General features: G+C 39.1%; 5 protein-coding genes across 11 annotated transcripts in view; 4 read left to right on the top strand and 1 right to left on the bottom strand.

Annotated features, from left to right (window-relative positions):
* Positions 1–5,369: 5,369 nt before the first annotated feature.
* Positions 5,370–10,233, top strand: LOC134322950 (E3 ubiquitin-protein ligase TRIM35-like). Its single transcript, XM_063004356.1, has 6 exons — positions 5,370–5,777; positions 7,769–7,864; positions 7,953–8,183; positions 8,275–8,297; positions 8,390–8,508; positions 9,686–10,233. Exons 1-6 carry the CDS (start codon positions 5,370–5,372, stop codon positions 10,231–10,233), a joined length of 1,425 nt encoding a protein of 474 aa, XP_062860426.1.
* Positions 10,234–21,969: 11,736 nt separating this feature from the next.
* Positions 21,970–34,406, top strand: impdh1a (IMP (inosine 5'-monophosphate) dehydrogenase 1a). Of its 5 annotated transcripts, none has more exons than XM_063004843.1 (14): positions 21,970–22,068; positions 23,087–23,135; positions 25,445–25,546; positions 25,631–25,705; positions 26,020–26,226; positions 26,651–26,738; positions 26,988–27,187; positions 27,464–27,554; positions 28,261–28,356; positions 29,433–29,576; positions 29,671–29,815; positions 30,143–30,286; positions 30,807–30,890; positions 34,324–34,406. In XM_063004843.1, exons 1-14 carry the CDS (start codon positions 21,971–21,973, stop codon positions 34,343–34,345), a joined length of 1,545 nt encoding a protein of 514 aa, XP_062860913.1. In that variant the 5' UTR covers position 21,970; the 3' UTR covers positions 34,346–34,406. The 5 variants fall into 5 exon arrangements, with proteins under 5 accessions (XP_062860913.1, XP_062860910.1, XP_062860908.1 ...); XM_063004840.1 differs by having other exon boundaries at positions 21,971–22,068; positions 25,631–25,690; XM_063004838.1 differs by having other exon boundaries at positions 21,971–22,068; positions 28,261–28,398; positions 29,382–29,576.
* Positions 34,407–40,156: 5,750 nt separating this feature from the next.
* Positions 40,157–46,013, bottom strand: prrt4a (proline rich transmembrane protein 4a). The gene is made up of 2 exons (XM_063004355.1): positions 45,320–46,013; positions 40,157–42,060 (listed from the first exon to the last, which is right to left on the bottom strand). Exons 1-2 carry the CDS (start codon positions 46,011–46,013, stop codon positions 40,157–40,159), a joined length of 2,598 nt encoding a protein of 865 aa, XP_062860425.1.
* An 8,826-nt stretch (positions 46,014–54,839) lies between these two features.
* Positions 54,840–59,916, top strand: si:dkey-5i3.5 (uncharacterized protein LOC565091 homolog). 2 transcript variants are annotated; one of them, XM_063004836.1, is made up of 3 exons: positions 54,840–54,979; positions 57,500–57,981; positions 58,361–59,916. In XM_063004836.1, the coding sequence occupies exons 1-3, from the start codon at positions 54,855–54,857 to the stop codon at positions 58,720–58,722; spliced, it is 969 nt and encodes a 322-aa protein (XP_062860906.1). In that variant the 5' UTR covers positions 54,840–54,854; the 3' UTR covers positions 58,723–59,916. The 2 variants fall into 2 exon arrangements, with proteins under 2 accessions (XP_062860906.1, XP_062860907.1); XM_063004837.1 differs by having other exon boundaries at positions 54,887–55,157.
* Positions 59,917–60,650: 734 nt separating this feature from the next.
* rbm28 (RNA binding motif protein 28) overlaps positions 60,651–62,986 on the top strand; it is a 12,660-nt gene continuing 10,324 nt past the window's right edge. For both annotated transcript variants that reach the window (XM_063004284.1, XM_063004283.1), the window contains exons 1-2: positions 60,651–60,971; positions 62,916–62,986. The exon at positions 62,916–62,986 is cut by the window's right edge and continues 88 nt beyond it. In XM_063004284.1, the coding sequence (XP_062860354.1) occupies positions 60,854–60,971; positions 62,916–62,986 (189 nt within the window). In that variant the 5' untranslated portion in view covers positions 60,651–60,853. The remainder of the gene's footprint in view (positions 60,972–62,915) is intronic.

The following is a 62,986-nucleotide window of genomic DNA, read 5'->3' as shown; positions in this document are numbered from 1 at the left end:
CTCGCTCCAGCTGACATTCTAAACCGCATGAATGGAACTAAATTGTGTGTGAAATGGGTAACATGACCAGCTGTTTGAAAGCAAAGCAAGGGGCGGCATGGTGGCTCGGTGGGTAGCACTGTCGCCTTACAGCAAGAAGGTTCTGGGTAAAATTCCCAGGTGGAGCGGTCCAGGTCCTGTCTGTATGGAGTTTGAATGTTCTCCCAGAGTTTGCGTGGGCTTCCTCCGGGAGCTCCGGTTTCCTCACACAGTTTAAAGATGTGCAGTCAGGTTAATTGGAGACACAAAACTGTCCATCACTGTGTTTGACATTAAAAACTTGAACTGATGGATCTTGTGTAACCAGTAACTACCTGTACCTGTCATGAATATAACCTGTCAAAGTGTGTAAAACATGACGTTTAGATCCTAATAATATTTAAATGAGTATTTACACAGCAGATTGGACTCATCAGAAGCTATTAACTAAGCCATTAAAGCATTATTTGAATTGCTAGGTCATTAAATAGAGAACTCCAGGCTAGATGCTGCTACACACTTGAACTAAAAACAATAAAACGTGTCTCTAATTTATTTCATCAACGTATGATGAACATACAGCAGTTCACCTGCACACTGTACAGTGTGTCTTACATCGTGTGTATAAAGTGTCTCCTGTCTTCTTCAAAAAGAGGTCAGGAGGCAACCGCACCTCCAGGGACGTAACACACTTTCTGCAAACATATCATTACAGGCCTGCAGACCTCGTTCCTACATACATGTACTGTACAGGTATATCACATCCATACACCAGTCCTTTTAGATTCTGTCAGCTGATAATTATAAATCACACAAATGCTACACAGAAAAAAAACTCAAGTATATTTTATTATATTAATTAATTTAGTTGATATTTTTGTGTTAGTTTAATTAATTTATTAAAAACAATAACACTTTACTGTATTTATTGCTTACACATACACCAATCAGCCCTAACATTAAAACCACCTCCCTGTCCATTTTATCAGCTCCACTTACCATATAGAAGCACTTTGTAGTTCTACAATTACTGACTATAGTCCATCTGTTTCTCTGCATGCTCTGTGAGCTCCTTTCTCCCTGTTCTTCAATAGTCAGGACCACCACAGAGCAGGTATTATTTGGGTGGTGGATGATTCTCAGCACTGCAGTGACACTGACATGGTGGTGGTGTGTTAGTGTGTGTTGTGCTGGTATGAGTGGATCAGACAGACAAATACCATGTTCACTCACTGTCCACTCATTTAGACACTTCTACCAGGTCCACCTTGTAGATGTAAAGTCAGAGACGATCGCTCATCTATTGCTGCTGTTTGAGTTGATCATCTTCTAGACCTTCATCAGTGGTCACAGGACGCTGCCCACGGGGCGCTGTTGGTTGGATATTTTTGGTTGGTGGACTATTCTCAGACCAGCAGTGACAGTGAGGTGTTTAAAAACTCCAGCAGCGCTGCTGTGTCTGATCCACTCATACCAGCACAACACACACTAACACACCACCACCATGTCAGTGTCACTGCAGTGCTGAGAATGATCCACCACCTAAATAATACCTGCTCTGTGGTGGTCCTGTGGTGGTCCTGACCATTGAAGAACAGGGTGAAAGGAGCTCACAAAGCATGCAGAGAAACAGATGGACTACAGTCAGTAATTGTAGAACTACAAAGTGCTTCTATATGGTAAGTGGAGCTGATAAAATGAACAGTGAGTAGAAACAAGGTGATTTAATGTTATGGCTGATCGGTGCTGCACTTGATTTTATTTTTTGTCCTGTATTCTTTCCCACTTTGCATTTCTGTTTGTGTATTATTGTCTTTAACTAGTCTTAAAAGGAGATATGATGTAAACCCATCAATTTCTGAGCAAAATTGCTTCTCTGTTATATTACGGCTTAATACATGCAGTTATTCACACCTGAGCCACATAACTGCAGACACAGACAGGAGATTTTTCCTGGGATTGGTGCTTATATTCCCCTTCGGATTAATTAGTCCACAATAAATGCAGAGCGCCAACAAATACAAATCATGCATTCATTTTCCCTGTCTAGTGTGAAGGACTGCAATAAAGAGAGAGTGGTGTGAAAAAGAGAGATGGTGTTTGGATGCACTGATTAGTCTCTTTGTTGCCAGTCTTTTTCTTCTCTGAATACATTAATGTTTTGTTTGCTAGAGGCGTTAGGGCCACCCCTCCTGATGTAGCATCCAAAAAAAGGGGGATGCATGAATAGACCCTGACCAGAATAAAGCAGGTGATGAAAATGAACCTAAATACTGCATTGACGTTTAGAACTGCTTCTGGAAATTTCCCTTCATACACTGAAACTAATTTTTGGACATACATTGGCCTGTTATTTATGTTAAGTTCCAAATTTAGAAATTCTCAAACCTTTTGTACCCCATAGGGGGCTTGTTAACACCTGGTGTTGTTCTTTATTTCACCAACCAATAATTATTCTACATAAGCTGCTGATTAAGAATAAAAAAATAATGCATAATAAGGCATTTATGAAGCATGAAAATATTAATAAGCAGCATTTGTCCCTTGCTGATTGAACCCAGATAAACATCTAAGGAACTGCACATCCTCCTGTTTCATTGGTCATCTGTCATAATTCCAATATAAGAAAGACATTAGAGAAGAAAAGTATTTTTGGAAGAGTTGCAAGGCAAAAACCACTAACCCAAAGTAAGGTAAGAATGTGTTTGATATTTGTCACCCTTACAGAGTGTTAAGAATTAGGAAGAAGAACTAAATCTATCAGCCAGAGACAACAGAAGCCTTGTGTGGAAGGAAAGTGGTTTTGTGCGATCCCACAATAGCAGATTTTATAACAAAAATCAATTAAGTTCGTTCCAGATTTTAAGTCCGAAAAAAAAAAAAAAAAAAAGGTTGTGATTTCACAATCCACCACTAGATGGTGCCAGATCTTCAAAGTAATTTGGTCACAGCACGAGCAGAAAAGCAATATTTTTTAATTGTTACTCATGCTGCATAATAATAAAAAAAACATATATATATGGCAAGCCAAATATATATAAATATATATATATATATATATATATATATATAATGAAAACAGATATATTTATGGAATGAAAACAGATATATATATATATGATGAAACTCGATATATATGGAATTAATAGTGATATATATATATATATATGTATATATATATATATATATATATATCAGTTTTCATTTTATATATATCAGTTTTCATTTTATTTATATTAAGTTTTATTTTATATATATCAAGTTTCATTTTATATATATCGAGTTTCATTATATAAATATCAGTTTTCATTTTATATATATCAGTTTTCATTTTATATATATTAAGTTTTATTTTATATATATCAAGTTTCATTATATATATATATCAGTTTTCATTCCATATATATTGAGTTTCATTCCATATATATCAGTGTTTGCTATATATTTCCTGTTTGGCTTGCCATATATAGTAGTAGTTTGTATCCTGGTCAGGTTAGCAGCAGGTCTGGTTCCACCAGTAACACTGGGCACAAGGCAGGTATACCATCCATCACAGGACTTCGGCCAAATTACAATAGACGAATATGGGGTCCTGGATTGTTGAACAGCTGAAGTCAAAGAACCCTCTGCTTCACAACTGTAACAAATGGTATCCTTAGTTTTAACATCATTATATTACTACACAGGTAATTATGTCCATGTCCCAACTGCTGTTGCATCCATCAAATTTAAAATCAGGGTGTAAATATATGCTTATACTAAAATGGAGATTTTGTATTTGTTCTGTACTGTTCTGTACTACTTTTGGAACTGGGTTCGTGATTTTGATCACTATTTCCTTCTACACACTTTTGCACGTTTCCATGTTAGTGTCACTGCAGTGCTGAGAATGTTCCACCACCTAAATAACCTCAGGTTAGGGAGGATTTGTAGAGCTCCCTCTTTTTAAATGAATGGGATTACAGAGCTGTATGTTTTAATTACTTTTTTTTTTACCTTTTTTTAAAAGTTTTTTTTAAAAATTTACCTTTTTTTTTCTTGGATTAAATATTTTGATCATGTAGATAATTATTATTTCACTTTTGTTATGAAAGAAAATACTCTCAAGGTAACAATGTCTCTATGTGTATGTTTCCTTTAGTAATACACACACTTATTTCCTGTAAATAGAACTGGTAGGTCAAACTGGATCAGTAAGAAGATAACAAAGCCTCACAGGATCATTGTGCACAGAGTATGTCAGAAATGCTTTTCTCATTTTCCAGAGAATGTAAATAAAACAATTATTTTTAATTACTGGTGAAATTTGTAAATTCATGCTGTTCAACAGAATAGTTTAATATAATTTAGGTTCCTACTTAGGCATAAATGGTATTTCTTTCTATTAACTAAAAAAACCTTTACAATTAAGATCAATAAAATGTATTTTAGAACCAGGTATGTGGAAAGATGTTGAGACATCTTAAGTAGTTATGAGGTATCTGGTACCAGGAAAAAAATCAGCAAGTTCTTTATGTTTAACTTCTGTATGTTGCGATGTGGATCGTCCTACTGTGCGTCCTGAAGCCATCAGTTCTCCAGGTAAATGATGCACATGTTATTGGCTGTCAATGATCTTTAGAGTAAACAGGATTTGTAATATGTTGTGTGTGATATGTATGGTGGAAAGAATCTAGACTGCATGTTTTTGGACTGTGGGAGGAAACCGGAGCACACCGGAAACCCACGCAGACACGGGGAGAACATGCAAACTCCACACAGAAATGACCCGGACCTTCTTGCTGTGAGGCGACAGTGCTACCCACTTAGCCACCGTGCCCGTGCCCATACACATGCTTCTATAACTGGTAACATTTTGGTGCATGACTCTGTGCCTATTTAGAGGTTCCAGAATGCATCTTAAAACTTGGCTGATGAAGGATTTTACTGTCCTCTTATTTATTTATTTATTTGTTATTTTGCATTAAAATATATGTGACTTTTTTGAGATATAAGATTCTTCAAATGAAACCAGTTCTACTAAGCTCAAAACTTAACAAAAGCTGAAAGTTAAAAAAGAATAACATATTTCCTGGAGGGGGAAGTGAACAGCACTAGCCAAAACAGAAAGAGGTTCTGAAGAATTCAGTGTAGTAGTGTAAGCAACATATATTTATCTCTTATCTCTGTCTCGTATTTATGTGGAATGCATGATAAACCAGGATAAATGATTCTTGAGAATTGGTTGCACAACACACACAAATAAAGAAAAAACATGCAAATGTTGAAGGAGATTTAAATACACCCATTTCTAAGTGTTTTTCCCTCAGGAAAGACACACAGTCTGTTGAAGTTTTGCTATATAGCAGATCATGGCAGCATCGTGTCCAGCTCTGTTTGACGACTATCTCCTCTGCTCTGTGTGCCAGGATGTTTTCAGAGATCCTGTGTTATTACTGTGTACTCACAGCTTCTGCAGGACGTGCTTACAGCAGTACTGGCAACACACTGAATCCCCAACATGCCCTCTGTGCAGAACAAACTCTTCTATTGATAATCCTCCATGTAACCTGGCTCTGAAGAACCTGTGTGAGGCGTTCATCCGAGAGAAACAGCAGAAGACTTCAGCTGAAAGTGAGGTGCTGTGTGGTCTGCATGGTAAAAAACTTACACACTACTGTGTGGAAGAAAAACAGCCGGTGTGTGAGGAGTGTCGGACGTCTGAAATACACGCCAACCACCAGTTTAAACTGCTGGATGAAGCGGCTGTGGATCTTAAGGTATGGATGTAAATTTACTCATCATACTTTTTGCACCAGTTTGTCTTTTATGTCATTTCAGTTACGGGTTTTCTGGAAATATGACCAAATCTGCTGGGTCAAAAACATACAAACATCATCCAAGATTATACATTTGATAGTGTAGAAAGTTCTATAATGAAATTTATGTTACTTATAATGATTGACCACAGCTTACTTGCAAGTCAGGAGGCACGGTGGCTCGGTGGGTAGAACTGTCACCTCACAGCAAGAAGGTCCTGAGTTTGATTTTCAAGTGGAGCAGTCCAGGTTCTTTCTGTGTGGAGTTTGCATGTTCTCCCCATGTCTAGGTTGGTTTCCTCCGGGAGCTCCGGTTTCCCCCCACAGTACAAAGATGTGCAAGTGATGTGAGGTGAATCTTGTGTAACCAGTAACTACCTGTCCTGTCATGATTGTAACCAAAGTGTGTTTGTTTGTTTGTTTATTAGGACTTTAACATCATGTTCCACACCCTGGTTACATCCATGACAGAACCGGTAGTCACTCATCACACAAGGTTCATCAGTTCACAAGGTCATATCAAACACAGTCATGGACAATTTAGCATCTCAAATTCACCTTACTTGGATGTCTTTGGCCGGTGGGAGGAAACCAGAGCACCTGGAGGAAACCCACGCAGACACGGGGAGAACATGCAAACTCCACACAGAAAGGACCCGGACCCCCCCACCTGGGGATCGAACCCAGGACCTTCTTGCTGGGAGGCGACAGTGCTACCCACTTAGCCACTGTGCCGCCCACCAAAGTGTGTAAAACATGACATTAAAATCCTAATAATAAAATAAATAAATATTTTAAGCAACTTCATCTGTATGAACAACATTCTGTAAGTGAACACACATGGAACAGTGGTCTCTCTGCCAAGGCTAAAAAGAAAAATCATATTGAATATTGTACAGCTGATCAGAATGGCCAAAAACAGCTTTGTTATGAATTTAAAGCAGCTGAATGTGTCACTGTTAACAGTCATGCATGCTTTACATAAACATGGAGAAAGGAGCTCCAAAATCAGCATCTTAAAAATAGTCTAGGGTTTGTTGCTGATTACATCAGTCATGGTCAGATAAAATGATTAAGTTATTTGTTCAGAGCGACCAGAAGTATGTTTGGAAAAGTAAACATGAAGATTTCAAACGCAACAACACTGTACCTGCTGCAGTGGTGATAGTATTGGTGAAAGTAGATGTGGTCAAACACCCAAACAGAGAGTCGCCATATGTTGTCTTTCTTATCACGGTTGCATGCCAACTTCTATGCATACAGCAAATGAAAACCTGCATGACTGTGGACAGTGACGAGTCCCAGCAGCTTGCAGTTCTTGGTTGGTCGAGTTTTATTGATGGTTCTTGAAATACATCTGGCCATCTAGACACATTCCCTCTTAGCATGAGGTGAACGTTTAGGTTTTAATGTTAACCCTGTTAACTTTTCCATACTCTGTGCTTTAAGTAAGTGCAGTCAACCTAGCCCTAATTATCTGGGCACAGAGAGGTCATTGCAGAGAGTAGGTGATTATAATTACAATCAAGGACTTAGGAGGCCAACAAATTAATGATCCAGTTTGCTGTATGAATGTTTTTGACTCTGGAGATTTCCAGAAAACCCACAATAAATGTATTCAAGACAAAATCTATGTGATTATAATAATTTACTATAGATCACAATGACAAACATGTTTATTAAAAGTGTATGTAAACTTTTTACTTTACACTACATAGCTAAATTGACAATGTAAAAAAATATATCCATCGTTACCATTAAAAAATGCTTTAACGAATCCACGTCAGTAAGAAAAGTGCACTGAGTTCTTTCACGGGGGCAATAAGCAAACTATTTCTGGATAGACTACTCTAACATACACACTTCAGGGAGTAACGGCACCTACTGTATAATAGATAGAAAACCTGTTTTACTGGATTTTTTGTTGTATTTGACCGTTTTTATCATTTCAGTCGGACCTGAAAAGAAAACTCGCACCACTAAAGGAGAAACTGACATTTTTCAAAAACATTAAGTTCACCTTCGTCACTACTGAAGAATACATCAAGGTAAAAATGTACAGTATAAGCTGGACATAATGTCATCATCATAATCAGCTGTTATATTTTATTTTATTAATTGGTGGTATCATATCAGAGTCAGGCTTACTCCACCGAGGCTCGGATTAGGAGCGAGTTTGAAAAGCTTCACCAGTTTCTCTGGGATGAAGAGACGAACAGAATTGCAGAACTGAGAAAGGAGGAGAAGCGCAGGAGTCAGACAGTGATGAAGAAACGTACACAGATCAACCGAGACATCGCATCTCTCATAGAATTATGTACTGGGATCGAGAAGGAAATAGAAGGCAACAATATTTCATTTTTGCAGGTAAAAATCTACACAATATTTATTTAACAAACCAGTTTTGCATTTTTAAAAATTTTTTCCAAAGCTAAAATACTCTCACTTTCTATTCCAGAATTATGAAGCTACTGTGAAAAGGTTGGTGTTTGGCTTTTGTCCTGTTAGTGGCTTTAATTCCCGACTTTTAATCCTACAACTACAGCTGTATTAATGACTGAATTATCTTACAGAACTCAGTGTGAGCTGAAGAATCCTGAGATCATCTCTGATTCACTGATCGATGTGGCAAAGCACCTGGGAAACCTGAAGTTCAGATTATGGGAGAAGATGCAGAGTATTATACACTACTGTAAGCCTGGTGTGCATATTGTAACAATGCGTAGAGCACAGAAAAGTAAACTTTGTAATAGGCTGTTTTAGGGCGGCTTGGTGGTTCGGTGGGTAGCACTGTCGCCTCACAGCAAGAAGGTCCTGGGATCAATCCCCAGGCGGGTGGTCCGGGTCCTTTCTGTGCGGAGTTTGCATGTTCTCCCCGTGTCTGCGTGGGTTTTCTACGGGAGCTCCCGATGGACTGGCGCCCCGTCCAGGGTGTTACTGTGTGCCTTGCACCTATTGAAAAGCTGGGATAGGTTCCAGCACCCCCCGCGACCCTGATTGGATAAGCGGTTAAGACAGTGAGTGAGTGGTTTTGGAATAGGATGTCCAGAAAGCAATGACCACATACTACTGGCCATTTCAGAATCAGAATTAGAATCCAGCTTTTTGGCCGACCATGATCACACATCAGTAGCTCACAGTTTTTTAAAGTTTATATCTACTCTGCTTTCTAATGTTTGATTAGATGCAATTCATTTATTCACTTTTAGTCTCTGTTGACTGTATCTCCTTTAATAGTTTGTTAAATCAGCTTGAATTATGGAAATATGGAAAAATGGCAAATGATATGTGTGGGTACCAGAGATGATATTTCATCTGGAAGAGAGCAGCCAGTGATCTCATTCTAGCACACTGATCTGTCCATTGACATTTTAAAAGAGGTGGTGGCTCGCTACACGTGTTTCAGTGGACCAACTTGCTGGCCATTGCTCTCCAAGGCTGGTGTAGTGCAGGGTCAAAATCATTATGTCCATAATTTTTTCTGTGACCCAGGCAACACAAACAGTGCATCTTACTTTGTCTGTTTTGCTCCCTACAATCTGGTCTCACTGTGGTTTTCAAGATGTAACATAAAGCCTCCACAAGGGGGCAATCGTGTACAAGTTTATTCAATTATTATTATTTTTCTTCAGCCACCCATTTGTTTTTGACTCACAACCACCCAGAAATACAGTTAGTGGAATATTGATTGAAGGGTTGCAAGTTTAATCCCCACCACCGCCAAAGCCTCATGTGGACTGTATCCTAAAATGCATAAATGTAAATATAAATTAATAAATATTATAGAATCTGCATGGCTTATGTACCACTGTTTATCTTTAACTTGGCTGATAAATATATATCTTTATTTTTAATTCTGCTACATGTAGCTCCTGTAATCCTAAACCCCAACACTGCTCATCCTTACCTGCATCTGTCTAATGATTTGACTGAAGTGAAGCTCCGTACCAGGAATCCAGACATCCCAGCTAACCTTGAAAGATTTGACGACTACTCGAGTGTCCTTGGCTCGGTCGGTTATGACTCGGGAACGCACAGTTGGGACGTTGAGGTGGGGGACAGCACAGCCTGGGCTGTAGGAGTGATTTCCGAATCTGCATACAAGCACAGGAAGAACCTGTCGAAGCCCGGTCTGTGGCACGTGGGTTACTACAAAGGGAAGTATGGAAACGGTCTGTCCGATAAGATGCTCATTCCACTCAGACTTCAGGACAAGCTGCAAAGGATCCGCGTGATTCTGGACTGGGACGGAGGACGTGTCTCATTCTACAACCCTGTCGGTAACACCCATGTACACACTTTTGAACACATGTTCACCGAGCGAGTGTATCCGTACTTCTGTAATGTCTGTCCTGCTAACACTTTAAGAATTGTACCGGTGGAAATCGCACTCACTGAGGAATGGTGTGAGAAGTGAGATTTGAACTAAATGGAAATGAAACGTCCTGCAATCCAGTAATTCTACTCAATGCCTTCTAAACTAGTTTTATATAGAACTACCTGCGTTTTCCTCTAAAAAGTCAGGTTTATCGGAGCTACTAAAAATAGTAACAACACATACTACTGTAAACACACTGTACAACACTGCTTAGTACTGAGAACTGTAAACAACACTATACTACAATAAACACTCTGTACAACACTGCTTAATACTGTGAACTGTAAACAACACTATACTACTATAAACACTCTGTACAACACTGCTTAATACTGTGAACTGTAAACAACACTATACTACTATAAACACTCTGTACAACACTGCTTAATACTGTGAACTGTAAACAACACTATACTACTATAAACACTGTACAACACTGCTTAATACTGTGAACTGTAAACAACACTACACTACTATAAACACACTGTACTGTACAACACTGCTTAATACTGTAAACTGTAAACAACACTACACTGCTGTAAACACTGTACAACACTGCTTAATACTGTGAACTGTAAACAACACTACACTACTATAAACACTGTACAACACTGCTTAATACTGTAAACTGTAAACAACACTACACATCTATTAACACTCTGTACAACACTGCTTAATACTGTAAACAACACTACACTGCTGTAAACACTGTACAACACTGCTTAATACTGTGAAGTGTAAACAACACTACAAAAATAATGTGAAAATACTGCACACAGTATTGTAATTAATTAATGTCTGTGGTCATAGGTTGGATATTTGCATATTTTTGAATAATTTTACATAGATATTAAAACATGAACATGCATGAAATGTGAAGTTGTCCTCTTTCATTCACTCTGGGAACTTTGTTGCCATTTAACTATGTAAAAAAATGATACTGGATGTATTTAGGATAGGGTGTTAAGAGTGTTATTAAGTGTTTAGTCATGTAACCCTGTGTACGATGCTGCACAAAACTGTGACCCACACTGTGAACACACATCCTGGTTTAACAGTTGTGAACATTTGCTAAACAAATAAATGTAAAGTAAGATCACGGTGATGGTTAAGAATAAAAGTATGAATAGAATTAAAGGATACGTTTATGTGTTTATGTTGCATATTTTATTTTAAAAAGATTGAGTGGAACAATTATTATTAGTGCTATTAACTGTCACCCAAGTGTGTGCCCATGCAGAGCCACAGGAAGTAAGAGACTGCTGGGCAGTGTGTGTGTGTAAACAAATACATACAACACATACACACAAACTCACACACCACCTCCTTCTTCTAAAATCCTGGAAAATCTTTAATCCAATAGAATGACCGTTATAACTACAACCGTTACTGTCAAGACATTCTGTGCAGAGCTCGTTGAGGTTCCAGGCTGTAACCTTGCTGTGTCTCTGTGGCTGCTGGCAGTGGCTAAGAGGCTTTTCCTTCCACAATCCTTCTCCAACTGTCACAAGCACTCTGTCACCTGCAGATGAAGCCATTCACAGCAATCTTAACAACACACCGCACGGTCTGCGTGTTTAGCTTTCCAGAGACAATGAACACAACAGAACACAATGCACCTAAATTGTAGCAGGCAAGTAATACAACAAGTATTGCACTATTATTAGTTAATGAAGCAAAATTATACGGTAAGAATATGGTAAGTTTAGTTTTTGGTGGCATGATGACAGAGCAGGATGTCAAAAGGAACTAAGATGCAATTAAACGTGTAAGTCACAAACCTTTTTGGGAGAACAGATCCGTATTATAGGAGTCTCAGACAGAACACATTTTACTAGTACTTTTTTTGTCAATACAAGGGATGTAATGATACACTCAACCCACGATGCAATACGATTCACGATACTGGGTTCACGATACGATTTTTTCCTGATTTTTTTAAACGAAATGAAATTGAAGACAAACTATGACAGTTTCTTTTCATTATTTCTCTTTAAAAAAATAATAAAGTACTGTATTTGTGTTTGTCTTTTATTCATCTAAATAATAAATGCCCTTTTATTTCTGAGGTAGGTACAAACTATGCCAAATAATGCCTATTGTGTAAAAAAAAAACTGAAATGAAATTTTAAAACAAATCCAACATTATATAAATAAATGAATAATAAGTTAATAATACAAATAAAGAAAGTATCCTCACATAAATAAATTTGGCTAGAAAATTCCGAACCTGGCAACCCTGTAGTGACGTCAACCAGGCGAGGTGAATAGAGCCAGTGCCCTCTGCTGTTTAAAGTGATTATTGATTCACCTTAAATGAATAACCAATTCGAATCGTGGCACACGTGTCTTGTGGTGCATCGTTACATCCCTAGTCAATACCTCTAAACACAGTATGTTTATTGAGTATTTTAATTAGTGACTTAATATGAACCTTTAAGTAAAACTGTAACAAGCGGAGCCACTGAGGCACCAGGTGTAGCCACACACCTGCAAAAATTGAAAATGAACCCAGTTTGCAGGATGTTTAACCAAGGTAGAACAATACTGTGTCTAAAAAGCAAAACAAAAAGGACAATGGGAAATAAAAGCATTGGCCAAAATAATGACAGATGAAAGACCCACATTGGAAAAAAGTGGATATAAAAAGGGATAGTGCAGAAATTAAAACTGGTTGTCACAATATGGCAAACAGGAAAGTAAGGAATCCCAGAACAAGCCATAAACAGCAAAGAATAGGCAAAGTGGTGCAGCCTGCACCCAGTATGGGACCCACTCTGATAAAAAGACCATTCAGCCTCCTTTGGGGCAGCTTCATCATCTAGGGCGGTTCTGTTGTGAAGTGGCTTAATACCGGCTGAGTTCCAAGAAAAACACAGATTACACAGATTATTATAGTATCATACTCCTGTAAAACCCAGACTGAGCCAAGCACGTCCTCACTGTTTCAAACAAATGACCTAAACCTATATTTTATAAAGAAATAATGCGTAATTTAATAGAATAGAATGCCTTTATTGTTAAGTTTTTAAGCATCTTCTTGAGCATGGACATAAATATATATACTGTATATACTGTATATATACAGTATATATATATATATATACAGTACAGGCCAAAAGTTTGGACACACTTTCTCATTCCTGTGGTTTTTCTAGATTTTTTTTTAAATTTTCTATATTGTAGATTAATACTACAGACATCCAAACTATGAAGGAACACATATGGAATTATGTAGTAAACAAAAAAGTGTTAAACAAACCAGAATATGTTTTATATTTTAGATTATTCAAAGTAGCCATCTTTTGCTTTAATGACAGATTTGCACACTCTTTGAAATTTTCTCAACCAGCTTTATTAGGTTTCCACCTGGAATGGTTTTCAATGAATGTTTGTGCCTTGTCTAGAGTGAAGTTCTGGAATTTGTTGCTTTTTTAATGTGTTTGAGACCATCAGTTGGGTTGTGCAGAGGTAGAGTTGGTAAAATATAAAACATATTCTGGTTTGTTTAACACTTTTTGGTTCACTACATAATTCTTCATAGTTTAGATGTCTTCAGTATTAATCTACAATGTAGAAAATAAAAAATAATCAAGAAAAAACATTGAAGAGAAGGTGTGTCCAAACTTTTGACTGGTGTGTCCAAACTTTTGGCCTGTACTGTATATATATATATATATATATATATATATATATATATATATATATATATATATATATACACACACACACACATATATATACACACATGTATTTACAAATAAACATATACACATATAGATACAAAAATACGGGATGTGAGTATTTTCTAAAGAAAGTAATTGCACAGTCCTATAAATTGCACATTATGTACTAGGATGCAGGAGTCTGGAAGTGTGGGCCTTGATACTCATATAGCGCCTACCAGAGGGCAACAAAGAGAACAGGTGGCGACAAGGGTGAGTTGAACCTACTTGATCTCAATTTTTTGCTACTTTTTTAGAACATGTATTCATTGAACCACACTGGCACAGTATTCCACTGGAATGTCATTATTATAAATTATTATTTGAATGCTTGGCACCAATGCTTGGCAATTTCCACACCTAGCTGATCTTCCAACACTACAAAGCAGCTACAGAGCTGAGAAGATAATGAATAACATCAAGTCAAGTCAAATAGTCAAGTATTTGTATAGCACTTTTTACAGTTGACATTGTCTCAAAGCAACTTTACAGAATCCAGGACCAACAGACCAAAAACCCCTGTTGAGCAAGCCGAGGGCAAAATACAGGAAGAAACCTTGAGAGGAACCAGACTCAGCAGGGAACCCCATCCTCCGTGGGTGTCCTGGAGGATAATTTGAATAAAAAGGATTTACATGTGTTAATAGGCTAACATGTTTCCTGTATAACCTGTAACCTGTGCCTTTTTTAAATCTACAAGTTAATCAGTTTATTAAGGCATATCAAAATGCTTTGGCATGACACGACAGAAAGTTTATGCCAAATTCTGCAAGCAGTCACCTGAAACAAGGATCAAACTGAAATTCCTGGAGCTGTGAGGCACCAACACTTCTTGTTGAACCACCAGCTACAACACAGATGTTTTCTATCCATGGCGTGATCTCGAAGTGAACGAGTAAAATTATATAAACAGAACGTCAAGTTAACCTATAATGTCATTTATTGTTTTTGACACATCAACATCAGTCAATTAGAACTTGTAGCAGAGAGTATCTAGATTAAATAACACCTGACCTCTTACACCTGAGGTTCTGCTGCACAGTCTGGCAAAGCCCCATGGGTAAAACCCTCACAACCATTTTACACTCTGGGATTTGACTTTGTTTGTCTCTGTAGAAGAAAGCTGTTACCATGACCGGCTCACTCATTGCTTGGCATGCACACACATGCATGTGCAGAGACCCTGTACACAAACACACACACACACACACACACACACACACACACACACACAATTGTACCAGTGTCATATGTGTAAAAGGAATGAGATTGAAGAAAGCACTAGAGGGGGATCTGCATGTATCTAAGTGCTCACCTTCCTTTTCTTCATTACCCAGCATGCATTAGGATATTCCCTCCCAGCCAGCACACACACACACACACACACACACACAGCCATCCAAACTTAATGCTGCAATCCTCTTTGTGAAAGTGACGTGTTTCTGTCAGAAACAAAGCTAAGCTGGAAAGAGAAGCAGTTCGTCCTACGTCATCCTGAGGTCCAAGTAAATTCATTTTATATACTGTATATTATTTTTATTCCTTACATTCTGCTTTTCCATTTGTTCCTTGCATGGACATTTGTGAAGTGGCTTTTTTATCTTCTGGCTGAAGAAAGCAAGAACAGGGTGTCTGAACCCCTGGAGAAGCTGTTTTAAAGGTCTTTACTTACAGAACTACTCCAAGCCACCAGTTTATCCTGTTTAAACTGAGACTGTTGTTTTTGTTGATTTGCTGTTTGCATGATGCACATCTGATGATTCACCTGTGAAAGTTTTCCGTATTTCTGAGAAACAAACAAAAAAAGTCCTGAAACTGGTGAAGCTACGGATTTCCCCTCTGGTGGATGCACACTCTCCAGTACAGTTGGTCCAGTTTGGCCCATTTGGTGTCATTTGCATTGGGTGTCATTTGGCCCATCCAAGGGCCACAGTGGATTACACAGCACTTTTTGTACTTCTTCAATGGAGGGCCACAGTTATGAGCGCTACAATGATACTGATGGGGAATGTGACAGCTACCAGATCGACTACCGCAGCATCGTGGGAGACACAGAGCCTGCCAGGCCGTGGATCTCCCCTCGAGACATGGAGCACCAGTCACAACCAGTCACAGGGCCATTCAGTCACAACACGCCACATGGGCATGGACACGGGCACGAGACAGCAGCCCAGCGTTACAGTGCCACCCGCATCCAGGCAGGGTATGAGCCAGAAAGGTAGGACTGCACTCATAGAGTTTTACTAGATACCTGTCTGTAAACATCTGGATCAGTTAGTGTGGGTTATAATGTTTTCTTTTTTACTTCTGATGACAAAATAAAAGTGGAATTGACAATCAGATAATTAAACTAGTCCTGTCATGGTTGCAGTTTTAATTTACCCAGAAATTTCATAGACAAGTCAGTTAAATGACCTGCATTTAAATAAATGCCCGTAACACGTTTATTTTTATTACAGGAAGGTCATTTCTACATTTAATGCTCACTAACTGAAAATGAGGCATAAATATAAACGTATTATTTAATCATCTTTACTTAACCACTTTATCCTGATCAGGGTTAAAGTGGGTTTGGCAACTACCCCTATAAACCGAGCCCTGGGCACCCAGAACTTCAAATGCATCTTTGCAAATAGAGATCATGCAAATCTCCTTACAGACAATTACAGGAGGTGAGGTTTGAATCCAGGTACCAGGACCCTGGTGCTCTTTAGCACCCACATTACATGATGTATGACCATGCCACCCTACAAGGAATGTATGTAATACAATATACTTCAAACCTACATTGTAACACAATTGAACTGAATAAGGTTGTAAGGGAAAATAAAATTAGACTGATGTTTTGATAGTTCATAATTATGCACTGAAAACAGCTGGAGGTGAGAGATTGGAAAAGACAAAATGATAGAAGGCGCACTGGGTCTATCACGGTAGCCTACTACTGCTAAGACAGGAGATTCAGACCTAAATCTCAATGCTGCTATTGGCTGGTTGGGCATCTACACAGACATGATTCTATACTGAGGATGGGGGGACAGGGTTTGCTCAAAGCCCTGCAATGGAATGATGCCCTGTATAGGGTATTCTTACCCTGCGCCTAGTGTTTCACTATGTAGTTGCCACCCAGAATAAAGCACTTGATGCCATGACCTCGATCAGGATAAAGCATTAAAAATGAATGTAAGTATTACAGCATTCGTGAGGACAGGCCTGGCTCACAATAAATGTTCCAATTCATCCCAAAGCTGTTTAGTGATGTTGAAGTCAAGGATTTGTCAAACCCCATTTTTATGATTCTTGCTTTGTGAACTGGAGTGCAATCGAGCTGAAAGATTTTTCCCCAAACTATTACCACAGTGTTAAATGCATGTAATTCATACTTTATAAACCTGTTAGCAGTGAGTGTAGCAGAAATACCTGAACTCAATACTTAGGAGGGGTGTTTATAGATTTTGCCAAATATAGTAAATTTTTATGAAAACATGATAATAAAAAAAAAATTTTAATTGGAAAATTAGGATTCATTTTAATAATTGCAATAATGAGATATTAAAACAATTGTGCCAGGCCTGTTCATCATTATCTGCAAAGTTGCACTGATTGCAAGGAATGTGTCATGGAAGTAGCCATAATAATATACGACTTCTCTTTATGGTTATTTTTAAACCCTTATTTTACAGCCAGCTTTTAAAAAGCACACAGAATCTGTACCTGAAAGTGACCTAATACAATCCTCTTAGTCAGAGAGAACCAGAGCTGCAAACCGGTCAAACGGTCAGACTTTCAGACACTTACTTTGATCTAATACTTTGATCTTTAAAAGCATTACAGTAGCACAGTAGTAATGACTACAGTCTCAGCAACACCAGTTTAAGGTTTCATAAGCTTACATAACCCTGATATTTAGTATTTAAGCATTTTTAGATACACAAATTGACTTCTTATCCCTTTTCACATCACAACTCTGTGTCAGTAGAGTTAAAATGAGCATAAGGATTACGTTAGTGATGTTTTAATCTGGTGTTTACATATAATCTAGGAGCAACTAAAAACAGGTCTGCCACGCATTAAAAGCTGCTGGAACATGGGTGACACAAGCTTCACACTACCATGAACTTAGAAGCAGTTGTGCAAAAACTTACATTGATTTTTTCTTTATCAATGTAATTAGCAATCATGTAGTCTTGCTTCGAGGTTCTGATTTTGGAGCAGGATGCTTCATTCTTGTGCGGAAGCCACTGAACCTATGGTGATGTTAAGCTCACTTGACTGTGGCCAGTGTCACCTGTTCTTCAACAGCTTCGAATTATGAACTACTTACCTTTAAGTAAACTTTAAAGGGTTAAAATGACCAAATTGTTGTATACAAATATGCACTTTATAAAACACTGCGCAAATACACTGATCAACCATAACATTAAAACCACCTCCTTGTTTCTACACTCACTGTCCATTTTATCAGCTCCACTTACCATATAGAAGCACTTTGTAGTGCTACAATTACTAACTGTAGTCCATCTGTGTCTCTGCATGCTTTGTTATCCCCCTTTCATGCTGTTTTTCAATGGTCAGGACCCCCACAGGACCACTACAGAGCAGGTATTATTTAGGTGGTGGATCATTCTCAGCACTGCAGTGACACTGACATTGTGGTGGTGTGTTAGTGTGTGTTGTGCTGGTATGTGTGGATAAGACACAGCAGCGCTGATGGAGTTTTTAAACACCTCACTGTCACTGCTGGACTGAGAATAGTCCACCAATCAAAAATATATCCAGCCAACAGCACCCTGTGACCACTGATGAAGGTCTAGAAGATGACCGACTCAAACAGCAACAATAAATGAGCGATCGTCTCTGACTTTATATGTACAAGGTGAACTAACTAGGTAGGAGTGTCTAATAGAGTGGACAGTGAGTGGACAGGGTATTTAAAAACTCCAGCAGCGCTGCTGTGTCTGATCCACTAAAACCAGCACAACACACACTAACACACCACCACCATGTCAGTGTCACTGCAGTGCTGAGAATGATCCACCACCTAAATAATACCTGCTCTGTGGGGGTCCTGTGGGCATGGCTGGATTACTGACCGGGCCAGTGGGGCCAGTGCCCAGGGGCCCTTGAGGTCAGGGGGCCCCGGGGGGGCCCTGGCCCAAAACATTTTGCGATGCCTATCAACATTTATGATACAATATATTTTTATTTCCGAGGGCCCTCCATTTTAAGGATCCTCTGACTATTACGGACTTTGACCCCAGGGCCTCTTGGGGGCCCTAGCCATGCTTTTGGGGCCCCTAGCCATGTTTTTGGGCCCTAGCCATGCTTTTGGGAGCCCTAGCCATGCTTTTGGGAGCCCTAGCCATGCTTTTGGGCCCTAGCCATACTTTTGGGCCCCTTATGAAAATGGATGAGGCGTTGTGGCACTGCTCTGACTTCGACTTCTGGCTATTAGGGGTCCTAGGAAAGAGGGGGGCATATTTTTAGAGGGCCTTGGTTATGAGAGCCCCTACCAGGGGGCCCTAGAGAAGAGCAGGGCATACCATTAGAGGGCCCTTGATCACGAGGGCCCCTGCTATGGGGCCCTTGACTTCCATAGAAGTCGTTTACCATGGCTCCTTGACTTTCTAGGGACCTTGCCAGGCAAGCTACCATATTTCATAACAGACGTTTTGTTGCAAATATGCGATTCAGGCCCTTACTTAATGTTTCTGAATTTGTATTGTTTCAAAATTATTATGTTCAATTTCTCTTAAGCGCAGAGACACAAATTAATTTAGCAATTTTGCAATTATTTAAATTTAAGACAAGCAATTTCAAGCAGTTTGAATGCATACACACACTTAACTGAGCTATTTGATGTTCTTTTCATGCCTGACAATATGTCCAACAGTGAGCTCACTTTAAAGGCTAACTCACTCGCTGCAGCATATCCTTCAGATCTGAACATGAGCCTGGCAGATGAATTGATACAATACAAATCATTCATAACAGAAAAATAAAAATGTCCTAGTAAAATGCTCAAAACCATGATAAATTTGAATTTACAGTCAACCGTTCCAAATGTCTACATAGCACTTAGACTTTTTTTGACTGTGCCTATCACAAATTGTGAAGGGGAGCGTTCCTTCTCCAAACTGGCTCAGGGGCCCAGACTATCCTTAATCCGTCCTTGCCTGTGGGGGTCCTGACCACTGAAGAACAGGGAGAAAGCAGGCTAAAAAAGGTATGTAGAGAAACAGATGGACTACAGTCAGTAGTTGTAAACTACAAAGTGCTTCTATATGGTAAGTGGAGCTGATAAAATGGACAGTGAGTGTAGAAACAAGGAGGTGGTTTTAATGTTATTTCTGATCGGTGTATTTCACTTTAAAACTGAACTGTGTTTTACTCTCAATTCCTGAAAGCTTTAGATGGTGGTATGTTTTAAACTGTCAGTAGGTGTGAATGAAGCGGTCACTATCGAGGAATGATGAATAAATAGAACTGGACAGTGGCCTGGACACAAAAAGCACGTTGAGCCGCTTAAAGTATTTGTATAAATGACTCTACAGAGACACCTATAGGCGTTATGGTGTAACTGCAGTTTAATAGGAAGCGATGGGAGAAACTGAGCAGATCAGCAACAGCTGTGACATGTAAATATTTCACATAACGCGATTTATTCATGTTTAAGCTCATGTGTTATTGCATTTTACAGGATCCATCATGTGAGTAATCTGACCAGAGAAAGGAAATGCTTTTATATATCATATTTAAATGTAATTAATATTTCAGCGAGGACATGGACGTGTTTATAGGCGTGATGGTTCAACCTGTTTGATTTGAATTCTCAGGTCTGTGTGTTTCTTTCGTGTTTTGAATGTTCAACACTGTGAATAATATGAGCTGGATAAAGCTACACGCAAATGAATAAAGTGCACAGTTAGTAACAGTATACCAGACACTGTATGAGCTGTGTGTAGTATACCAAGTGTGTGTGTATGGTATAAAAGGGAGCTGGACAATCTCAGGTCTCAATATTTGAGACATTCTGTTGTAGTCAAATGTTTGCGTGCACTTGGATATGAGACCTTAAAGGTAATATGTCTTTATTATTACATTTACACATCACTACAATACAGCTTGACACACCGATCAGCAATAACATTAAAACCACCTACACTCACTGTCCATTTTATCAGCTCCACTTACCATATAGAAGCACTTTGTAGTGCTACAATTGCTGACTGTAGTCTATCTGTTTCTCTACATACCTTTTTAACCTTCTTTTACTCTGTTCTTCAATGGTCAGAACCCCCACAGGACCACTACAGAGTAGCACTGCAGTGACACTGACATGGTGGTGGTGTGTTAGTGTGTGTTGTGCTGGTATGAGTGGATAAGACACAGCCACGCTGCTGGAGTTTTTAAACACCTCACTGTCACTGCTGGACTGAGAATAGTCCACCAACCAAAAATATCCAGCCAACAGCGCCCCATGGGCAGCGTCCTGTGACCACTGATGAAGGTCTAGAAGATGACCGACTCAAACAGCAGCAATAGATGAGCGATCGTCTCTGACTTTACATCTACAAGGTGAACCGACTAGGTAGGAGTGTCTAATAGAGTGGACAGTAAGTGGACACGGTATTTAAAAACTCCAGCAGCGCTGCTGTGTCTGATCCACTCATACCAGCACAACACACACTAACACACCACCACCATGTCAGTGTCACTGCAGTGCTGAGAATGATCCCCCACCTAAATAATACCTGCTCTGTGGTTGTCCTGTGGGGGTCCTGAGCAGTAAAGAACAGAGTAAAAGGAGGTTAAAAAGGTATGTAGAGAAACAGATGGACTACAGTCAGTAATTGTAGAACTACAAAGTGCTTCTATATGGTAAGTGGAGCTGATACAATGGACAGTGAGTGTAGAATTGTCCAGAAGTACACAGACTGTTCCTCATAAGTTCTGGTTTGCAGGACTCGAGGACTTTGCTACTGAGCCTCTGTCATATTTAACTGAAGTTTAAAGTCAACTGTTCAGTGATGGTGATGTGTTTCTGCAGTATGGCTGATTATCTGATCAGTGGAGGAACCGGGTATGTTCCAGAAGACGGACTTACTGCCCAGCAGCTGTTTTCAATAGGAGACGGTCTCACCTACAAGTAAGTTGTTCTAGTTTAGTCCATGTTGGCATAGATGTCATAGCTTGTGTTCATTTGAAGCTTTAGTTGTACTTTTGTTAAAACTTCGACACTTTTATAGCGTCTCTGTGTGTAGGACAGATGTGTGGTGTAGCTTTAGGTAAAGTCGTGTAAACAGCTACTGTGTTTACAGACGGGCACATCTTCGGACATCTGACAGGCAGATTGCTCTGATCTCTGTGGCAACCGTCAGACTGTATCCATAGAAACAGCATCACAAAGAAATAGAGAAAGATGAGGAAAAGGGAAGATTAATAAAATGCAAATTAATAATACCTCTGTAGATTAAAACACTCACTCACTCACTGTCTGAACCGCTTATCCAATTAGGGTCACGGGGGGGTGGTGGAGCCTATCCCAGCTTTTCAATGGGCGCAAGGCATACAGTAACACCCTGGACGGAGCGCCAGTCCATCGCAAGGCAGACACACATACACACACACACACACACACACACCCATTCACCTACAGGGCAATTCAGTGTCTCCAATTAACCTGACTGCATGTTTGTGGACTGTGGGAGGAAACCGGAGCTCCCGGAGGAAACCCACACAGACACGGGGAGAACATGCAAACTCCGCACAGAAAGGACCCGGACCGCCCCGCCTGGGTATCGAACCCAGGACCTTCTTGCTCTGAGGCGACAGTGCTACCTACTGAGCCACCGTGCCGCCCTAGATTACAACATTAGGGACAAATTTAGACAAGGGATCTACACAATTTTGATCTTAGTCTAAATGTCAGAGTACAGTTTGGTGTTCAAGATCTGCTTCATAATTTTACTTTAAAGCTTTGTAACTAATATAGCTAACAAGTCATGTGTTGTAATTCTTTTATTTAATAAAAATCTTGAATTTAATTGGCTTGGAGCTACAACAGTGTGGAGCATGAACTACATCAGTCATGCAATGTTGCTATTTTCGTTGTATCTTTTTCATCTTAATGCTAAATTTCTCATTCTTTGCTGTTTTTGACTCAGTGATTTCCTGATCCTGCCTGGATTTATTGACTTCACCTCAGATGAAGTGGTGAGTAATGTCGTCACTAATATCCCTGGAATTGATGTGCTCAGTAAGTATAAAATGTTTAGTAATGATTTACTGAGAGGGAATAATTAATTAAACTGTGAGCTGAGTGTCCTTTTTCCCTGCATCGAAACAGACTAGCTGAGACAGTCAGTGTGTACACTGAGGGAGGGAGTGGAGCGTAAGATAAACAGCTGGTTACGGGGCATCCGGTGGCGTACAGGAGTGCAAATAAGAAATTCAAATGAGAGGCTCAGGTAGGGTTAGCATCCCAGGTGAATTGGGCATGTCCTCACAGGCAGGGTGGTTATGTTGCGTGTGTTAGTGCACACAACAGGAACATGAACTGATCAACTCTAATAAAATACTTTTAGGTATATCTCTACAATTGGGCATCAACTGATTTTGTTTTTCTTGCCCGTAAGTGGTCACATTCATATGTTTAAATAATCAAATTAATTAAGAAAAATATTTACTCTGTTGCTAAGCCATTGCTGTCAATCACACCCTCAATTACACACTTTATGAAGACAACAGGGACCCCAAACTGTTGGGAATCAGTGTTATGTCAAAAAAGGATAAAAAAAAGAAATCACTTTTTTTCATCTCAATTGTTGTTATCAATTCCCAAATAATTACAAAACCTTATAAAAGGGAGGGTGGAGAAACATGATGGTATATCCCAACATTCAAGTCAAAAATCACGTCGTCAAATTTATTTGTATAGCGCTTTTTACAATGAACATTCTTTCAAAGCAGCATTATAAATTCCAGGACTAAACTTCCTGCTGAGCAAGCCGAGGAAGAAACCTTGAGAAAAACCAGACTCACCTGAGACCTCCATCCTCTTTGGGTGGCCCTGTTTTAACTCTTTGGAATTGTGTTTATAAATGTATTAAAACATTGCTAATTTAATTTCACATTAAGGAACAATGGAATAAGTAATATAGATGTAGATTTTATTTGATGCTGGTGTTTGACCAGGTTTAATCAGCGCAGATGTGCTGAGCTGTTTGTACTCGTGCAGTAATAGCTGATGTTAAGCTTGATTGTGTGTTTACTTAATTTGTGTACGGTCGTGTGTAGTGAGCGTGTAAGAACTCTCTGGAGACGGTAATTAGAAGTGATTGGAAGGTGTTTTTGCTGATGTAGATACTGAAAAAAACCCCACTTGTGTTTGTGTTTTGTGTCAAGACCACACCACTAGAGTCTAGGGCTGAAACTGTTTAAGATTGCATTTCCTAAACTGATTTAAATACAATTATGTGTGAACAAGCAATTATTGCGTTTCCCAACCCTAATTCCTCAAAGGCTTTAGGATATTTAGGATATTCCTATTCCTCTTTGGCCCAAAGAATGCAACATCCATTATTATTTTGTAGAATTCTCAAGCCTCTGTGGTGGTATATTAAAGTAGTATAAAGACGTATATATTTTGAATAAGCAGTTGCAGAAATTATTAAAAACCATTGACTACGATGGTAAACACATGACATACAAGTACATTTTCTGGGACAAGAGCTGCAACACTAAACTGTTGTCTAACAATGCTTTTAAACAAATAGTTTTAGTGTATGACAGAAATATTTCTTAATTTTAATGAGCTCCTGTGGTCATACATAGGCCATTTTACCTGCTAGCCTAGTGGGTAGACCTTTGGGCTATCAACCGGAAGGTTGGCGGTTCAAATCCAGGCTCTGCTATGCAGCCACTGTTGGGTCCTTGAGCAAGGCCCTTAACCCTGTCTGCTCCAGGGGCGCCGTACGATGGCTGACCCTGTGCTTTGAACCCAGCTTCCAAACAAGCTGGAATATATACTGTACACCTGTATATGTATATATGACATCAATTTTTCTATCTATTTATAGATGTGCTTTATTGTACAACCACTGACTGTAGCCCATTTGTTGGTGTAAACTGCTTACATACAATGTCTGTTAACAGACTGTGTGTGCCTAATAAAAAGAGCAATGAGTGTAAACTGTATTTAAAAAACAAAAAAACCATTTTTTTAGATGCTGCTTCATCTAAAACAAACATCTTTTTATATATTTAATTAATTATTTGTGTTTTTGGAGGTTATTTTACATGCAAGAATAGCAGATACTATTGAGTATATCACTATGTTTATGTATAGTACCATCTGCCTATGAAGCAGGGGTATTTCCGACATGAAATTTTGCAGTATTGTGCAGCAAATTCATCTATTATCTATAATTTATATCTTATCATGTATTGTAAGGTCTGTATTAATAATAATCTGTTGATGATATTGTTACCTTTAGATTGTAATGCTGTAAAATATTATGTAGGATCTGACCTCTGCTCTGACAAAAAAGATAACCCTGAAGACCCCGCTCATTTCTTCTCCAATGGACACTGTAACTGAATCATCCATGGCCATCACTATGGCGGTAAGTATTGCATTTATATATGATATATACCAAACATACATGAATGTAGCTAACTGTTTTGACCTGTTGTTATGTGTATGTTAGCTCATGGGTGGAATTGGTATCATTCATCACAACTGCACACCAGAGATCCAAGCAAATGAAGTTCGGAAAGTTAAGGTAAACCTTACAGTCTAACCAGACTTCAAAAGATTGTAGTTTTAAAGTCACTCAATAAAGGCACTTTTATGTAAATTACATTTGAATGTAATAGTTTGTTTTTAATTATTAAAATTGTACTTGCTTCTGTACCTTTATCTGTTTTTAGTGACATTTTTGGAACAACCACAATAATTTAACTTTTCAGTATAGAAAATGACATGGTTTAAATCATGTGTTAAGAATACTGGCCCACATTCATTAAATTCATTCAGTAAAGCTGCCTAAAAAGTTGGAGTCGTATCTAATCAGCAGCTATGTTTGTGTGATTGCAGAAATTTGAGCAGGGCTTTATCACAGATCCAGTAGTGATGAGTCCTAGGCACATGGTCAGCGATGTTTTTGAGGCTAAGGTACGGCACGGCTTTTCCGGGATCCCGGTCACAGAAACTGGAAAAATGGGAAGCAAGCTGGTAGGAATCGTCACGTCACGAGACATCGATTTCCTTTCAGAAAAAGACTATGACAGACCGTTGGAGGAGGTTTGTGGTTTGGTTTTAATTAATTTGCATGAGTTGTTTTGTCCTACCGGGTAATGACAGATTTATTAATTAGCTGATCCCATTTGCTGATATTAAGTTTCCACTGATCTATTGGTAATAATGGAGAGCATTGTAATGGATCAGCAAATCCTATAAAAATGCTACAAATGTGTGAAAATCTTTGTAGGCACAGTTAGGGCATTAATTAAAAACTTAACAACTGGAGCTATAATGAACATGCATGGATTGTTCGCTGTCACACACACACACACAAACACACACAGATTGAGATATGGGAAAGTCAGTAGTCAGAAATGGGCAGCAACCACAAAACAGGGTGAAAAATGTGTAAACATCTGTATACCAACCCCTGTAATGTGTTAAAGGTGTGAGATTGTGATTTATTTATTTTTTAATCCACCAGGCGATGACTAAGAGGGAGGATTTGGTTGTAGCACCATCGGGTGTTACTTTAAAACAGGCCAATGAAATACTTCAGCGCAGCAAGAAAGGTTTGATTCCTTTAATTTACTACTTTGTGTAAAGGGGCAGTGGTAGCCAAGTAGTTAATGTGCTGGACTGGTGATCAGAAGGTTGTTGGTCCAGCCACCACCAGGTTGCCACTGTTGGGCCCTTGAGCAAGGCACTTAACCCTCAGTTGCTTGCATTGTATTCTGTTAGATGAAACCATCTGTTAAATGGCGCAAATGTCCAAGACAATTTAATTATTATTATTATTATTTCCTTCCTGTTGATGACAGGTAAGCTACCTATTGTCAACGACAGTGACGAACTGGTGGCTATAATAGCTCGTACTGACCTGAAGAAGAACAGAGAGTACCCATTAGCCTCTAAAGATTCCAGAAAACAGCTGCTGTGTGGTGCGGCCATTGGCACCAGAGAAGACGACAAGTACAGACTGGACCTGCTCGTGCAGGCTGGAGTGGATGTGGTGGTGCTGGTAGGTCTCAGCTAGTGGGTTTTAGGCGGCCTGGTATTTTTTAATAGTGTCAATCTGGATAGAGGCCATGGTAATTACACACTATGTTTAAACTAGTTTAGGCTTTAATATGCACTTCTGTTAACCAACACTACTGTTCTGCAAAAGGACAATAGCACAGTTGGGATTCAAATGTGAGCTTAATATTCCAGTGGTGGTGGGCCACCACACTTTCCATGTTTAATTTTGATACTGACTGAGGACGTTCTGTCTGAGGGGCATCTGTCTGTTTTTCAGGATTCTTCTCAGGGAAACTCAGTGTTAGAAATCAGCATGATCAACTACATCAAACAGAAATATCCTGAGCTACAAGTAGTGGGGGGCAATGGTGAGTCGTAGTTTTCTTCTTTTTAGATATTGTAGATCCAGATGTTAGATATGGGTCTCTCCTGGAACAACAACACCTCTGCAGAAGTAAAAAAAAGAGTCCTTCAGAGACTCAACAGTACTGTTCAGAAGATCATTGACTGCTCACTGCCATTTCTGGTAGACTTATCCAACTCTCAGTAGAGCAAACAATATATTTTAAGGACCCTGTCCACCCTGGACATCATCTGTTTGATCTGATGATATTCGGATCCAAAATATCACAGACAAACAGACTTAGGAACAGCTTTTAGTCCACAGTCATATGAGAACTAAACACAGCCAAACACTGAGTGACATTTACTGCCGGGTTTGGGCAGTTGTAGCCTAGCAGTTAAGGTACTGGACTATTAATCAAAATGTCGCTCGTTCAAGCCCCACCACTGCCAGATTGTCACTGTTGGGCCCCTGAGCAAGGTCCTTAACCCTCAATTGCTTAGACAGTATGCTGTCACAGTACTGTAAGTTGCTTTGGATAAAAGTGTGTGCTAAATGCTGAAAATGTCAATGTTTGGTGGGACTACAGAACATTGAAAGCACCTCCAGGATTGCTTTCTAATTCTGTTGTATCCTGTACAGTGACTATAAAGAAATCTTTATCTTCATCTTTACTTTCATGCAGTCTTTTTAAATTTTTGCGGTGTCTTTCTGTCCTTGTGTGTTTGTAGTTGTTACTGCTGCTCAGGCCAAGAATCTAATCGATGCTGGTGTAGATGCTCTCAGGGTGGGGATGGGCTGTGGATCCATCTGCATCACACAAGAAGGTCTGTGTGATACCAACATACCGGATTCTAATAATTCTGGATGTAATGCTTTATCTGTGAATGTCAAACGTGTATATACACTTATGGGGGACTTGTATGTCATAGCCGTGTTGATGTAGCTGCAGCTGTGCAATTTCTGTTTGAAACTTCACTTCTATGTCCAAAAAGTCAAGTGAAATTTTTTATAGCGCTTTTTACAATAGACGTTGTCTTAAAGCAACTTTACAGAATCCAGGACCGACAGACCAAACCCCCCTGCTGAGCAAGCCAAGGGCGACAGTGGCAAGGAAAACTTCAAATTACAGAAAGAAACCTTGAGAGGAACCAGACTCAGCAGGGACCTCCATCCACCTTGGTTGGCCTGATGACTTATTTGAACAAATATATAAGAAAATTAATAGGATTGACACAAATCATACAAACACAGAATTAATTTAAACTAAAAGTTATAACTAGCAAAAAATAAATAAAAAATAATAATAATGTAAAGAAGTGGAGTTCAAGTTTAAGTTCTTTCCTTTTGAGTTTGAAATACAGCAAGAATGAATAATGATCAATTTGATCTGCCATGAATTAGAAGCTGCTAAAACGCTAGTGACACTGTTCACAGTCAAAAGAGCTTCAAATTGTCATGGCCTTGAAGACTGCTTACTGTCCGTGTGATAATCAACAAACTGATTTAATGTGCTTTAGGGTGTTTGTCTTGACTGTGGATATGTCACTTGTGTTTTAGTGTGTTCTAATTCATTACAGACCTGGTTTTGGTGGTTCTTGTATGACATCCGATAATTCCTGAACATAACAGATAGACCACTGTTCCATGTACTTTGTATCTGATGCCATTTGTAAGGGTACAGAGAAGTCATTGGCTGATGTGGATCATTATTACTAATGACTATAATAATTTAATTGTATTATGTACATTTCTGCATTATAAAATTAATAATCAGTGTTGATGTTTTTATATTTTGACCTAGCAAATATTCAGAAAACACACAATAAACTTATGAATTAATAAAGAACAGCTGTTATGATTTTTCCTAAGTGTTTAAAGACTTTAGTTTACTTTCTTGCAGTGATGGCATGTGGGAGACCACAGGGCACCTCTGTATATAAGGTAGCAGAGTACGCCCGCCGTTTCGGTGTGCCAGTCATCGCAGATGGTGGTATTCAGACAGTCGGCCATGTAGTGAAGGCTCTTGCTTTGGGAGCGTCCACAGGTAGTCGTCACATTCTGGTTAACCTTAAGTTCAGCGCTCGTGTGTGTTAATTCCTGTTTCCTAATGATTCCTGTTTCATGTGTGTTGGCATTAGTGATGATGGGCTCCTTGCTGGCAGCAACCACAGAAGCTCCTGGCGAGTATTTTTTCTCAGACGGAGTGAGGCTGAAGAAGTATCGTGGCATGGGCTCGCTAGATGCCATGGAGAAGAACAGCAGCAGCCAGAAACGATACTTTAGGTTCATGTCTTCAAACATACAAGCATTATAAAATACACTCTGTGGCCAGAAGTGTGTGTACACCCCTCTTAATTGTTAAAATATGTATAAAAACATAAATTACATTTGATTCTCCCAACTTTGTGGCATAAGTTTGTATGCAGCAGTCCAGTATCACCATGACTGTGCTCCTGTGCACCAAGTGTGGTCGTTAAAGACACAGTTTGACAAGTTTGGTGTGAAGGAACTCCAGTGGGGCGACTTCAACCCTAATAAATTAGTGAATGAATATTAGCAGAATTTCTGATCGTGTGTGTGTGTGTTATTGCTTTTCTGTCTGTGTTACAGTGAAGGTGATAAAGTGAAGGTAGCTCAGGGAGTTTCAGGTTCAGTTCAGGATAAAGGCTCCATCCATAAGTTCGCCCCATACCTCATCGCTGGAATCCAGCATGGCTGCCAGGATATAGGAGCAAAGAGTCTGTCCATCCTACGGTAACTGCACGGCTCTGTATAATCTCTCTATTGCACTATAGGGTGTAAAGGGCAACATTGTGGGAACAGCAGGATCCGTTTGCAATCGTGTAATCGTGCCGATCACATATTTAGTCAATTGTGGTGTTATACCTAGTTTTTAAGCTGCTGTTTTTTTGAGAAATAGTGGCGTTTGCTTATTTTTTGTAGCTACAAATGATAATACCTGCAATGGCATGCATTTTTGGTCATTAAAATCATCCCCCCCTTCACCCTACTGACTAGGTTTAACACATTAAATAATTGCCTAATTAAATTTGGTGCCACTTCACTCATGAATGATTTTACAAAATCTACTGTACATTCCATAACATAACAACATCATAGCAACATTAGCAAAAGAGTGTAGGTGGTGGAGTGGCCTGCCTGCAGTGCAGACCTGCTTACTATTGCAAATTTGTGGCACATTTTGCAGCACAATATACAAGTGTGGCGGACAAGTTTTAGATGGATTTAATGCTGTTTTCTGTGTTGTTTGTAGTTCCATGATGTATTCCGGTGAGCTAAAATTCGAGAAGAGGACCATGTCTGCCCAGGTGGAGGGGGGCGTCCATGGCCTGCACTCGTAAGTCACAACCTACTCTGCTTGCTTCACCCTATCTGAACCTTTAGTTACCCTGTATGTGGTGCTTTTTAGTGCCCCTTTAACCTTATTTCCTTCAATGAAAAAAATTACGCCCCTCTTCAAAAATCCCAATTAATTACAGAAAGGAAGTCGTTAAATAGCTACAGGGAGGACACACGCTTGTATACGTCATTGCATTATTGATTGGTACGGGCCGATCGGTATAGAAAAAGGTTCATAGAAAAACACAGCCGTCATGCTCAGTGCTCCAGCAGCTTAATCTCTCAGGCAAAGCCATCCTGACTGGATTCACAAGTGGTATCCAGAAGTGGCTGGCTCCTGGTGTGCCATCGTAACACCCCGTCTCTCCTGTGTCAGTGTCGCTGAAAAGGTCCACCGCTCAACTCAGGTGTACAGTCCTGTAGTGGGCCCTGTTTTCAATGTTGAAACCCTTGAATGATCAATAACAAACTACATCTAGCAACAGATTAAATACTGTGAAAGGCAATACATACAGTGGTGTTCAAAAAAATAGCAGTGATTTAAAAAAAGCGAATAAAGCACAAAATCATTATAATAACTTTTATTTCCATAAATGCAAATGCACTGAAAATACTACACTTTCAATTCTAAATCAAAACATTAACAAAATGTAGTCAGTTTGTGTCAATCCTTTACAGAAAATTAAGAAAAATGAATATTAGGCTGTTCAAAATAATAGCAGTGCAGCATTTTTCTTTAAAAACTCAAAAAATGTATCTATAACATAAATTTTTTTTTGAGGTTTCACTTTTCTTTAAATTACTGAACTAATATTTAGTGGCAGAACAATTGTTTCCGAGATCTGTGATGCATGGAGTCCACCAACTTCTGGCACCTCTGAACAGGTATTCCAGTCCAGGATGATCAGACTACATTCCACAGTTCTTCTGCAATTTTGGGTTTTGCCTCAAAAAAACACGTTTCAGATTTCAGCCCACAAGTTCTCTCTGGGATTGAAGTCAGGGGATTGGGCTGGCCACTCTATTACCTCAATCTTGTTTGTCTGTAACCAAGATGTTTTGGGTCATTGTCATGTTGAAACACCCATTTTAAGGACATTTCTTCTTCAACACAGAGCAACATGATCTCCTCAAGTATTCTGATATATTTAAACTGATCCATGATCCCTCGTATGCGATAAATAGACGTAACACCATGGTATGAGAAACATCCCCATATCATCATTTTGGACCACCATGCTTTACTGTCTTCACAGTGAACTTTGGCTTGAATTCAGTGCTTGGGGGTCGTCTGACATACTGTCTACGGCCACTAGACCCAAATAGAACAATTTTGCTTTCACCAGTCCACAAAATGTTCAGCCATTTCTCTTTGGACCAGTCAATGTGTTCTTGGCAGATTTGAACCCATTCAGGACATTCAGGTCTTTTTCTTAACAACGGGACTTTGCAAGGAGTTCTTGCTGGTAAATTGGCTTCAGTTAATCATCTTCTGTACTCACTGGTAACTTCAGATGTTCCTTGATCTTTCTGGAGGTGATCATTGACTGAGTATTTGCTATTTTGGCTAATCTTTGATCCAATTGAACAGTAGTTCCACGCTTCCTTCTGCGTCTTTCAGGTTTTGGTTGTCACTTCAAGGCATTTGAGATCATTTTAGCTGAGCAGGCTATAATTTTCTGCACTTCTCTGTATGTTTTTTCTCTCTACAATCAACTTTTTAATAAAAGTATGCTGTTCATCAGAACAATGTCTGGAACAACCCATTTTACCCAGTATTTCAGAAGGAAATGTGCTATGACCAACCTGTGCAACATTTGCCCCCCTCCTACATTAAATAAGGGCCAAAATTGATACCCGTTCTTCTGCAGAATGAATGACTTCACCAATTGAACTCCTCACTGCTATTATTTTGAACAACCCCCTTTCAATCAATGCTTCGATTACTCAGAATGAGTGGGATGCATGTCCTAATTGTTGGGTTTGTTTTGTTGTCATTACTCTACTACACTTTCAAGTACATTTTTTGCTATGTAGAAATATCACTTCTACTAAAAACAGTGATTTATCAGGTTAATGGTGTTGGACTGCTATTATTTTGAACACTACTGTACAGTATATGATATGAGTGCCTGATTATGGTAAATTAACAATAAGGGTAAATAAAATACACCTTAGCCAAAAGTATGTGGACAGCTGACCATTTACTTGTCAGACATCCCATTCTAAAATAATGCATATTACTACCTTTGCCACTCTAACAGCTCCATTCTTCTGGGCAGACTTTCCACAAGATTTTGGAGTGTGTCTGTGGGAACGTATGCCTTTGCCACAATAACAGCTCCAATCTTGTGGGGAGACTTTCCACAAGATTTTGGAGTGTGTGTGTGGGAATATATGCCTTTGTCACGATAACAGCTCCACTCTTCTGGGGAGGCTTTCCACAAGATTTTGGAGTGTGTGTGTGGGAATATATGCCTTTGTTAGATAACAGCTCCACTTTGCTGGGGAGGCTTTCCACAAGATTTTGAAGTGTGTCTGTAGGAATATATGCCCATTTATTATGCCATTCGTGATGTCAGGCACATATGTTCGACTGGAAGGCCTGGCTCGATATCCATATTTCAGTTCATCCTAAAAGTGTTTAATGGGGTTGAGGACAGGGTGCTTTGCAGGCCAAAGAAGTTCATTCTCACGAAACTTACCACAGGACTGCACCAAACTTTTGCCACAAATGTGGAAGCATGTTATTTTCTTTCTCATAATTTCTCACAATTAAGCTGGGCGTCCACATACTTTTTGATTTCAGACCTAGCCCTAGATTTCAGACCTAGCAATCCCCTCTTTGTATAGTCCTCCAGAACCCTTTTATATTCTGATGGAATGTTAGAGTTTACATGTAAAAATGTTTCCTCTCTTTTCTGCACACATGTAGATATTCTTTTGTGCCATGTAAGTACTCAGTCATCATGTCTGTGTCTGTGTGGTGGAGGGGATTGTATTTAAGTATTATGAAAATTAAGTTATATTCCTTTTGATGTTGATCTCTTTGTCTAATGTCTTGTCTGGTTGCTTCTAATATTGCTTTGTGGCTTTTTGAACAACCCCTATCCATAAGTTTTTCTTAGAAAAAAAGCTGAATGAGGAATTTGGGGACAATATGTTAATATGCTTTAGACTAATAATTGCCATTAAAATGTTTGCATTTTTTTTTTTTAAGTGAAACCATCTTTTAAGGCTTAAAATGTATTTTCCCTGCATTTCCTCAATATATATTTTTTCCTCGGAATAACAGTGCTACACCCTCAAGTGGACATGTTGTTACAAAACCTTGCTCTAATCTACATTAAAATTACTTTTTATTTATTTTTGTGACAGATGTTTTCTTCTTGTTCTTAATGTTTATTACACGCTTTATCATTCACATCTAGTTACGAGAAGCGATTATACTGAGGGTCGCAGTGGAGGCCATACGACCACAACCGGGACCAAACAAGACTGACTTCTCTTCTCGTCCCTCCTTTCTTCTGGTCATCCTCAGCTGAGGAAATGCTGGGGTGATTAATATGATCTATGGTAGAGGAGTAAGAGGTTTCCTGCACACTTCAATCAACACATAGATGGGTATAACTGCACTGCTTTGTTTTCTTGATGCATGACCAACCTCACCTGCCCTCTGTGTATCATATTTTTGTAGATAAAAATGTTAATATTTTTAAACTTTAGATTCTTCACAGAACATTAAACACTACTTCACGGATGGTGTTTAATATGTATAATATGGTAACCAAAATTCTTATGCGTATGTGTGGGTTTTCTAGCAATAATCAATTTACTGTTATCCAGCTAGTGTTGAAGTCACTGCAAACACACAAACCTCTGGAGCTGCTTTACAAGCTTTTTAATTAAATATGCTATTAAGTCTTTAAACTCAGTTGGGTTAGTCAGCTAACATGATGGCAAAGATCCACCATCAGGCCTTACTAGCAGAATAGTTTCATATTTCACTGCAACATTTTGAGAGGTTCACCTTTAGGCTGATATGAACCGGGTGATGAGACTGTAATCCCACTGTTCTGATTGTATTAGTACATATCAAGTATCGTCAGATGTCAGTGCTTTTATTTCTCTGTTGTTAGTCGATCCATGTGTTTACATAAACATCATCTGAAAAATCCAGCAAGACTTCAGCATAATCTATAACAGTAGTGAAGCTGTTAGTGTAATAGCATTTTTAATACTGAGGCGGTAATTTGAATTATTGAAGTCATGTCTGTCTCAGTATTAACAGGTCAGCTTACATTGTGTACGCATTTTATATCCACTGTATAAACACAGCATATTATGTAGTGTAAACAAATAACATGAAAACATGATTATTATACATAAAACCTCGTCACATGAAGGACTGACTTCTGCTTTTGACCTAAGACCTTCTGTCATTAATGTATTAAACAGACATTATACAGTTTGGACACCCCTGGTTCAATCCCATGTTTTGAGCGGCTCAAGTCTTGCAGCGGTAAAACACGCTAGCACACCAGAGCTGACATTTTGAACTTGTTGGTTCGAAACTCAGCTTTGCCATCCGGCTGGGCTGGGTGGCTATATAAACAACGATTGGCTTGTTGTTCATATAGGGTGGGAGCCGAATAGGGACTGCTCATAACTGATGCAGTTGTGACCTCTGCTGGCTGATTGATGCCGTCTGCACAGAGTCGAGGAATAACGCGTTGTTAAGATTGTGGCTATTCCGTACACAAAGCTGATCCACATATGAACTCGCCTCGTGCAGGTGAAAAGATGCAGTCGGCTACTGCACACATGTCGGAGGGGGTCAGTTTGCACTTCTCAATCGGGGTGGGGGTCCGCACCAGTGGAGAGGAAGCATAAACCAATTGGGTAAAAATTGGACATGCTTGTTTCTAAGTGAGAATAATTTAACACATTTCTTTACAACACAAACTGCTCGATTACTGTTTAACATTAAAAATAAAACATTAAAGTGGCAAGCATTGTGGCTCATTTAGAAGTTGTTTTATTTATTTATTTGTTAACCTTAACAAATATACAGAACTTGCGCAGTACAGTTTGCTTAAAAAATGCCACATTTAAGTTTCCAGTTTCCAGTAGATGTCATTTCTATTTCCTTTCAAAAAATCAACAGAACAGGGAATTTCACTCGGGGTGTTTAAACATTTGCATAATACGTTATTGCTGGAAAGATTCATTCACTAGACAAGTCTGACGAGTCTGATTATTTACAGTACATATTAATGTAAGATAAATGAGAATGTCTGTGCAATAATGAGAAAAATGAGAATGTCTGTGCAAAATATGGAATAATAGACATTTCAGTCACAGTAAAGTGTAATAATGTATGAAAGTATTTGTATTGAGTGTGTTGTGTGTGTATTGTGTGTGTGTGTGTGTGTGTACTATAGGTTTACAGCAGGGTTTTTCTTATGTGTGTTAGTGTTTGCAGAGGCAATTCTTTAAGTTTGTACAAAACATTTTAGACAGGAAAAACTCAAAGAAATCTATTTTATTATAGTGATTTATTTATTTTGTGTAATAATGCAGATATAAGAATGAAGAATGACCTGAAAGCATCTCAAATAATGAAATCTTTGTGAATATAAAGCACAGTTAGAGTTCAGGACCATTTCAGGGTGTAAAATATCGCTGCAGAATAATAAAGACAGATTTGGACTCAGTGTGTCAGATTGCTTTTGTTGAACTGTTGAACGGACATGAAGAGTCCTGTAATAAAGATGCTTATGATCCGAGTATCAAGTCTCTGCTTTTTATTAACATACTATATTACAGGAGAGGGCAGTACTAATGTGTGGTACAGCACATGCATTAGTGGTATGGCTTGGCTGTTGTACCTTTAAAGGATGTAAAACATAATGGGATTAAACACGTTTCCCCATTTGGTTAAGTGGTGGGTTATTGTGCTCCTTACACCAAGTTATTAATCATACATGCTAGACTTATTAAAACATTTCTTTCTTTATGAATTCCAGCTTTGTAAAGTTCATGATGCATTTTTTATGATTAGGCAAGAAATGCTGTTATTTACGCTACAGCTAACTATGAAATTAGGTAAATCTTTTATTATTAATGTTTCATCACCAACCAAATCTTTGTTCTTTAAAAATAACAAAATAAAATAATAATAAATAGAAAATAATTATAATGTGTTTATTAATTTAATTGTCATTTTTAATTTTAACTTTTAAATAATATTATTATAGAAATGTGTGTTAAATATAGTAATTATTAAATAATAATAATAATTCTAAACAAAGTTAAATGTTAATTGTAATAACATCATACCATAATATTAAATAAATAAAATAAATTATAAATAAAATAAAGTAATAAACCATCTACAGTAAATAACGTAAAAAAGAAAAGTCAAAAGGCAACAATTAAGGCAAATGGCAAATTCTAGAATCAAAATATAATAACATTGCATGTTAAATGAAAGCGTAGGTGGCACAGTGGCTCGGTGGGTAGCACTGTCACCTAACAGCAAGAAGGTCCTGGGTTCGATCTGTCTGCGTGGGTTTCCTCCGGGAGCTCCGGTTTCCTCCCACAGTCCAAAAACATGCAGTCAGGTTAATTGGAGACATAGAAAGTCAGGTTTATTCCCATTATAAAGGGTGGCACGGTGGCTCGGTGTGTAGCACTGTCACCTCACAGCAAGAAGGTCCTGGGTTTGATCCGCAGGTGGGGCTGTCCGGGTCCTTTCTGTGTGGAGTTTGCATGTTCTCCCCGTGTCCACGTGGGTTTCCTCCGGGTGCTCCAGTTTCCTCCCACAGTCCAAAGACGTGCAAGTGAGGTGATGTGGAGATACTAAATTGTCCATGACTGTGTTCGATATAACCTTGTGAACTGATGAATCTTGTGTAATGAGTAACTACCGTTCCTGTCATGAATGTAACCAAAGAGTAAAACATGACGTTAAAATCCCAATAAACAAACAAACATATTTCCATTATAAAGTTTTTGTTCTTTTTTTTAACCACCCGTACATACTTCAATACTTCATTAACTTCTTAGTAATGTGTTATTTACAATATGATGATATCATTGTATAAATGTAGACACTTTGATGTAGACACAACGATGTGTGGAAAATCTAAAGGTTTCTATTGTACCCAGTGCAACTGTAAGGAATTAAAAAATAAAACTCTTTTTTTTATGAGTTACCTTAGACTTATTTTAATATAAAACTGTATAAATATATTTCACAAACATGCAGCAACGTGTATTACTATTTTAATATTGCAAACTTTTTTACCTAAACCTTTATATCCTAAAAATACTTTGTCACAAGTAAAAGCAAACCTCACATCAGCACATCATTCTCGAGGATACCTCAATTACTGATTATTAACTGATTAATTAAAAAATTATAGTTAAGTGCTACATGTAAACATACTGCTAGCATATACAAAGCCCTTAATCATCTGTATTTGCTTTTTCCTTCTTTACAAGTCAGAAGCTTTTGATTTGTGAGTATAAATCCCATGTAACGTTATTCTTCATAGCAAAGCTGAACAATTATTGTTTGAATGTTTTCTCGTAATGCTTTTCTCTGTATGTATATAGCTGGAACGTATCTGTACAGATAACACAGTATGACAGTATGTACAGCATATCGGTTCAAAGTCCATCTCGTGACCTTTACGTTGCTTTTATAACCAGTGCCACACATAAAACTGATGAAGTCTTTTAGCCCTTTTGCACTAACAAGGTGCCAGTGCTGGTTCCAGAGCTGGTACTTAATATCATACAGTTCTTTGCTGACAGACAGTGATTGTTTTGGGTCTATTGTGGCAAAAGAAGAGCAATACATCCATGATGCCAGTCCATTACTGGGCATCGCACACTCACTTGTATGTTGTACAGTATATATTGTACACAAAACCAGTTTATGAAATGCCACGTTATCTGGAGGTATGGGGAGGCACAGGGAGGACCAGAGGTGATGCCAAGCAGGCTGAGGTGGCACATCAACATGCTATGAATTGCAGTTTGTAGAAATAAAAGTGCACAGCAAAATGCAAGGTTGTGTTTTTTCCTGGAGGTGTAGTACAAATCTTAAGTCTTTCACCAGCACAGATTTATTTATAGTCCACTGATCAACTGTAGTGTGCTTTTTGTTTTAAAAGGGAAAACATCTAGCTACTTTGATTCTATTTCGTTCTTCAAAACATATTTAAATATATATATATATATATACAGTATATCACTTCTTATAAAAACCTTTTGTGCCATAAGGTTGGGATCGGGATAGCTGTTACAGCAAGGGAAATCTGACTTTATCTGGATAAACTGTAATGGAAATCTTGATTGTTATTTTTTTCTACTCTTTGTTTGATACATGTCCCTAAAGTCTGGACACACATACAAACATAAAATACACACACATACAGTACATATTGCATCACAAATAGTGGAAAACACATTGAAGATGTTATTGATTAATTTTCTAATGAAATAAAATGTTGAAAAATGTATTGAAATGTACTGAAAATATGCTTTTGGGACACCCTATACATGCTATCAATAATTTATAGCCCTGCAAGACAAACTGCAGCAGAGCCCCTCAAACCTGATATTAGCTGGATATTAAAGTTTATTAAAAGTTTGCATGAAACAGACAGGCACAACAGGTACACTGTTTTGTGAAAGTATGTTTGTATATACAGTATGTGTATACTCTGTATATAAAACTAAGCAACTACTGTATATTAAAGGGACTTCTACTCATGTGGACTTCTACTCAGGAGACTTGACTAATCGCAATATGTTTAGGTTCTTACAAAGTATGGAGATCCATGGAGATTCATTTCCACTCTGACAGTAACTGAAGTTTCTTTTACATACTCACACATCTGATTAGATAAATGTTCCACTCCTAAACCAGGGTTTTGTCCTGGGTACCCACCGACATGCAGAGTTTCAAGTTTTACCTGCTTGAGCTTATGAGTTTTTTCATCCATCTTTCCATGAGTTGAGTGAGGTGTGCTTGGATGCAGGAAAGGCTAACTTTGAAGGCCAGTAGGCTCCCAGGAGTGATTGGAAAATCGTAACTTAAATAATTGACCAGTACTGGCACCATGCAGGATATAACAAGGGGTAAAATTGCTCCCATAAGCAGAATATCTTTCAAATTATTGCATTTGGACTAAGGACCTTCTGAATTTTTTTGAGCCACTAGTCAATCCTGATGCCTGTTCCATTTGCCTACAGTTCTATTGTATCACTGCTGACACTGAGAGCATCTATCTGTCTGCAGACGTTGATGAATTCGGCTTGCGATGCCAGTTCGTCGGCCTGTGTGCGAATTTGCTGCTGATCGTACAGCCGTTCTTTGGAGGCGACCGAGCCGAGGGCCCTGTACTGCCTCTGAGAGTGGCGCCCAGAACCAAAGCCACAGTAAAAAGCAGTCTGACCGCCATGACTCCTAGGGCCACTGTGCAGGGACCTGGAATTGGAGGATCTCCATACTGTGTTGCTTTGTAGCATCGGTGGAGAAGGTGTAGTGGGCAGATCCACATCGCCACACGATGCGGTGCGGTACAGGCATGGTTCCGCGGGTGTTCCTCGACATGGTTGGCCATCTGGAGGTCCTCTCGTGCTGAGAGACAGTCTGGAGGAGCTGAAAAGGCTACGCTGGAAAAAAGCCTCACTGTTCAGAGCCTCATCAATGCTGCGACGCAAGTCGATTGGAGTCGGGGGTCGCAGATCCGCGGTAAAATCCAGGCTGATAAAGGATGGCTGAGAGACCGTGCGTCCATTTTGGGGGCTGTTGGAAAGCTGAGTGGGAGCGAGGGAGCAGGCAAGGTCCAGACCCTCGGTTTCACTAAGTGGAAGCTCTGCTAAAGTGTAGAGTGGCACGCTTTCACTCTCATGCCTCATCATGCTACCCTGCAGGCCTAGGTTCTCTCCAGATTTCTTGCTCCAGCCACTTGACAAGATTTGTGGTTTTGCTAAAACGGCTCCTGTGGAAGACCTGTTGAACCATGAGCTCCAGCGACCAAGCTTAGGTCGAGCTACTCCACAGCACAGGAGTGGCTGGGTAAGGATGAGAGCGAGTGTGAGACAAACACATGCCTCACAAACTCTGCAGCTGACCTGGAAAGCCCACCATGGCCAGGGCATTAGTCCTATCCTGCCCCCGTTTAATAATCCCACTGCATTTAGAATGCCATAGAGCCTCAGTCCTCCACATATCAGAAGGAAAAATGCAGAAAAAAGACCCGTTTCTGCTGCCTGTTCCCACACACCTGCCTCAACAGTGTGTGGCAGCGGGCAATGGCTGGACTGGCATGCAAGATGATCCGGTGAATTCTCTTTCAGTCTGTAGATGTGCTTGACATTAACGCGGGCACAGCAGTAAAACAGCAAATATGAGCAAGAGAAAAAACAAGAAAGTAACACGAAGGCTGCTGGGGGTAGCAGAGAGAGAACTGGAAGACCAGGAAAAAGCCATAAGATGCCAACCGAGCCCAATACTACGACCGTATGCAGTAATATCAGCGCAGTGAACAGGTAGAAGCAGCGTCGCAGGCTGTTCTGAGAAATTAATTGAGGAGAAAGCAACAGCAGCAGCAGGCCAAAAGCTCCGCTTAGACAAGGGTAGGCAATTTCATGTAGGAGCCGTGCCCAGGCCACAGGAAGGCGCTCACGCTGCCCATAGGGGTCATAGAGGAGCCAGAAAGCCCGGCTGGAGCCAATAAGCAGCTGCACAAGGTGGAGGAAGCTGAAGCTGGCACAGCCAGACGGCTGACACAGAGGGAGGCACAGCAAGCTTAACACCGACAGCACAGCCACTATTAAAAATACACAGCCGAGTCCGTATACCTGCAGCTCCCATGCCAGGCCCCACGTCGCCATCGCAGCATTCCAGTCAGAATATAAAGGCACCAGAAGAGGCGGGGTTGTTGTTACAGGTGGCGGGGTCATATCACCAGGAGGATGCTTTGGGGAGGCAGAAGCCGGGGCACTAGGAAGGCTGTTGTCAGGGAGACCATGGCTCAACAGAGGGTTGGAGGAGTTGCAGACCCCCGTGGTGTCAATATTGCAGTCGGGTAAGGAGGAGGACTTAGTAAAGTTGCTTTCATTCCAAACGTCAAGTGCAAGCGAGCCTGAAAATACAGAAAGGTACATTTATAAAGGCTGCACTTCATGAATAGATGCTACCAGATGGGCCTTTGTTTTCACACACTATGATGTATGCAGTATGTGATTTGAGACACATCAAAATAAGCTTTAGTAAACAAAACTTGCAAACTATCTAACTTGTGTGATTTAACTATAAGGTTCTGATTTGCATACATATATAATGGCTAAAAAGCTAAAATAGTAATGTTTTACCTGCATATAGCAAACAAACCAATGGGCTATTTAGTAAACATGATCTCCATGCAACATTGTATTTTGATGTGAGTACAGTGGTACCTTGAAACTCGACATCAGTTGGTTCTGGGAGTTTAAAAGGGGTTGAGTTTCAAGGTATTTTTCCCCATAAGGATGTTTGGGAAACCTGTTAATGGGTTCCATGGTCCCGTGGAACCGCATATATTTTAGGCTAATGTAAAATATTGGGGTTGTTTTTGACACTTATACACTTACAATACAATAAAACCTGCATGTCACCTTCATTTCTTTATTGTTTCATTATGCTTCTTAATCGCGGAGATCTTGGAATACCGTATTCCTTAGCAAGTTCAGTTAGGGTGCATTCACACAAGAAGCACTGCGCATGTTCTCCGCATTGGGCTTGCGAGTTTTGTGCTTGCTGCGGCGCTCAAAGCACAAAACGCTTCTTATGTGAATGCGCCCTAATGCTTAGCACTTTGTTTACATCGCTCTCCCCTTTGTTTTGCTGCGCTAAGCAGCCTACCCGAGTCAAAGAAGTTCTTGCATGCACGTTGAGTTTAAGGGTACAAATGTCTTGACGAAGGGTGTCGAGTTTAGGGTACGTCGAGTTACAAGGTACCACTGGATTTTGTTGCCAGTATTCACGTATTTACAGATTTTTAAACAGGTTGGTCAAAACAAAACATTCAGGTTTTTTTAATATCAACCTGTGAGGAAAAGTTGCAGTCATGTACTAACAGTTTACATTCTGAGAACATTTCCTGCTATATAAAGCTGTTTCAACTTTGTTTCCACCTATCTACAACATTTGCGAATAACTGTGTGAGCGAATAGTCCAACGGTTTAAGAACCATGTTTCTCAATGACTTAATCTACAGTTCACAGCATTATTAAAATATTCCTGGTTTTGGAATAGAACAGGAATAGAAACTGATAGCATCTTCAACAATTGTAGCACATCTACATGGGCTCATGGGGGGTCTGTTGTGCATTTTAAGATTGTATTTTTTGTTCACCATGGTTGTAAAAAACTCAAATTCAAATGCCAGTGACCTTCAATCCTGCAGACAGCACTGTATTAAAAATTAACATGCTTCTGTAATAAGCCCAGGAAAATGTCATAAAACCTTGGCACAGTAAACAGTTTATTACTGTATATACAAATATCAGGTAAGATTATACTCAGCAAGTCCTTTGACCATCCATAGGCAATCGTCCTTAAGCAATCGTTAGCATCATGATAAAAATAGGCTTATCCTAAAAGGCATAAAACAAGGATTTGATAATTGGCTGATCTATTTTACAGTGAGGGGTGTGGAAGTAGGACTGAAATAAATGGGACAGCACACACACACAAACACACGCGGTGTAGATTGGAAGTCATTAACCTTGTTACTGCTCTTATTCCTGTAACTATTAAAAACCTGAAACTGGCACATTCACATCAACTGATCAGGTAAAACTGGAGGAGCACCAACACCATCACAATATTACCACTATGTTTTGTGTTTTGCAAGACTTAAGATCCTTGTTTTGATTGGTCTGTCTATAAAACATTATCCCAAAATGTTTGGGGATAATACAGAAGATGCTGTTTCTCTTCTTTTGCAGCGATTTAATACTTACTGCTCTCATAAATCTCATGAATCCTTTTCTGCCTCTGTTTTTGTATTGTGGATTGACTAACACTGACCTTAGCTAAGGCTAGAGATGTCTGAAGTTCTTGGCTTTAAGTGAGATAAAGCCTGGCTGTGTTTAATTAGCTACAGTAAAATGGCTTATCAGTTAAATTTGGCGTTGTGGTTGATTAAGTAACCATGAGACCTTAAAAAATTAAATTAGGTTTTACAAAATGTGTTTGTATTTATGTTCCTTTTCTGTTATATCAGATTTTGCTTAATGATGTGAAAAATCTACTATCAAAAGCAATCTGAAAGGAAGCATTTCATTTTTTACACTTCTACCTAGCTTGATCTGCCCATATAAAGTGTGGATACATACTGACTGGAGAAGAAGCTTAATCTGCCATGCATTCTAAATGGATGATGAAGAGGTTTATTGATTATTGAATGCCTAGACAAAACACACGAGTCAGCATTATTTTTCAAGCTTAGGGCGGACATCGTGGTTCCTTTCTCACCATCTCTGATGACTCCACCAGCCATTCAGACATCAGTGTAATCCGACTAAGTGCTCAAGTGCCGAATGCAGGTACATTATGTGCCTAAGTATGAGCTTGATGGACACTATTATGGTGGCAATGGCATTAATATGGTGCTGTCTTCTCTTTGTGGTTATAACAGCCTTTACTCTTTTAGGAAGGCTTTTCACAAGATTTTGAAGTGTGTCTGTGGGAACTTCTGCACAATCAGTCAAAACAGAATTTGTCTGATGGTTGAAACACTTAAATTCAACAATTAGGAGAGATATTCTCATACAACCTCTATTCCAAAACAGAAAGAAAAAATAGTGATCTGTATTTTATATGTATTTAATTTTTAAAAAGGCCAAAAAATATATAAATGTAATGTTTTACCTATAAAATGTAATAATTTTTTGTAAATAAATGCCAATTCCTCATTTTAACACTTGCAACATATTTCAGAAAGGTTGGGGGGGGGCAACACTTGGCAAAAACTACTAACTTAGAGGAGCGTAATGGCTTGTCTAACTTAGAGGAGCGTAATGGCTTGTCTTACACACCTTGATGATCCCAAAACCTTTTGATATAACACACGGTAGACTAATGAGTTAAATGTGGAACTTTTGTATGAAGTCCAGGACAACTTGTCGTAATTGACAGCATACTACCATCCACGTGACTGGCTGAGACACCAGCTGAGTGTTAGGGAAACACGTACGCACTAAATCTCCAGCCGGTGAATAAGAAGTAATGGATATACTGCACGCATGTCGGAGTGGGCGCAGGTGGCTCAAGTGGTACAGAATTGCGATTTGCACAGGGATTTGGAAACAACGTGATTTGGAGATATTAGCTATCATAATAAAAGAACGAAGACTCACCCTCAGGGAACTTGTTCACAACTGTAATTCCTCGTGGTGGTTTCTTAGTAAACTCCTCTGGCATTTTTTGATTGACCTGTTCAGTTGTCCCTTGGTCTGTCTGTCTCTGTTCCAGGCCTGTGCCGTGTGAAACACTTGGTTTAGTTTGTAGTTCTCTGTGGTTGGTAGACTTATGATATACATGAAGATTTGTTATCGCTGGAGTTAGTGCACGCTCTTCAGGTCTGATTGAGGCTGGATGAGGAGATGATCCCAGTCCTGGTAATAAGGTGCTTTCAGATGAACTTAGCTTTCTTACAGAGTCATTAGTATCTGACTTTTGAGTGTCAGTTTTAAAGAAGTTTGTATTCTCTGTCCATTTTTTACTTGAGGCTACATTTACCGACTCAATCCCACTTCTGAAGGGATTGGATGCCATGGTAAGGGCTGCTTCTTCATCTTTCAGCATATTTTCAGCATAGTTTTTGCTAACAGTATCATCTGGGAATAGTAAAGTGGTATCTACATTGGCTGTAGATGTCTGGCTGGTCCATGGTGAGCTGCTGGCAGGACGGATCTGTTCTGCTCGATCTGAAGATGCTCTTCTATGGGTCCATGCTCGTTGTCCGTCATCTTTCTTCAGGGATGCACTGTGTAAGCTGCTGATCAGTGTGAAACTGAGAACCAGTACGAATTTTCCACTGTGAGGGATCATGCTGACAACCCTCTTTAAGAAATCACTGCTCACATAGTCGCCTGTTGTCCTTTTATGAGTCCGTCATCTCAGACCTCTGTATTCTTTTGGCAATTAACCTGTAAAAGAGATTAAATTAAATAATAAGTATACATTTTACCTCTGGTTTCGGAGTTTTTACCTTGGAGTTTTCCATTGTTGAGAAAAATGAACTTCTGTACACTAAATTATAATTAAAATCCATAAACAAAACACATTTTTTGTAGAAGGTGGATGATGTGTGGATTCTATAGGCCTGGTCTTTCTGTGGGCTGATGGAACTGCAATACAGAGCAATGAAAGCTACACTATTGGACACTTGACTATGAACTTTTTTGGACATCCCATTTGGGATATATGGTACATATGGTATTAAAACAGACTGACCTCTGTGTGATCCTTTCAGCTATAACAACAGCCACTCTTCTGATAAGACATCTTACAAAATGTCTGTGGGGATTTGTGCCTATTCAGTCATTTATATGGATGGGTGCTTATGTTATACAAGAAAGCCCCAATTGATGTTCCAGTTCATTTCAGAGCTGTTGAGTGGGATTCTGGGCAGGCCACTGGAGTTCTCTCCTCTTGTCTGTATAGAGCTTGCTTTGTGTACATTCATGCTGGACCAGGAAATGCCTTCCCCTAAACTGTTGCTGCAAAAGTACAAGCATGTAATATCCTTCATATAATTGATTTATTACACCTGTTAGCAAATGTTGTGGCTAAAACACATGAATTAGAAGGGGTGTCCATATACTTTTGTCTATGTAGTGTAGAATCAGGTGTGATTGTAGAAGTAGAATCAGGTGTGATTGTGCTTGAAGCCCCTTAACAATACAATGGCAAAATTATTTGCAAGATCATAAGACTTTTTAAGGGCTGTCAGAGGAGAAATCATTTTAAAACAACATTTTAAATAAACCACTGTACCGAATGACCAAAGAACATGTGGGGTTGACACTTGATGGACACTTCATTTCAAAATCATGGGCATCAATATGGAGTTGTTTTCCCTTTTGTGACTATAACAGCCTTTACTTTTTGGAAAGGCTTTTCACAAGCCATCTAACCTCTGCTGTTAGAATCTTTCCATTTATCATAAATTAATTCTTCAGAAATGATTATAAACTCAGGGTTATAGAAGGTCCAAGGGCTATCACAGGAATTATTGGTGCAGAACACCCTGGAATGCTATCTGGACAGTCTACTGCATTGCATGACATGCTCACACTCATTTACACTTAATAATACCAAGGAGCAATTTAAATGAATGTCATTAATGAACTGGCATGTTTTGGGAAATGGGAGGAAATTAGAGTACCCAGTTTCCAGTAATCAGACTCAACAACTCTGGAGCTGTGCAGCAACACCAGTATAAATGGTTAATGAAACTCAACTGCCCTTGGACTGGCTCTTATATAATATAGAAAACACTGCAGTATTCCTTTAATTTACTCTTAAGAAGGCTTCATGCAGTTTCCTGTCAGTCTGTCACATTGAAGCTTGTCCTGGTTTGTTATACTGGATTAGGCCTGGAGCTCTGACCTCACATACCATCACCCCTCACATGCCATCAGCCCTCACATCCCATGGTGCTCACATCATCAATTTTCCTTTACACATATTGATGTCTGTGACCTGGACTCTTCACTCCATGTAGATCAAAATCACTGAGCATCATCATGAGACCCACACATGCACAAGTTAGCACCCGTAAGCCTGATGTTTATGAAACTGACATGAAACTGGGTATTAAAGATTTAAGCTAGACCCAGACCAGCACTATAAAACTGAGCTCTGCATTAAATCATCTGCAGTAGGAACATCAAACCTCATCAGCATCTTTTCTCTGTGTCCTTGTTTTTCTGGGTCTTGTCTAAAAACGTGCCCTTTTCTTCTGTATGATGCATGTTTATGGGGTACACATGAGCAGACGCAGTTACTCCTCAGAAGCCGCAGTCAGTAACATAAATTAGTCCATACAGCAGCACTTAAAGACACAAGCACCAAAACATGTATATGCATTCACAAAATCAGGTCAAGCTATAAAATGTGCTCACCGCTGGATGATTACTGATGGAGAGATGAAATCAGTAGCACTTGGTGCTGGCTGATGTTCTGCTGAAAAGCTCTGTCTCTGCCCAGTCCTGCGCATGTGTGTGAGTTTTACTGCTCGGGCTCTGTCACATACACACTTACACACCACCACGCTCTCTGACTAAAACACACACACACACTAGCTGACACACCCCCTCTGATGCTGCACTTCCCCCAGTGCTTTGTGTGTCTGATCTCTCTTCTCTAATTGTGTCTGTCTGTCAGAAGTGGATTAGCTTGGCTACGTGTTTATCTGTTCTTGTCTTACCTTGCTCAACTTACTTTAAAATAGGAAGGCACAGGGGTCACATACTTTTCCCAAGCCATATCCATGCAAACAGGACTTTTCTGCACACTCATTTTAGTCAAATAAAACTGTGGTAAGCAATTTTGGCTCCATCAACCTCTTGCATATAAAATGACATGGAAATAATAGGTGTCTTAATACGTAGATGAATGTGTGACGTTTTTGTGTCATGTGTTTGTGTGGATGTCCGGCCAGGTTGGTGGCTCTGCTGAGATTGTTAGTTTGAACACTCCGTGGTGGTGTGCTAGAGCGTTAGACCACTGTTCCACCCAAGCACTATCAACACCATTTCCGGATGTTGTTGACATACATATGTGCTCACAAAACCAACCTTCACTCAATCAGACAGGAAGACATCAACATGACTATCAATCCCTTGGTCCTATATTTCCTTCAAAAATCTTGAGAAGTGACTTTTTAGACACTATGTTTGTGTTTATAATGCAAAGATAAAGAACTAGAGGACAGTTGTTTATCTGTCTGCCACTAGAGAGCCCTTAACCCATGAGGAATGGGACTTAAATCATTTTAATGTGACTTAATGTGTTACTACAGTAATCCAAAAAATGCATCATGGTCAGGCTTATATTAAAGGTTGAGCCAAATTGCAGCTTATATAGGCAGGCATAAAGATCTCCAAAGGTAGCCGGGGTGAGTACCCACAGACAGTGGTCTGTGGGTACCACTGTCAAGGACAAGCCACAAACCGGCAACAGGTTGTTGGGCAGCCACTTTGTATTTATTTACATATTTGTACAAATGATCTTAGGACTAACAAATGCTTAGAAAGAGCTCCAAATAATATTTATGTCATGATCCACTTTTCTAAAAATTCTACTGCTTGTAACTTAGTCTAATCAGTAAAGTCAGTTTTTTTCCAGTTTACATGGGTTATCAGGTGTAGTAAATAATAATCACTGATTGAGAAATAAGGAGGTCATGTCACAAAGTAAAATAACATTATAGTGTTTTTGGACGTGATGTATAGTGTAAAAACTACCAAGCCATAACAATTAGTGCACATGGTCAGACAGAGCAGTTAGAATTCAGTTCAAGTGAAACAGAACCCAGGAGGATCCAAACTAGGACGCTCTTACAAAGACCTACTTTGGTAGAATACAGGAGACATGTATGTTACCTTACATCAGTGGTTCTTAACCTGTCTATCAGTTGGGCCTCAATAGAGACAAAGGTTCAGTCCTGCAGGTTGGGTTTGAATTTCAATATACATCATATGACAGAATTAAGTGGACACCCATTCCTAAACAATGGGCATTAACATGAAATTCCACCTCCTTTTTCAACTATACCACCTCCTTTGTCAACTTTACCTCTGAGAGCTCCTGCAACATGATTTTTTAAGTCTGTTTTTTGGGAATTCAAAAATTATTGTCATTAGCCGCTCTGTGTAATAAGATGTATGTCTGATAGTTTAGTTATGAGGACTGAAAAATCACCTACAAACACAACCCATATGCACATTTATGTATTTTTGACTTCCAAAAATGTCAATGTCAACACAGTCTTATACTGCTGCACATCTACTCTCGTAAGAAGCAGGCCAGTTTATCAATTTTATCAATTGTTAATTTAATTTTAAAACAGAAATTCTTTTACCATTCAATAAAAAATGTTGACCAGTCTTTCTATATATATATATATATATATATATATATATATATATATATATATATATATATATATATATATATATATATATATATACTGTATATATACAGTGGGGGAAATAAGTATTTGATCCCCTGCTGATTTTGTAAGTTTACCCCCTTGAACAGTCTATAATTTTTATGGAAGGTTTATTTTAACAGAGAGAGACAGAATATCAACAAAAAATTCAGAAAAAAAACATTAAATAAAAGTTATAAATTAATTTGTATTTAATTAAGGGAAATAAGTATTTGATCCCCTACCAACCAGCAAGAATTCTGACCCCCACAGACCGGTTATTTGCACAAAAGGCACACAAATTAGTCCTGTCCCTGTATAAAAGACTCCTGTCACAGAATCAGTTTCTTCCGTTCAAATCTCTCGACCACCATGGGCAAGACCAAAGAGCTATCAAAGGACGTCAGGGACAAGATTGTAGACCTGCACAAGGCTGGAATGGGCTACAAGACCATCAGCAAGAAGCTTGGTGAGAAAGAGACCACTGTTGGTGCGATCATTCGAAAATGGAAGAAATACAAGATCACAGTCAATCACCCTCACTCTGGAGCTCCATGCAAGATCTCACCTGGTGGGGTAAGAATGATTCTGAGAAAGGTGAGGTCAGTCCAGAATTACACGGGAGGAGCTTGTCAATGATCTCAAGGGAGCTGGGAGCAGAGAAATGCTGGATATGACCCCAAGAACACCATCGCCACCGGGCATTTCTTTGCCTCCAAACACGACGAGTGGAGTTGATGCCAAAGAGCTCAATTTTGGTCTCATCTGACCATATCACATTCTCCCAAGCTTTCTCTGAATCATTCAGGTGTTCATTGGCAAACTTCAGACGGGCCTGTACATGAGCCTTCTTGAGCAGAGGGACTTTGCGGGCACTGCAGGATCTCAATCCATTACGGCGAAGTGTGTTACTAATGGTTTTCTTGGTGACTGTGCTCCCAGCTCCCTTGAGATCATTGACAAGCTCCTCCCGTGTAATTCTGGACTGACCTCACCTTTCTCAGAATCATTCTTACCCAGCCCCGGTTCTGGACTGCTTTGCTTGGGGGGGCAGTAAAACCTAATGAGGGGGCATGTTGATAGTCATGTTTTTGAAGCCAGAAATATATTCAAGGCTTGATTTGTGCATGAATGATGACAGCCAAGCTATTGATACTGGCTTAAAGTGATGTATGAGGTAAAGAAATAAAAATGCATGTTTTCGAACTTAAACTTAAAACCCAATGATTAAAAAATACATGTTGATTATGTAAATGGAGAAAAAAGATTATCTAATTGTATTTCATTTTAATACGCCCCCTTAATTAAATTGCCATTAGTTCATTAGCCTAACCGCTAACGGCTAATAAAATAATTTAAGCAACACCTATGTAAGAGGTAAGTAACATTAAAGCAACGAAAAACCACAGTTAAGCAAATATTACCATGTGGAAGTCAGTTTAAACTCAGAAGAGTGTTTACCAGTATACCTGCCTCTCGCTCACACTAACAGAACATATACTGCCGAACTGAACTGTTTGGGGCAGTCTGCCGATTTTTATATGACTCAAAGAGCCAATCAGGAATAAGCAAGGAAATATCTTCACACTGTAAAACAAAATGCATTTTTGTGATTGGTTCAGAGATAATTTTAAAAATAGCCGTTGCTTGCATTGTGCTTGGGCGGGCAAAGACACAATTTGGGGGGGCAATGCCCCCCTCAGCCCCCCCCCCCTAGCGCCGGCCCTGTTCTTACCCCACCAGGTGAGATCTTGCATGGAGCTCCAGAGTGAGGGTGATTGACTGTGATCTTGTATTTCTTCCATTTTCGAATGATCGCACCAACAGTGGTCTCTTTCTCACCAAGCTTCTTGCTGATGGTCTTGTAGCCCATTCCAGCCTTGTGCAGGTCTACAATCTTGTCCCTGACATCCTTTGATAGCTCTTTGGTCTTGCCCATGGTGGTCGAGAGATTTGAACGGAAGAAACTGATTTTGTGACAGGAGTCTTTTATACAGGGACAGGACTAATTTGTGTGCCTCATGGGCACATAACCGGTCTGTGGGGCTCAGAATTCTTGCTGGTTGGTAGGGGATCAAATACTTATTTCCCTTAATTAAATACAAATTAATTTATAACTTTTATTTAATGTTTTTTTTCTGAATTTTTTGTTGATATTCTGTCTCTCTCTGTTAAAATAAACCTTCCATAAAAATTATAGACTGTTCAAGGGGGTAAACTTACAAAATCAGCAGGGGATCAAATACTTATTTCCCCCACTGTATATACGTATATATACTATTATATATATATACATATATTATATATATATATATATATATATATATATATATATATATATATATATATTCGCTTTTTTAAATGATTTACTTTGAGCTGTCTAAATTTTTTTATGTCCTGTAATGACCAATAACACACTTGTCATCACTATTCACTGTTCTTGTTTTATACAGCGATAACTATGGTTTAATATATCCGTGTTCCTGGTTTTTACAGGAAGGCAGCTAATGAGCCAGAACAAATTGGAGTTTGGACCTTGACAATGGTGAGCTGGTTAAACAAATGACATCAGTGTCCTCCTCTGTCTGATTCCCTATCAGGTCACAGGCTGTTCTTGTAATCATGCTAATCATCTGCATGAGTTGTTCTGAAAGTAGACCTGCTTAACCGGGGATTGTGTAAACAGACTGGCTGCCAAGACAAATACTCTACAGTGACATCGCTGATGAGTGATTGTATAGGAATGCTAGTTTAAAAAAATTATGATGAAATAATATTATAAGAAATACAGCCTACAGGACTCATCAAATGGTGTGTCATCTAGTCAGGCAAGGCAGATGTATATATATACTGTATATGTATATATATATATATATATATATATATATATATATACTGTATATATATAAATACATAACATATCAGCTGCTCCTATATTTAATTTGGCAGAGATTTCATGCCAGTTGCATTTGCTGACAAAATCCTCCTATTTAACCTGGCTTGGGACCGGCTCTATGAGTCACTGATAGGTAAACATAATGCCATGCACCTTCTGTATTTGTAGGACAAGCCTGAGATTCAAACCCATGTAACTCGGGCTTCTGTTTGGCACCTACCAATACTGCACAAGCAAGGCCTTCTTGCCATATCATGTATAAATGTGTCATCCTGGAAGAATCAGTCAGGAAGGGGTTTTTGAGTGTGTTTTAGTGAAAAAAGGATATCTAAATCAACGTTTGTTCTTGTTTCTCAAGCTGTTAGATGCTACCATCTTCAGTTCAAAAATATAAAGCTGTACATGTGTGCATAAGGTTTAATTAATTTAGTTTGGCATGTTCTCTATTAATCTGCATGATTTTCTTGCAGTTACTTCACCAGGTAGTTTCCTGTCACATTCTCCTGATTGTCTTTAAGTGTTAGATTAATGGGTAAGTATGTAAAGCCCTGAGATGGAATGGTACCACGTCCAGGATGTAGTTCCCCTTGTGTCTCTAGTTTTGTTACCATTAGACTCATCATGGGACAGGGATTAATCAATCTGCTCCTACACCCTACACTATTGTTTTCTAAATTATTATTAAAAATAGGTGCTTGCATGGCCTATCTATTCTCCTGACCTTACATGACAAAGCTGGAACTGCCAAAAACAGCTAATATTTGTCTAAATGCCCCCCAGATTTTCCCAGAGCAAAATGTACTATGAACAGCAGTGATCATTGTCTCTTCACTTTACACTACAGTGTAACAATACAGTGGTGGTTATTATGTCCCTCTGTGTGTGTTTGTGTTTATGAGTGATGTTGTGTGTTGTAAGTGTTTGTGGCAGATTTTGATGCCTTGATGACCGATGTTCTCCCATTTAAAGCACTGTGGTTCAATGTCCATTAATGAGTTCCATCCAGCGCCAAACGCGTTCCTGGTTTTGGTTTCATCAAGCCCCACCATGGAAAAACCCCTCTCTGCATCTGCATTTGAGTGTGGCAGAACTAATACCAGTTTGGCAATCGTAGACAGCCTCGGAAATCTGCCATTTTTGCAGTTATTAAGTTGCTCATGTCAATGGGCGTGTGCTGAATATTTCTTGTATATATATACAATGTCAAACATGACTGGGTCTTGGGGCATAGGGATGTCCATCAACTGGTAGTCCAGGAACTCCTCACCCAGCAACAAGAAATTCTATTTTCTGATTGGCTGAGAAATTCCATTTTTCTGATTGGCCGATAGGTTGCTAATTCAAGACAGCTGTATAAGCGCAGAGTAGTGCCTTATTGCCTTTGACTCGTGTGTAGGATATTAGTTAATCATTTCTCAGCGTGACAAATACCATGTGTGGCGTGTGAGCTTGAGAGCCCTGGCTAAGCTATGCACTTGATGTTCACGGTTTTAAATGTATTTAAATATATTGGACTACATTTCTAAAGAAATAATTTAATATTTAATACAGAAATTAAAGTAGTTCGTTAGTCAGTCCAGTACTACACAGCTAAACCCCTCTGACTTGCCCTAAGTAGCCAGTTAGCCAAGTAGCTAAATAGCACCAAAAATGTAGTTTTGTATAATATTTATATAAATTATATTATATATAAAGCAATATAACAATACAGCTATTAATATTGTTATATGTTTATAGTTTCAAGGTCAGAACATTTCCTGTTTTGGAGCTTAGCTGCCCTGGTGATTTTGTGTCTCTGGGTGTGGTTAGTGACACACTTGGCCTGTAAGAAGGCTTCATGGCTGCTAGGCTGGTACTGCGAGCGGACTCTTTATGTCCGAAATTCTTCCTGTTTTCAGCTTATCAAGCTCGGAATAATGCATTCACCCACCGAGTGCGTACTACTACCTCCAATAACAACAGGTAGATAAACACAGGAGGCGACATGTTTGTTTACAATAGCGATTTTCTACACGGTTTCTCGGCTGACGGTCTGTAAGATTCAGTGTTGAGATTATGTAACAGCACTAACAGACAGACAGTGTAACGCTTTGGACTTGAGGCTCTGTGTTTCTAGTGACTGCAGAAGATCATGTTTATGGTGGGTTTCTTTTACTAAATACTTGTATGTACTTGTATGTCGAGGTTGACTTACAATACTTAAAAAAAAAAGTACTGCATTTGATATTATTATTTTTATTATATGTGCCTAACTATTATCTCTACATCACCTTTTACTCAAATATATTTGAATACCTAAAGCATGTGTGTGAAGTGGCATGCTCTGTCATTGGGGTCAATTGTACACAGCATTAAGGTTAGTTTAATATTAAACTTTTGTTCAATCTCAGTCCTACAAATAACACCCAGTACTTACTCAGTTTATGAGTTCACAGGCAAATGAAAATGGTCAAAACAAACACAATAAAAAGAACAGTCTGTGATTTGTTAATTCTCTTGAATCCTTTACTGATAGAGATAGAAAAACAATTCCAGTGTTTTACTGATGAACTTAATAATATTCTGGACATCTCAGATGGTCTGAAAGACAATAGAAACGTGGTCAGGTGAGATCCACTGTCCTCTTAGGTGCTGACAGTTCACATAACAAGCTGAATGACCCACAAAGTTGAAACAGTTTATCTGGACATAAGTTTGTTGTAGAGATATGTTTCGTCACTCAATCCAAGTGACTTCTTCAGACTGATTCAACTTTGTGGATTTGTGTACCTGGATTATTGAGCATGCATCAAGAGAAGCTGAATGACCCTAAAATCCTGTTCAATGGTTGTGCTAAAAGTACAGTGGATCAATACAGTAGTTGTGATAACTGTATTATGAGGAGCACTGCCAACGCACTTTCACCTAGAAACCCTGAGCTAAAAAAAACCTGGTACCATAAAGTACTAAAAATGCTACTTCACATTTTAATACTCATGGGAATAAGGTCATCTATTCTAGGTCGGCAGTACAGATCCGTTAGTGCTTCATCAATCATTAGGTCTTGTGCATTGGAGCCATATTTTAACTTCTCACACTGTATCTCTTAGTTGGCGGAAATAATCCTGCATTGCACATTAAAAACTAAGCAGGGAATTATCAAATCTGTCACTTTGCTACTTTTGACTTTGATTGGCTGCTGTGATAATGCTGGAAAGCTGAACTCTAAATTGCTGGTGTGTGTGGGGCTGAAATACACCTTGGACAGTGTGCCAGCCCATCTTGGGGCTCCACACACTTAAGTATTCGTATACTCACATGAGGGTGCAATTGAATAAGGCGATTCTGCCTTCTGCATCTTTGTGGGTGTTGGGAGGAAAGTGGACTTGTAAATGGAGGGTTGCTGGTTCAAGCCTCACATTTGCCAGGTTGCCATTGTTGTGCCCTTGAGGAAGGCCCTTAACCTTTAATTGCTTGGATTGTATGTGGTCACAGTTTAAAGTTGCTTTGGATAAAACATTCAGAATGTAGATTTTACCTGGAGTAGGTAGAAAAAAAACTGTTTACATGTTATTTTTAAGATATAAAATTGTACATTTCAAATAACCATCAACATTTGGGGTACACATTTGAAAGCAGATGAGTAGATGATGTGATGTCAAGTCAACTTTATTTATATAGTGCTTTTTACAATAGACATTGTCTCAAAGCAAGAACAGGAAGAAATCTTGAGAGGAACCAGACTCAGCAGGGCCCATCCTTCTTGGGTGGTCTGGAGGATACTTTAAATAAATAGGATTTACACAAATCATACAAACACAGAATTAAATGAACTAAAAGTTATAACTGGCAAAAAATAAATAAATAATAATAATAGAGTTATTATTCGGTCTAATCTTTAATAAAGTCTGTAGTGAGTTCTTGTCATTCTTGGTGCAATTACTCCAGACCCGTCACATCTGGCAGGAGCAGCATCGTTGGCACTGCAGTCTCGACTTTAATCCTTAACCTCGGCGGGTAAACAGGTTTCCATCAGAATGCCCTCGGGGTAAAACAATAGAGAATGTAGTTAATAATGTACAATGCTAGTTAAGTAAAACAGTTTTACAGAGAGTTTTAGACTCCGGCAGCCCTAATTATTACAGCATAACTAAAAGGGAGAGCGAGCAGGTAACAAGGTCATAAAGGCTTTCACAGGACATCAGCGCCCACCTCTCCTACCCAAACCGGAGTGATCGGACAGGAGAGGCAGAACGACAGCAACCCAACATCCCTGATCACCACAAGTTTCTATGACCAAGAACCCCCCAGCTCTGTGCCTTTGTCTATACTAATCAACAGCCTGAGAAAATAAATATGTTTTCAGTCTAGACTTAAACATTGAGACTGTGTCCGAATCCCGAACAGAGGCAGGAAGATTATTATGATGTGAACAGTGACCTTCTGGTATACTTTACTACGCTAAATAACCTGTTTATTTAGACATGTTCTTTGTCTCTGCAGGTCCCCTGATGTCATGTCTTCCAAGAGTACGTTTTTGTTGGGCGTCACGACGCACAAGCTCAGAGAAGGCATTACATTCCACGAGAATGAGCATACGGTGAAGACAGTGGTCAGCGGCCACGCCAAACCTTTGCTCCTGCTGTTACCATGGCTTGGCTCGAGACCTCGGGCTCATAACAAGTACTGTGAGATTTATCTAAGAGCAGGCTTTGATATACTGGTGGTGGAGAGCAAAGTGACAGAGTTCCTGTGGCCTCGCTGGGGCCTGGAGCATGGTGCCCAAGTGCTGCAACTTTTGGAAAGTGAGCGCTTCTCACAGCGTCCTCTGCTGGTCCATGCCTTCTCCATCGGTGGATACACGTTCGCCCAGGTGCTCATTAACATGTCCAAGGACGCCCAGCGTTACCAGGGCTTAAAAAACAGGTTCAGAGGGCAGATCTACGACAGTCTGGTCATAGGCTCGCTGGAGCGTATGGCAGTTGGTGAGTAAAGAGACGGAAATGTATTATTATGAGGTTGCTTATCAGTATCGGCACCAAATAATTAATTACAGGACTTTTGTCAAAATAATCCTGTTACACTGGAGAATGAGATTCAGTTTAGAAGGGATTTGGGAATCAGTATACCAGCATGAATCATCTAATGAACTAAACCACACAAGTTTATAGAGGTATAATTTATAAGAGCCCTGTGCCACTAGTTATGTTTAGTTAAGTCTGGTTGGTAGTGTGATGTGAAGCTGCATTTCTATTCATTCATTAATGCTTAGAGATTTATTCATTTTTATTTGCCTACATTTTTATCGATAGCATTTGATTAGATTTCGTTAATTTGTCGTATGTGCTTGTGCTTTTTCTAAAGGTGTGAGTAAGACCTTGTTTCCTCGTTTCGAGAGTCTGGTGAAGCGTGGCAGCCTGCTCTATTTCCACATTTTTAAACGTCAAACAGTGGACTACTTCAATAGAGGTATCGATATGTTCTGGGACACACCTCTGACCGCTTCAGCACTGTTTTTCTTTTGTGAGAACGATGCCCTGTGTGACCCGGAGGTCATGGAGCAAATGATCAATCATTGGAGAAAGCGAGGCATTACTGTGACCAGCAGGAAATGGAAGGAGTCAATCCACGCCGGGCATCTGCGTGCCCATCGTCAGGAGTACCTGTCTCTTCTGGAGAACTTTCTCTTCTCTCTTAATATGGTGCCCTTGAAGGCCAAAATGTAACTTGATATTGTGGCTTATATTCAAATGTAAAATGATTTTATGTAACTCTGTACAGTCGGGCCATGACATTTGATTTCACCAGCTCACAACACCCCCGTCCTGCCATTAACAGGATGTTTTTTAATCAAAACAACCCTCCAGTTTTCATGCTGTTTTTTGGATTGTCATATTAAAAAAAGATATGGGCAAAAAAATTTATAACACTTGAAGGTGGTTTATTTAATGCACTGTTTAATACTTGTATGATTTATGGTTCAAAATGAAAATAAACCCAGCTTGATTTATTAAGCTAGGGAGTTTAAGACATACACTTTTTATGACCATCCTAACACATTTATAGTTAACATTATTGGTTTTGGCATTGGCAATGACAAGGTGGGTACAAGTGAACCTAATTTTTAATTAATCGGCTTGGTTGGACTTTTTTGTTTCAAACATTAATCCTTTCCTGGCAGTGTTTAGCACATTTAATGTGTGCAATAAATAATAAACAGGACTGGAGGCATGTTACCTAATTAAAAAGAACATTTGATTTAAATAACAGGAACTGGACTATTTACAAGAAGTTCCAGACTGCTGCAAGTCTCACTGGTATGAGCCGCTATGCAGCCAGAACCTGAAACCCCTTCGGATTGCCCACACTTGGACAAAGCCAATCATGTCTGTGTAAGCACCTTGTCGGGCAAAACCAGTGCAGAGATTCAAACTGGAGGACTAGAGATCTCGGCATCGGTGAGCTTTTGTGATAGATTGTTGCCCCACAATTTGAATCATTGTAAAATTGTGGAATCAAGAGCAAATCAAATGTACAGCAGTGCAAACTCAATAGACAAACCTTGGCATCAGAAACACCCAGCTATTTAAAACATGAAACTATTGTAACATGCCATCTCTTATCCTACACCAGTTCATCAAAATCTGCCCAACTAAAGCTGTGCAGTTGTTAATGGGTAGTACGTTATTAATGAAATGAATATTGTTTTAATAGTTTAGGGAAGTTTCTTACTGTTACAGTAGTACCTAACGTTCATTAAGGTATTAAGAAGAGTTTGATGTGGAAGAACTTGACCTATTTGCTAAAAATGCTGATTTAAACCCGGTCTAACAGGTTTGGGATGAGTTGGAAAGTTGCATATCATTATTGTCCAGTATTGCTGTCTAATCTTACAAATAAACTTGGATCAATTGAACCGACACTGTGCAGTTATTCAAATTCTTTTTATTTAATAATTTTATATATGTTTATATTTAGAAATATGTATTTATTTATTAGGATTTCAATGTCATGTTTTACACACTTTGGTTACATTCATGACAGGACAGGTAGTTACTGTTTTACTGAGGCGGCACGGTGGCTGAGTGGGTAGCACTGTTGCCTCACAGCAAGAAGGTCCTGGGTTCGATCCCCACATGGGACGGTCCGGGTCCTTTCTGTGTGGAGTTTCTGTGTGTTCTCCCCGTGTCTGCGTGGGTTTCCTCCGGGAGCTCCGGTTTCCTCCCACAGTCCAATGACGTGCAAGTGAGGTGAACTGGAGACACTAAATTGTTCATGACTGTGTTCATTATAAAATTGTGAACTGATGAACTTTGTGTAATGAGTAGCTACAGTTCCTGTCATGAATGTAACCAAAGTGTAAAACATGAAAATCCTAAGAAAGAAACAAACAAACAAACCAGAAACTCCAGTTCAGTGGGTGGCGCTGTAGACGTAGCCGTAAAGTATCATCCGCACATACCCGAAACATGTGGTTTCGTCCTACCTGTTTTCCGACAACCTTGCCTCCTGCTTTGTGATTGGCTAAACTATTTAGTAAGGTCTGCACTGATTTGCTGGAACTGTAGAAGACTGAAATCTTGGCCAATTATGATCATGGAGGTGTGAGGTGTGGGAATACGGGTGGTAAAAACCATCAGGAGGAAAACATGTGCTGTGTTGGTTCCAGTCATGTCTGCTAACGGATAATAAGTCTGTTTATATATCTGTTATATTTATATTATTGTGTTTTTATAAATCGTGCTGGTTCTAAGTTTTATTAGACAGTAGCTGATAACTTACACGTCTTGTCTCAGAACATTCGGTGTGTTTTTCTGCGGTTTTAATGAGTGTTAGATATAAACAGTGCAGGTAAAAATGTCAGCAGTGACTTTATTTGTGCGGAATTTACCGACTTCTGCATCTAATCAACAACTGGAGGAAATATTTTCTGAAATCGGACCCGTAAAACGCTGCTTTGTGGTGAAAGATAAAGGTAAGATCAGCATAGTTACAAGTCCCTTATTATTAACCAGCTATTCCATATACACACACTTATAAAGAAACTATTTTAATTATACATATTCTATGACTAGATTAATCAATCATTCACTTATTTCTTGACACAAAAGGATTCTCTAAGTTTTTGTGATTTTTTTAATGAGAAATGCCTGGGTCATTATTTGTACCCATTCAGCTGGTGGTGTATAATATTATTAAACTTTGTTGCATGGCCTCATAAATCTTTATTAACTAATTCTTTGTTTGCTAGTGGCTTTTCTATGTTTAAAAACTCTTAAGTCTGCTTATTTAGCTGCTGATGTACAGTTACCAATATTTAATTTATTAATTTATTCTTTAAAACCCTCCTGTTATGTTCGTTTCTCGTCAATTTGACCCAGGGCATGTTTAATTATCCAAAAGTGTCAGAAACCAAAAAATCCCAATAATCATTGTTTATATCTTATTATTAACTCCTTCTGCTTGGCTTAATAAGTGAAATCAATGAAGTTTCATTCCAAAAAATACTTTTAACTATATCTTTTTTAGATTTTGACACATTAAGACGGGTCAATTTGACCCTTAAACATAACAGGAGGGTTAAAGAAGTTACTTTAGCAATTTCTAAGCGACTGCAGCTCCCAGTCATATACTGTATCTATATCTACAAGTCTCTTTATCAAGGTCAGGAAGAAAAATCCAATCTGTCACCTGAGATTAAATTGATCCACCAAAAAGAACCATCAAAAAAGGTTTGTTTTGGATTAGAAGCTGCTCAGACACTGGTCTCACTGTCCACAGTCAAGCAAGCGTTACACCACTGCTGTGCAAGAAATAAGCCCCTGCTTCAGAACAGTGTCCTGATGATTGACTAAAGTCTGTTGCTGATCAAAGCCTAGTGAAGTTGAGTTTTGTGTTCAAATAAAACAGAAATTGTGTTATTTTAATTATTCCACAATGGAAAGAAGTGTCTTTAAAGGACAAAACACAGATCAAACCCCCCAAAAACCCCACTGTACTTATTGTCAAGCACTGTGAGGTAGGATATCCACTAGTGCTGTTTTATTATAGTGCTACATTATGTTCAAATGACAATAAAATACAAAAAAAGCCTGTATTTACTGATGGTCTGAAACACTCATACGCCTTTGTTATAATGCTTCCATATTCACAGCATAAAATCTCAGAAGATTTTAAAAATCTCCGGAAATTTTCTGCTGCCACACACTGAACTGTATTGACTATGTTACTTGCATTTTTTGCACACCTCCTGGAACTGAACAAGTAATTTCTGCACCTTACTTGTATTTTTGCACCTTATTTACTTTTTAGGCACCTTATCGGCATTGCCAATTTTACGCTGCTAATGTACAACATGTCACTACCTCATGAACTATTGTACCATCTATTCACCATCATGTACTAACACTTGTCTTTAGTCCTGTCTTCTAATTACTTGTTTATATTAGGGATAATTAGGAATATCTTTTGTAGTTATTTATTATAGGATTTTTTTTATTTATTGTTGTATTTGCACTGTTTTGTCTTGCACTTTTTGTACCGTGTTACACCGTGATCCTAGAGGAACGCTGTTTCGTTTCAATATGTACTTGTATGTAGCTGAAATGACAATAAAACCTCTCTGACTCTGACTCTGACTCTGAGATTAATTGGAAAATAAATCTGATTTAATACAATCCAGCTTGGTACATTCCTATTACAGTCAGTAAATTAAAAGGTGCACAGTGCTCCTACAAATGAAATGTATTGAACACATATATGAACACATTTTTGTTCCAACATCAAGCGTACATGCATGTCCGTGTTCTAAATACTAGAGTGACCGTGTTCTAATACAGTCAGTGACCAGTCCGTTATTCAGTATTTATCAGAGAGAATAATAATTTAAATTTTTAATTCTAACTTGTCTTCTGTTCAGGATCAGAAAAATGCCGTGGAATAGGATATGTCACATACTCGATGGCAGAGGACGCACAGCGAGCCATTCAA

The sequence above is a fragment of the Trichomycterus rosablanca genome, chromosome 11, assembly GCF_030014385.1.
Source record: "Trichomycterus rosablanca isolate fTriRos1 chromosome 11, fTriRos1.hap1, whole genome shotgun sequence".
NCBI classification, from domain to species: Eukaryota; Metazoa; Chordata; class Actinopteri; order Siluriformes; family Trichomycteridae; genus Trichomycterus; species Trichomycterus rosablanca.
Note: the sequence above shows the minus strand (reverse complement) of the source record. Positions and strands in the feature narration are given on the sequence as shown.

Coding starts and splice junctions, on each gene's coding strand:
- LOC134322950 (XM_063004356.1), top strand. CDS start 5,370: ATGGCAGCATCGTGTCCAGCTCTGTTTGACGACTATCTCCTCTGCTCT. Junction 8,184..8,274: donor ACAATATTTCATTTTTGCAG/GTAAAAATCTAC, acceptor TTTCTATTCCAG/AATTATGAAGCTACTGTGAA. Junction 8,298..8,389: donor TATGAAGCTACTGTGAAAAG/GTTGGTGTTTGG, acceptor ATTATCTTACAG/AACTCAGTGTGAGCTGAAGA.
- impdh1a (XM_063004838.1), top strand. CDS start 21,971: ATGGCTGATTATCTGATCAGTGGAGGAACCGGGTATGTTCCAGAAGAC. Junction 23,136..25,444: donor ACTTCACCTCAGATGAAGTG/GTGAGTAATGTC, acceptor AATATTATGTAG/GATCTGACCTCTGCTCTGAC. Junction 27,188..27,463: donor GAGTGGATGTGGTGGTGCTG/GTAGGTCTCAGC, acceptor TCTGTTTTTCAG/GATTCTTCTCAGGGAAACTC.
- prrt4a (XM_063004355.1), bottom strand. CDS start 46,013: ATGATCCCTCACAGTGGAAAATTCGTACTGGTTCTCAGTTTCACACTG. Junction 42,061..45,319: donor TGTGAACAAGTTCCCTGAGG/GTGAGTCTTCGT, acceptor CTGTATTTTCAG/GCTCGCTTGCACTTGACGTT.
- si:dkey-5i3.5 (XM_063004836.1), top strand. CDS start 54,855: ATGGCTGCTAGGCTGGTACTGCGAGCGGACTCTTTATGTCCGAAATTC. Junction 54,980..57,499: donor ACTACCTCCAATAACAACAG/GTAGATAAACAC, acceptor TTGTCTCTGCAG/GTCCCCTGATGTCATGTCTT. Junction 57,982..58,360: donor GCTGGAGCGTATGGCAGTTG/GTGAGTAAAGAG, acceptor CTTTTTCTAAAG/GTGTGAGTAAGACCTTGTTT.